General features: G+C 37.0%; 1 protein-coding gene across 1 annotated transcript; it reads right to left on the bottom strand.

Moving 5' to 3' along the window:
* Positions 1-33363: 33363 nt before the first annotated feature.
* On the bottom strand, positions 33364-36879 carry LOC113348072 (glutathione hydrolase 3-like). Its single transcript, XM_026591773.1, has 7 exons — positions 36582-36879; positions 35582-35925; positions 34968-35486; positions 34571-34806; positions 34212-34476; positions 33950-34087; positions 33364-33790 (listed from the first exon to the last, which is right to left on the bottom strand). The coding sequence occupies exons 1-7, from the start codon at positions 36745-36747 to the stop codon at positions 33521-33523; spliced, it is 1938 nt and encodes a 645-aa protein (XP_026447558.1). The 5' UTR covers positions 36748-36879; the 3' UTR covers positions 33364-33520.
* Positions 36880-72089: the final 35210 nt, after the last annotated feature.

Below are 72089 nucleotides of genomic sequence, written 5' to 3'. Positions count from 1 at the left end.
CAACATCTCTTGGAGTGATTTACCAATATAACCACAATACAAAACATTTTAGTAATTAGCTCTTGTACTTATACCAAAACACTAAAATTTAACATGAACTTTGATTTTTTTTAATTTAGAGTATGAAAAACTTTGAAATCAAATTGAACCACATTTATTTGATTAAACACTAGAAAGAAATCATAAATGTCCAATCTCTTAATTTTCTGATTTATACCAAACCCCCAAAAACTTAACATGATTTAGATCAAATATCCAAAATCAAATTGGGAGAAGAATATACTTGTACCGGTGATGTAATTTGCTAGACTCAAATGATAAAGAAGATAATCAAATTATTAGTGAATATGTAAATGGGAGAAACAAGAAAATCAAGTTAACAAGTTGCATTTTGTTCGAGATTTTAGGGTGTGCAAACATGGTGAAAAGATGAGGGTGCCAAAATACACCACAATCTTTAATTTATCCACCTATAAGTCCTCTTACCTAAAGTGATTGTCTATGGACAAAGTTGAGACAATACTACAAATCGGTATTTACACTTTGTGTGATTGTTTATGGATATGAGATCGAGACAATACAATAATCAAAGTGTGATTATTTGATAATAGGTTCGGACTTAACCAAACTCTATAGGATCACTATCAAGTAAAGAGGAGTTAACGTTTGTGTATTTTACTTCTAATTATAATAAACAATTATAATTGCGGAAATAAATAAGTAAAAGAAACAACAAGATTTTGTTAACGAGCAAACCGCAAATGCAGAAAAACCCCGGGATCTAGTCCAGAATTGAATACTTCAGAATTAAGCCGATATACAAAATCTAAACCAACTTCATATAGTTGAGACCAAGCAACTAATCCTAGTTCACTTAGTTTCTTCAGTATCCCTGCGCTTCCAAACAAGTTTAGAATTGGTTCATCTGTATTCCAATATAACTACATTTTCGTTGATAAAATTCGCGTTGCCCCCTGTCGCAACAGCTGGAGCCAGTTGCTAAAGTCCATTTTTAGTGTAGTGCTAGTACATAATCAAGCGACTCTTAGATGATTTTTGATTCACTAAAACATGACAACCAAAATTGACATACCAACGCCTGGTGGGTTCACTGAGCTGTGCTTAACAGGTACATCACTTTATAATTTCATGAATGCATGGTTTATAATCGCTCGAGAAGGCTCAACTCATCATAACATCTCACCTCTTCCTATTTTTGAACCATTGTGGTCTTTTGTTGGTACAATTTACTCTATTTGTCTCCCTTTCTCATCCATCGATAAGCTTTTCATAGAAACGTCTATTTCACCTCCATTTGAAGAGAGAATCTTTTATTTTACACCAAAAAACAATGCAAGACTTAAAGAGAAAATGGAAAATTTATCAAAAAGTAATGATATAACTTAAAATATTTCGTCCATACATGTTGTTTTGACTCATGTCGAGGTGGCGGTAAAACATGCCATGCGGTTAAACCCAAATAAAACTACAACATGTAAGTTTGTAATCGGGAGAAGAGCTAGGTTGTATCCAAAATTACCCGATGTTTACTTTAGGAGTGCATTTATTTCTGGGCTGCAACTACAAAAGTCGGGGAGTTACTGGGTATAGGAGTGGGGTGCTTTGTTATTGAGGAAAGTGACTATGTCCAATAATAACGACTCAATTCAAAGTTACCGGAAGTCATGGATCGAGAAACCTGTTTTGTACTCTATAGATGACTTAGATTTGTTATCGTTTAGTAATTTGAGGGTTGGATCATCACCTAGGTTCTATGCATTTGGCAATGACTTTTGATGGGGAAGACTGGTGGCACCCCGCTCTGGGGTCAACAACAAATACGAGGGAAATATTTACACAGAAACAGGCCCCGTGAATCAGACTATAATGTCATGAAACAGAATTGAAGATTCACTAACTGCAATACCTTGTCTTCCGAATTTAAGGAAAGAGCCTAATTTTCATTAACTTTTATTTCTGGTTCTCTTACAAAAAATATCTGGCCAATAAATAGCCACAGAAATACATAGTTCTCTCATTGCTTGTAGACAAAACTACTAAACTCACCCATAGGGTGGTAACAACCAATCAGGTGCCATAAAAAAAACATAAGCTAAATGGGTTTACAAAGACTTAAGGCCCAAAACAGAATTTGCTAACAAGAGACCCATTCAGTTTCATGACAATACTCCCTCCTTTGGAAGATCCTTGTCCTCAAGGATAAACTCGGGGAATTGAGAATGGATGTGACAGGCATCTTCCCATGTGGCATCCTATACAGGATATTCATCCCAATGAATAAGTAGTTGGTGAACGGTCGTGTCTCCTCTGAGGATGTATCTGGAGTCCAGAATTGCAATTGGAGTGACTGTGAAAGCACCAGCAGCATCAACCAGTGGCAGTGGTAATATGTTGGCCTATATTTTTCTTCAGCTGAGACACATGAAAAACTGGATGAATTATTGACTCTACTGGTAGTTTGAGCTTGTAAGATACCTTTCCAATTCTCAGCAACACTTCAAATGGTCCAAAGTATTTAGCAGACAACTTCATATTAGATCTCAGAGCAACAGAAGACTGTCTGTAAGGCTGCAATTTCAAGAATACCAAATCCTCCACAGCAAAAGACCTGTCAGTCCTACTGACATCTGCAAAATGCTTCATTCTATGTTGAGCTTTAGAAAGGTCTTATTTGAGTAATCGTAGCATATGATCTCTCTCAACAAGATAGTCCTGAACAGCAGCAACTGAAGTGGTGGCTTGTACTGCAAATGCCAAGTGAGGTGGAGTGTAGCCATACAAGGCTTGAAATGGGGTCATCTTGAGGATAGTGTGGTAGTTTGTGTTAAACCACCATTATGCTAAGGCTATCCAATTTAGCCACAATTTAGGAGTTGAACCAGTCATACATCTAAGGTATTGTTCAAGGAAAGAATTTGTTCTCTCAGTTTTCCCATCAGTTTGTGGGTGATAAGAAGTGTTGAGGGTCAACTGAGTACCTAAAGATGTTGCCAAAAGTGACTGAGAAATACCTTATCTCTTTCTGACACAATTGAGATGGGTAGACCATGAAGCTTGAAAATATGATGCATGAACTACCTTTCCACAGAGATTGCAGTGAAGGGATGGCTCAAAGCAATGAAGTGATTTTATTTAGTCATCCTGTCAACCACCACCAATATAACATTCTTTCTATAAGATATGGGTAATCCCTCAATAAAGTCCATTGAGATATACTGCCAAGCTATGTCTAGAATTGGCAAAGGTTGTAGAAGGCCAGTAGGGGCAGAGTTTTCGGTCTTATTGCATTGGCAGATGTCACACTGAGAAACAAACTGGAAAATGTCTCCTTTCATCTTGGGCCAATAGAAATAAGCAATGGATCTGTTATAAGTACCCAACATGCCAGAATGGCCACCCACAACAAATGAATGCACATAATGGATAATTTGATTTCTCACTTGCAAAGAATTTCCAACATAAATTTTTGATTTGTACCTTAGGATGCCATTGTGAAAGGAGTATTGAGAATGAGCTGGTGAAATAAGCAGCTGAGAGATGAGCTGTTGAACTACAGTGTATTCAGTATAACTGGAAATGATATCTTGAGCCCATTTTGGTTGAGCCACTGAGAGAGAATGACAAACATAAGCATCATGATGAATTCTGGATAAAGCATCAACTGCCTTATTCTCAAGCCCTTTTTTGTACTTGATAATGTAGTTCAAACCCAAAAGTTTCATGAGCCATTTCTGTTGTAATACAGTGGTGATTCTCTGTTCCATGAAATATTTCAAACTCTGGTGGTCAGTGTGAATTATGAACTGCTGGTGAGATAAATAGTGTTTCCACTTTTGAACTGATATGACAATATCCAATAATTCCTTCTCATTGGTGGACAAAGCTAGAGATTGTGGTCCTCATGGCTTGCTGTAGAAGGATATGGGCTGACAAGATTGCATCAATACTGCTCCAAGTCCTGTAGAACAAGCATCAGCCTCAAGAACAAAAGGTTGAGAAAAATCAGGCAGTGCCAAAACAGGTGCAGATGCCATGGCCTCTTTGAGAGCTATAAATGCTTGTAAAGCTGAAGGTGACCAAGAAAAACAATCCTTCTTCAGCATATCAGTTAGTGGTTTGCTGATGTTGCCATAACCTCCGACAAACCTTCTATAGTAACCAGTCAAACCAAGGAATCCTCTCAACTGCTTAAGAGTAGTGGGTTGTGGCCATTGCTGCATTGCAGCTATCTTGTCAGGATCAGCAGATACACCCTCAGAAGTAATTAAGTGCCCCAAATAAGCTATCTTGGTTTGAGCAAAACAACATTTGTTCTTGTTGGAAAACAATGAATGTTGTCTCAATAAAAAAGAATTTGAGATAAATGCACTGCATGTTCTTCTAATGATTTACTATAAATCAAAATGTCATCAAAAAACACTGAAACAAATTTCCTTAGAAATGGTTTAAAAATAGTGTTCATTAGGTATTGAAAGGTGGAAGGTACATTTGTTAAGCCAAATGGCATGACTCTAAATTCATAGTGCCCTTGATGGGTTCTAAATGCAGTCTTATGGATGTCAGCAATATTCATTAAGATTTGATAATACCCAGACTTAAGATCAATTTTGGTAAAAATGACAGCACCATGAAGTTCATCCAAAAAATCATCAATCAATGGGATGTGAAACTTATCTTTGATGGTGATGTCATTAAGTTTCCTGTAATCCACACATAATCTCCAAGAGCCATCTTTCTTCTTGACTAGAAGTATTGGTGAAGCAAATGGACTATGATTATCTTGTATAAATCCAGCATCCAGCATTTCTTGAATTAATTTTTCAATCATTGATTTTTGCAGATGAAGGCATTTGTATGGCCTTTGAGAGATAGGAGCATAATTAGGCTTTAAGGGTATTTGGTGATCTATAGCTCTTTGAGGTGGTAGGGAGGTAGGTGGTTCAAAAACATCAGCATATGATTCTAACAAGGTAGAGATGTCAGGGTGAATAGGTTCTAAAGGGGTAGTGAAAATAGAAAAGAATTGGACAATGATAGTAGGTGTATTATTTTTTAAGAATTTCAGAAAAGAGTTACCAGTGATCAGGTTGCAAGAAGGTACTGTTGAGCTGCCTTGTAGAGTAATTTTATGTCCTTGATGAAAGAATGTGAGTTTTAGTTCAGCCAAATTGAGTGTGATGTCACCCAATTGTTTGAGCCAATCAACACCAAGAACCATATCACAACCACCAAGTGGTAGAACCCTTAAATCACCGTGGAATTGGTAGTATTGCATATACCATTGTAGTTGATTGCAGATGCCTCTACTGATAGTTGAATCACCATTAGCCATTGTCACCAGCATTTGACCAGTGGGCTCTATTGTAAGTTGGAGTTGCTCAGCTAATTTAGCATCAACAAATCTGTGAGTGCTTCATGTGTCAATAAGTATAAGTATATCATGAGATTAAAGATGACTAGGTACTCTGATGGTATTTTGTGTCACCAATCCAGTTAGAGCATGTAAATATATTTCCATGGTAGACACTTCAAGAGCAAGAGGAGAAGAAACATCATCTTTTATGTCAGAAGAAGGAGATGCAACATCATCTGAGGCTACCAACATAAACAACTGCTGAGTCTTACACATATGTCCCTATTTATATAATTCATCACAATTATAGCACAAACCCTTGTCTCTTCTCACTTTCATCTGAGCTGGAGTAAGTCTCTTAATAGGGGGTGTGTTGGGTTCAAGTGTAGTAGGTGTAGGAGGAAGTGTAACAAATGGTTTTGTGTTTGAAAAAGATGGTTTAGGTGGAGTTGTGAGAGGTGACAAAATTTGTTTGGAAATAGAGGGTAAATAATTGGTGGTAGATGGTTGAAAGGGTCTAGAAAATGGTCTATGGTGTTTGTATTGAAAATCAACATAGGCTTGTTGCATTCTCGCAAGGTAGAAGGCATCAGTATCTGAAGTAGGCTTGAACATTTGAACAACATTACGAATCTCCTCCTTTAACCCACTAACAAAACTCATAGTATAATAATCTTCCGATAAACTGGGATTGCGATACTTCATTAAAGCTTTTAAAAGACTCATAACGTTCATAATATTCCTCAACAGTAGTAAGTTGAGCTAATTTGTTAAAACTGCCCACATAATTATCATAAGCTACGTCTTCAAATCGACAACACACATCAGATGAAAATTGAGGCCAATTTATGAAAGGTTTACCTTCTTGATAATCTAAAAACCAAGAATCTGCTTTACCATCAAAATGGATTGAAGCTAGATCTACTTTATGAAGTTCATCAATAGAATTTAACTGAAAATACCTATTGCACTTACGAATCCAACCTCTAGGATTAGAACCATCGAATATGGGGAAATCAATTTTTGGGTGTCGAGAGTATTTACCAGATAGATGAATCAACTCATGAGTATTTTTCTTTCGTTCGGAATATTAAGGCCATTGTGAATGATGTTGAGTTCATGGAGTTTGCAACTATTCGGAAGGAGGTAAGTGCTTGTGATGGGTATGATAAACGCCACAAATATAAGATATAAATACAGTAGGGAGTATGTAGGATCTTAAGATCATTGGTAATCATTTTTTTGGCCGATTTTTAATAAGTTGTTAAGTATATGGAGTCCCCATTTATTAATACCCAGAGTAACCAATACAGTCTAAATCTAAATGAATGTGCCAGAATTCGTATTATTATAAATATCTAAAATGAGTTGAGCACCAAAATACAAATCAAATGGCCGTTGGATTTCCATCATTTCTCGGATCACTGACAGCAGTAAGAATACCATGAAGAAACGTTGATGGTGATCATTTTCATTAAGACCATTCTACCTATCTTCCATGAGGTTTGAAAGGTTTGTACTATAAGTTGAGAAACAACTCCACCTGGTAGACTCAAAATTCAAGTCCTCTCTCCCTCAAGAAACTCGTATTTGCTCCCCATCGATGGCGGTAAATTAAAGTTCTCAAACAATACCACATTTGGGATTAAGTGCACCGTCGCACGCACAAAATATAATTAGAAACATTCTTAGTTACTCGAATTCATGAGCAAGAAGAAGGAACTACCCTGAATTCAAGTCTCTTTTTCTAAGAGGCTCACATCAAGGATATAAAACAAAAATTTAGATAGATAGATAGAGAAGAACCTCATGGGAGACCCTTGGATGCACAAAGTAGTAGAGATTATTTATCTTAATTTCTCATTAACACTCATATTACACTCTGTGTATGTTGGTTAAACACTCTATTACAGTTTGTATTTGTTTCTAGTGTCAGTCTGACGTATATTGTATTCGTTGGTCATGTCTGCTGCGTATTGAAAAACTTGTCATGTTTCGTAACTTTTTTTTTGTCTGTATAAAAACATGACTCGGTGTCTCTCTATGGTTAAAAATAAAAATACGGTTCTCCATTGTAATATGGTATCATACAAACCTAGGGTTTCTAATCCACTCAAATCCTTTTAGTTCCACCATTATTTCTCATTCTACAAACATCTTCTACAATGTCAAGAACTCAAGAATCAACGTCTAATACATCTATTACTTCAATTCCTATTTATACTTTATCAAACGTCATACCTTTCAAAATTCAAGAAGATAATTGGTTATCTTGGAAGACTCTAATCACTCTTGTATTAAAGTAATTTCATGTTATAGGTGGTATCCCGTGTCCTGAACAATTCGTGTCAATGACGACAAGAACATCTCAAACTTTCAATCATCTGTATACATCCTGGAAAGATACAGATACTACGATCCTTCTTCTTCTCAATAATTCCATTTCTCCATCTGTCATCTCTTATGTTGATGGATCTAGAACATCAAAAGAACTTTGGGGTACATTAAAAGAAAATATTGGATCTTCATCATCAACTCATGATATTTAATTACAAACCAAACTCCAAATCTTCAAATTAGGTACCTCTTATGTTACTACTTACATTTATGAAATAAACAAAATTCGAGATTCTCTTGTCGCTTGTAGATCTACAATCAGTGATAGTGAATTACTTGTTTCAGTTCTTAGAGATTTACCATCCAAGTACTTTTATTTCTGCACCTCTATTAGAATTCAAGATCCACCTGTTTCATTTAGAAAACTGCACAATCTATTGTTAAGTGGAGAGAGATTATCATTTATGAATGTAGGCATATTCTTTTATCTGATGTTACTTCTAATATATTTCTTTCAAATTCTTCTACTTCTCATCCTTATAACCAAAATACAAATTCCAATCATCAAATGATTTCTCGTGGTGGTAGAAGTAATAATTTTCTTGGTATAGGTAGAGGAAATTATGAAGGTAGAGGTGGTGTTGGTCATTTTTAGTCTTTTATATGGTAATTCGGCTTATTCTGGATCAACTTCATATCCTGGTTCTACTTTATTTTCCAAGGATGGGCTATGAATGACCAACATGTCAAATTTGTTTCAAGTATAGATATTTTGCTGCTGAGTGTTGTCACAAGGAAAATTTTTCTTATCAAGGACATGCTATTCCTCAGAAATTTTAGGCTATGATGGCTCATAATAATGTCTGTATTCTTGGTGAGAGTCTCTAGTACTTTGATACTGGTGCTACAAATCATTTGGCTGCTAATATGAATAATTTGCATACTTCTGCTCATTATCATGGTCCTAACAAGATAAATATTGCATCAGGTGAAGGTATGTCAGTTTCTCATTATGGAAATTCAGATATTGAGCAACATCTTTCATGTTCTTAAATCATCAAATAATTTTATCTTTGTGCACAAGTTTGCTAGTGACAATACTTGATCTCTAACTTTTGACTATAATGGATATTCTATTAAGGATCTCAAGTGGGGAAGAATATGATTCAAGGTCCAACTGAAATGGACTATCCTTTATACGGCAATACTTCCGTCCATTTCCAGTCACCTACAATATCAACTACTTCTGCCTTTTCAACCATCAAACATTCAGTTGAGACTTGGCATATAATACTTTTGCATTCTTCTTTTGAGTTTATGTGCAAAGTTTGTAAATCTTCAGGTTTGAATAATGTGGTCACCAAGCCTTTGTTCTGTAATGATTGTCAATTAATTAGAAGTTATATACAACCTTTTTCTATTTATTTTTCTTTGTCAAACTATCCTTTACAGTTGTTGCATATGAATGTTTGGGGTACTGCTCCTGTTAATTATGTGAATGGATACAAATACTATGTAAACATAGTAGATGACTTTTTTAGATTTTAGTGGGTTTATCCACTAAAGTGTAAGAGTGATTTCAAGACTATTTTTCAGTACTTCAAATATGTTATTTCTTTGGCAGTTAATTTCAATTGGGATATAAAACAAATAGAGGTAAATAATGTTTTTCTATATGGATACTTACAAAATGAAGTGTGCATGGTTCAACCACCTGGTTTTGTAGATAAAGAACATCCATAGTATATGTGTAAACTGCATACGTCTTTGTATGTACTCAAATAGGCCCCTATAGCCTGGTATAAGAAATTTCTTGAAGTTTTTCTTCAATTAGATTTCAAACCATCTTTATATGATACTTCTTTATTTGTTCAAAAAATGGGTTCAAGGATTACTGTCTTGGTGTATGTTGAGACAAACTTATTGCACAGATACTTAGTTCTTACTGGGATGAGGTTATCTCTTATTTCAACAAATTTTTGCATGTACATGGAAGTTAAGAGAAGCAAAGATGGAATCTTTCTGCATCAAACCCAAATAGAGCAAATTAGTGTTTGTGTCCTAAGTTTTGGTATGGTTTAGGGTTTGGGTCCCAAGTTTGTCCAATTTTGAGTTTGGGTCGTTGACCGTTAGTCAAGCAAGTCAACTGGTGATTTTGGTTAGAACTGTTTAGATTAGCTATTAACTTTTGTTAGCGATTTGGGGAATAATATTCTACCTTTTTTGAATCAGCAAATATTTGCTTGATCCGGCCAATTAAATCTCAGAATATGTGAGTATCCCTATGGAATTGGCCAGTTTTTTTATCTTCTAATAACTTACCAGTGGTGGGAGGTTGTGAGGATCAACTGCTTCTGCTATGAATAATCAAAAAATCTTCGGTATCTTTTTTAACATCGACGGTAGATTTTGGTAAAACATTTCCGGAATACATAATCACAACTGAAATTTCATTAAACAACGCTAGCCTAATCTTTTTCAGTAACTCATAAGCAATCATATGACATCTCAGTGCTCCAGATGACGAATGTGTACTATTTAAACAATTAATCCAAGTAATTAAAATGATCTTTCCCATATAGAATTATATTACTATCATCGCGCGTCTACATCCAGTTCATGTAATTCTCCTTCTTGATGATGTTTTGTCGGAAATTTTGGGTTAAACAAGAGGATGAAAACAGAAACAGAAAATGGTGTACCCCTGACTTCAAGGCTCTTTCGATTCTTTTAGACAATAATTCGACCTTTCCCAATAAATTTGGCGAGTACAAACAGTCTCTCGAATTATGCCTTCAGGATTCAATGAAGCCCTAACACCGCAATCGAATTCAAGGATTGTACTTCCTTGACCCGACCAAGAATCACAATATATAAGGTTCTGATGATGCTTTTTAGAGAAGAAGAAAACAGATTGTTTTTGATGTATTGGAATGGGAGAACATCTTCTCTACTTATAGTGATATTCATGCCTGTTGATAGTGTCGTTTCATCACCAACAGGTCGATCACCGTATAACTCTGCGTAGCGCCAAACCTTGAAAATATCCAACATTTTCCCCCTATTTTCAAAAATGAGAAAAACACAAAGTAAAAAAAATCAAATCAGAGTGGATGCATCACTAAAGTGACTGCCTACGTACCCGAGTGGGATCAATCCAACGTAGTTCACGCTTAGTTTGGGAAATAAGCATCATCGTTGAAACAATACATAAATGATAGGTATCTTTTGGATTTGAACCTTCACTTAGTGTAAGAAATTCAAAGCCTTATCGAGGTTCAGTGGTGAAACTAGCCTTGAACCAAGTACCCCTAATGATAAAATCGGAATTTCAACACATATTGATTTCTGAGAATAGTGTGTTCTGTAGCTCGCACATTAATGGCCATGTGCTTAAATCCTGGATTCATGAGTCTTCTTTAGAGAACGATCTTCTTCTCTTAGGAAACGGCATGATTTCCATACTCATATAGGTAAGTCTCGAAGGTATTTCTGCGAGACACCTTGTGATAAAAGTTAGACTTGTTAAGGATTTTCATTCATCCTGTTTTCTTGCAGAAAACCAGCACTAATTAGAAATGGGAAGTTTTGTATTAGTGCTCCATAATCACCTTCATAACTTTTTGGTACCACATTGAACCTTGTTTATCCTTTCCAAAACATAGGTTGGGTTTCTGCTATGGGCGATCAAACTTCATTCATAGACCTTAGTCCTATTTCATTACACTTTATTGAAACCACTACCTTTGGTAGACTTTTTGTAAATGGGTCTGCCAAGTTCTTACTTGTTTCAATATAGTTTACTGCAACTACTCCTCTTTTGAGTAATTGTCTTACCATTTGATGTCTAAGACTTGCATGTCTTGACTTTCCATTATAAGTCTTGTTAGAGATATTATAAATAGTTGCTTGATTATCACAATTAATCAAGACCGCTGGACATGGCTTCTTCCAAAATGGGATTTCAACAAGTAAGTTTCTAAGACATTCCGCCTCCTTACATGCATCGGTTAACGCTATCAATTCTGACAACATTGTTCAGCCAGAAATACAGGTCTTCTTCTTGGAACTCCAAGACACATCAACACCTCCTAATGTAAATATCCATCCACCAGTCGACTTGGATTTGGATTCTACATTGTTCCAGGTAGCATCACTGTATCCTTCTAATACAGCGGGATAGCCGTTATAATGCAAACCATAGTCAATGGTTCCTTTCAAGTAAGCCAAAACTCTTGAAACTGCTTTCCAGTGTTCAACTCCTGGGTTACTTGAGAAACGACATAACAATCCCATGGCATGATATATGTCCGGTCTTGTGCAATGCATAGCATACATAAGACTTCCAATAATACTAGAATACTCAAGTGGTGCATTGTTCCAGGTCGATCACCGTATAACTCTGCGTAGCGGCAAACCTTGAAAATATCCAACATGTTTGAATAGTTTGAAACCCTTTATCTTCTCTATATGCATCGAATACATATCAATACTTTGCCATTGTAAAGCTAAAACACTTGTCAATCCGAATTTTTCTGCTAATCACTGCATCATGATCATCAGTAATGATCAAATTTATTACTTCAATATGGAAATTGGCTCTTGTAATAAATAAGTGAAACCTGATAAATTGGTGAAGACATCATAATCTTGATTCACGAGTAGTCTTCAAAGTTACTGGTCAAAGAGTGCACCTCTAACAATCCTTCAAAGTTCAAATATGTTACCAAGGATATTAAATAAGGTTTGATTCCACAAATGAAAATGGAAAGCGAAAATACTAAACCATCCAGCATTGGTCACATTAAAGTCACAAGAATATGCGAAGAGGGTTGGTCGTAAGTTTGCAAAGGTACAAGAAGTTCAAATTGGATTAGTATTTGATTAGTAAACATATATATCAACGAGTGTTAAATTACTTCACGATTTGACCAGAATACTTGGTTGACTAACGGGTCAACGACCCAAACACTAAATTGGACAAACTTACGACCCAAACACAAAGAGGTACTAAAATCTATAACCCAAACACTAATTTGCTCAATCAAACACAGCTTAGATTTACTTCAGAAGTGCAATATGGTTGGTTCAAAATCTTGTAGTTCTCTACGTTTTCCTGGTGCAAAGCTAAGTTCTAAAGATAGTGAGCTTCAAAATCCAACATAGTGCAGATCTCTTGTTAGAGCTCTGCATTATCTTACTTGGTTAAGGCCTGATATTACATATGATGTAAACCAGGTTTGTCAATTTATGCACTCTCCTATCATAACTCAATTGACACGTAGCAAAAAGGATACTCAGATATATTAAAGTCACTCTTGGTCATGGTATTTTATTTACAAAGGGCCTTACTGTTGTATCTGGTTTTAGTAATGTTGATTGGGGGGTGATCCAGATAATAGAAGATCTACAAGTGGTGTCTTCTTATTTTAGGGTAATAATCCAATATCCTGGTCTGCTAAGAAGCAACCAACTATATCTAGAAGCTCTATAAAAGCATAGTACAAAATCTTAGCATCCACAGTTGCTGCATTTTTCTGGGTCTGTCAACTTCTCAGAGATTTATATATATTTATTCCTAATTCTTCGCAACCGTTATGTGATAATAAAGGCTTAGTATCTCTTGCCTCCAATCCAGTTCCGCACATTCGAATGAAGCACCTAGCAATTATTATTATTTTATCAGAACTAGTTCAATAAAATTCTCCAAAATTCCTTAGATCTCTACAATTCAGCAGTTGGCTAATATTTTATAAAGGGTCTTGCTAAGCCACGTTTTGCTTTTCTGAAAAGGAAACTGAAGGTGATTTCTCCTCTTCAATTTGAGGGAGACTAATAGAGAATATTTGTCTTAATTTTTTATTAACACCTTTGTTACACTCCGTGTACATTGGTTACACTCTATTAAGGTTTGTAGAAATGACTATATCAATCTGACTTATCTTGTATTCATTGATCAGCACAAGAGCTCCTATGTATGCCAGCATCATTGTAAGTAACCTTTGTCAGGAATTGGAATGATGTGTGTATAGGCCGGTTACCTCGGCCAACATAAGCACCAAAATTATCTGCTACCAATTGGTGTAACATCAAAATGCGTTGACGCAACATCTTCTATTATTTATTGTTAAGGTTGAATCCCCAAATTTATGTCCCTTTGTTCCATACAAGTCGGACACAACCGCACAACACTGGGCCTATAAGACTATCGTACAACTGCAAAGGGCCCACCCAACAAGGATTGGGCCTTAAATGCCCCTACAAACTTTAGGACTTTAGGGTACAGAAGTAAACGTTAAATATGGTCATATCCCACTGACTCGCCGTGTAAAAAAGAAAATCTCTAGAAAAGAGAAACAAAAAAATAGCTAGCAGAAGAATTTAAACATGGATAATCTTCACAGTGATATGTTAGAAAACGTACTTTCTTGAATACCTACTGAGGAAGCTTTACATGCCAAACGAGTATCCAAAACTTGGATAGCAATCCTTCGTTATAAGACTAGTAAAAAGGTAGGTTTCTTTTTTACTTTCTCTCATGGTGAATTTGGTATCGGTAAGGAGGTTAGAGAAGAAATTTTTTATGAAGATGAGTACGATCATTATGATCATACGAAGATGAACTATTACTACACTCACAAGACCCTTTCAAAGATAGCACACAACAGTTTTTAGTGGTTATCAATGCTTACATTCAATACTAATCAACAGATACACAAAACAATACAAGACTAAGGTACTTATACACAGACACAAAGGACGGTTGGACTTTACAGACAGGTTGTCATTAATACAGTTGTAGTGACCGACATGTACACGTACTCACTGAGCATATGACTGTATGGAACAATATGTTCTATTACCCACCCCCCCTCCCCCGCAAGCTGAAGGCTCCTGCAAGAAGTGACTTTCAGCTTGTGTCGAAGAAGATCAAAACGTGGTCCATCCAAACCCTTGGTGAAGATATCCTTAATTTGATCCTGAGTAGAAAGATAAGTGACCTACAAATGCTTGTTGTGGACTAATTCTCTGACAAAGTGATAGTCAATGGAAAGATGTTTCATCTTGCTATGAAACACAGGATTATATGAGAGAGACACAACACTCTGAATGTCACAAGAGATGATAGGAGGGATTGGTAAAAAAAAATAGAGATCTCTGAGAAGCTGGAAAACCCAAATAATCTTTGTTGTTGTATTAGCCAGAGATCGATACTCTGCTTCAGTAGAGCTCCTAGCAACTCCATTTTGTCTCTTGTTGGACCATGCAATAGGATTAGCTCCAAAAGAGATACAGTAACCACTAGTAGACCTTCTGGTATCTGTTGAACCAGCCCAATCAGCATAACTATATCCATGAATAGCAGAGATACCTTTGGAGAAGATAATACCATAATCCAGAGTATGATTTATGTATCTAAGGATTCTCTTTGCTGCTACAAGATGAATATCAGTTGGAGATTGCATATGCAAGCAAACCTGATTAACAGCAAAGCCAATATCAGGCCTAGTCCAAATTAAATATTGCAATGCACCAACAAGGGATTTGTAAGAACTTGGATCTGACAAAGGAGTGCCATTTGACTGAGACATCTGTGATGAAGGAGATACAGGAGTAGTACAAGGTTTAGCACCTGTCATGTCAAACTTCTCTAGTAGATTAAGTGCATACTTTATCTGAGATTGAAAAATATGATCTGCATCTCTTTTAACTTGAAGGCCTAGAAAGTAATGCAAAAGACCTAAATCCTTGATAGCAAAATAAGATTGAAGTGTGTGATGAAATAGTTCACATAGTCTTGTGATTTTCCAGTAATAAGAATGTCATCAACATAAAATAGGATTATGGTAATCCTAGACCCAATCTTCTGAACAAATAAGAATGAATCAGCTACTGATGGCTTGAACTTGTGAGAAACAAGAATGTTGAGAAGTTTATCATACCAGGCCCTTGGTGCCTGTTTTAGTCCATAAATAGATTTGTGCAATTTGCAAACATAATGAGGTTTGTTTGGATCCACAAAACCAGGTGGTTGTTGCATGTAGACATTTTCTTCCAAATCTCCATAGAGAAAAGCATTACTCACATTTAATTGCTTGATAGGCCAAGAATAGTTCACAGCTAAAGAAAGAATGAGTCTAATAGTTGTGGGTTTAGCTACAGAGCTAAAAGTTTCTGTACAATCCATTCTTGTTGGTGTAATCCCTTAGAAACAAGCCTAGATTTTAACCTTGCAGGTGTGCCATCTGCATTGTATTTTTGATTCTAAAAACCCACTTGCAGCCAACAACATTGTAAGAGGGATCAGGTTTAACCAAAGACCAACTACCTGCATCTTGTAATGTTGTGTGTTCTTCAAACATGGAATTATTCCATTTTGGGTTCTTTGAATTTAGAAAAGAATGTAGGTATAGGTGGTGGTATTTCAGAAACTAAATTAGCAGATAAGACATGCTTAGTATTGAATAGTTTGGGTTTAAAAATACCTCTTTTGCATCTAGTAACCATTTGATGAGCATTACTCACTGAAGTAGTAGAAGTAATGGCAATTGTAACAGGAAAACAAATCTCTGAAGAAGCATTGGTGTCCTCTGAGATGGATGGTGAAGATGTGACATTCTCTGAAGGAGTAGTAGAAGAACAAACATTCTGAACTGAGGAAGAAACTTCAGGTGGAGAAGAGCTTTGAAGTTGTCTTGGAACTGAACTAGTTACCAAAGAAAAATCATTCTCATTAAAAACTACATGTCTTGAGATGTAAATTCTTCCAGTTTTAGTATCTAAGCATCTATAACCCTTGTGAGCTGAGTTGTAACCAATAAAGATGCAATGAATACTTCTAGGTTGTAATTTGTGAGAGGTATAAGGCTTCAACCAAGGATAACAAGAACAACCAAAATATTTCAGAAAAAAGTAATCTGGTACTTGATGAAATAACTTCTCAAAAGAAGATATAAAACCAATACTTCTAGCAGGTAATCTGTTGATGACATAGTTTGTTGTTTGAAATGCACCAACCCAATAAGCATCAGTTAAACCAGATTGAATAAGAAATTTTCTCCCTGTATCAACTAAGTGTCTGTGTTTAGATTCAGCCACACCGTTTTTTTCTAGTGTATGAGGACCGGAAAACTCATGATTAATTCCATTATCACATAATAGTTCTGTTAGCTCATTGTGTAAGAACTCTCCTCCCCCATCTGTTCTTATGGTAATAATAGAAGTATGAAGCAAATTTTCAATCATAGACTTGAAAAAAGAGAATATATTTCTGAATTCTGATTTTTCATACAAGGGATATATCCAACAGAATTTGGAGTAATCATCTATGATGTTGACATAATATTTGAATCCACTTACTGAAGTTACAGGACTTGGACCCCATAAATCCATATGAAGTAGTTCTAGAGTTATGCATACTTTTTGTAACACCTGAAATGAGGGATGAGCTACTCTTCTGTGTCATGTAGTTGCTGATGTAGTGATACTGGAGAAAGCTTTGTGTGAACTGTCTTTGAGAAAATGCATAGGATAAAGTTCATCCTTATGTGGACCTTGAAAAATGATCCTCCCAGATGAGAGATCCTTAACATTGAAACCAAGAGAATTAAAAGTGATTGAACAATTATTTTCACTTGTAAACTTGTGAACTGATAAGAGATTCTGAGATGATCTTGGTACAAGTAAAACATCTTTAAGAAGAAATTTAGCAGAAGTAGCTGACTTAGAAGTATTTCCAATATGAGTTATTTTCATACCTTCAGCATTTGTAACTTGTATTTCTTCAGAACCACCAAAAGGAATTGAGGTGAGAAATTCAGTATCATCATTGGTAATGTGATTATTTGCTCCAGAATCAGCATACCAAGGATTCCCACCCATGGTGTTATCAGTAGCTAGCGTAGCACTCAAATTGTTTGGTGTATTAGAATTCTGATATGCAAAGTTCAACCTGTGTCTACATTCAAGAGCTTGATGACCATCTTTCTTGCATATTTGACAAGGTTGTTCAGATGAAGTAATTTGAGGATTAGGTGCAGGAGTGGATGAAGAAGCACCATGAGTAGGTCTGAGTTGAAAGTTTGGTGCAAATTGAGGTGTATGATACATTTAAAATTGAGAATAACCTCTAGGAAATGAAATGGAGATCTGACAGGATATGAGAATGGAAAAGGTGATGGTTTTGAAAATGTAGGAAATCCTCTACCTCTACCTCTGTGAAAATTAGAATGAGGTCTAGTGTTGGTGGCAAAGGCTTTGGCATTGGCCTCAGAAAGCAGATCCTTATGTTTACTTGTAATAACTATTTCTTCACTCATTAACAGATTGTGTAATTCTTTTGAAGATACAGGAGGATTTCTGATTCTAATAAAGGTAGAAAAGGAGTTATATTCAGAACCTAATCCATTTAATATGAGAACAACTAGTTCATCATCAGTAATCCTAGATCCAGAAGTAAAGAGCTCATCTGTGACTTTCTTTATTTCACCAAGAAAAGTGGAGATAGTACCTGAACCAAGTTTCAAGGATTGTAGCTTCAATCTAAGTTGAATATATTGTGTTGAAGAGCTTTCAGCAAATCTTGACTCATTATTATCCCACAAATCCTTTGCAGTTTCAGCACCAGTAACATAAGGAATCACTGATAGACACATTTTTGTGTCCAATTTGTTCTCAATACTATATATTGTTGGCACTCGATTTTGTACTAATTTTGTTATTTTATGTATTTGTAGGTATTTTTTGGAAATAAATATTTTAAGAAAATTCGGCTCGAAAAGTTGATTTTGGCACCCGGAGGACACGTGTTATTCGGACTCCGAAGTTTGGATAAGGGGTAACCTAATTACTAAGGGGCACCCCCAGGTCACCCCCAAGGCATCTGCTATTCGCACCCCAGTCCAGGATAAGGGGCACCTTCTTCAACAATTCAAATTCTCAAAATTGGCGGGAAAAATGTTCACACACAGGAGAATTTTCGATCGAAGAAATGAAGTAGTGGTAGGTCGATTCAATGGCTGAATTTTGGTAGAAAGATGTGATTTAGCCTAAGGAAGATAGTTTGGGTGTCGAATTTGATCGTAATTGGCTGGAAATATCGATTTGATTCTCGAGCTCAAAACAGAGCTACACGGAGTGAACACGGCCTGTACACGGTGTTGTGTGTGTTTTGGTTGTGCATGGAAGTGTTTTGGAGGAGTTGGATGACTTATGATGCATGTATAAGGCTTAATAGAGCGTGCAGGATCAAAGTTTACGTGTGACAAAGTTATAATTGGAAATTATCGTTAACTAAGGGAAGCGAGCAATGACGGATTAAATGGAGAATATACGCAAATAATGGTCGGATATTTTGGTCCTAAAACACTATAAATACAAGGCAAAATAGTTTGGAAGGGTTAGCAAGTCATTGGGAGAGAGTTAGAGCCGAGAGAATCGAAGGAAAGGGTCGACAGCAAGAAGAGTTCTGCTGCTGCTCAGCTAAGAACACGAAGAACCAAGACCAACCAGGAAAGTCGTAGAGGAGTGTCGCTGAACTGCGACAATTCCCTATTCCTTTCCCGTGATTTCATGACAGCGTCAACTGCACTTCTCATGTGCCGTTCTTTTCAGACGTTTCTTGTGTGTTGCAAAGGACGGTCATAAATTGATTTTCTTGTTATTTCATCATTTGTAATCAACTTGTGAGCATTAATAAAATCTTTTGAGATGTATTATACCATGATGAGCTAAACTTATTCTCTGGGGCGACGGAGGAAGCAATTCCACCAATAAAAAATTGGTAAATTCTATTTTTATTATTTATGCAATTAAATTTATTTAATTATTTGCCTTGAGTATATAGGATTTTTTCCAAAGATTTTTATTAAATAATTGTTATTTTGATTGATGGATTATGCTTGACTTAGAGTTTTTGATATTCCATGCTTTTAATTTACAGTTATTATTTTAAAAAATCAGTTTTAGCAATAACTAAAATTATTTTAAAGGAAAAATTTGCATAATAAATATTAGAAATATCAATTTAAATGGTAGAAAAGTGAAATCCTTAGCCCCAGTTTCCTCCAAAAATATTTCAATCACTTTGTTATTTTCTTTACAATTTAATTAAATCTAAAAAAAAGGTTACCTTCACAAGTTCGAAAGAACCTAGTTTTTACCACTATCTACAACAACATTTGAAAATACATCAATCACTGTTTCATAAATAGACATCTGAATCCAAAGAATGAGAGTATCATCATCATCCTTCCAAGATGTATAACCTGGATTTACAGCGTTATTGACCAGATACGAGGTACAGGGAAGAGTTCCATCAATAAAACCAAGAACCTTATATCTTTTTAGTAACGGAAAAAGAAGAGCTTTCCAGGTGAGAAAGTTGTCTTTTTTGAGTGTAAGAAAGAATCCTTGAAATTTGGTTGAGAGGTACATTGGTGATTCGAGATTCATAAGCATCCATTAGAGAATGAAATCAAAAAAGGAAAGATAGATTTGAAAATTAGCAGTAAGAAGCAAATGAGAAATCTGAAAGAAAAGAAACAGGATTGAAGAAGAAGAAATGAAAAATTTTCAGTTCTAGAATAGAGCCATTAATAGCGGTGTGGAAGCTTTGCATCTGATACCATAGTGGTTATCAATGATTACATTCAATATTAATCAACAGATACACAAAACAATACAGGACTCAGGTACTTATACAAAGACACAAAGGACGGTTTGACTTTACAGACAGGCTGTCATTAATAAGTCTGTAGTGACCGACATGTACACGTACTCACTGAGCATGTGACTGTACGGAACAATGCGTTCTATTAGTTTTACTAAGGAATCCCCCGCGAGGGATATCATGGTCGGTTCTTGCAACGGTTTGGTTTGTTTCCGCAAATTTAATAGAGATCCTCGAAGCGCTGTAGAAGCGGCAGATCCTTTTCTAGTATGCAACCCCGTATCTGGAGAATCTGTCTTTCTTCCGAAATATAACTATCATAAACTTTCCTACGGTCGTCGTTTAGCAAGTGGGTTTGGCTAATGTCCTTCAACTAAAAAATACAAGGTTGTTACAACATGTTATATCGATGCGCATAAGACTCATGTTCAAGTATATATTGTTGACGGCGGGTGGAGATACGTTGGATGTAACGATGGGTATATATATAACTATTCGTCAGGTACTACTCAAATAGAGCACTTTACTGGTTGCAAGAAGATCTTGATAACGTACAAGAAAGTGAGATTGTAGCCTTTGATATGGAAGATGAGAAGTTCTACTACATCAAATTGCCACGTTCTAGAGAATTTGAATATGAAACTTCCTTCATTACACTCAAGTTGCTTGGTGAAAAAGCGGGGGTCTAACAACACCACCCAATATTTCTCTTAGCAGCCTGTATGGACTAACCCCGAAATACTTTCTAGAGAATCAATTAGACAGTCAGACTCAATCTAGGTAAAAGTATCTCAAGGAGTTAATATCTCTCTCTTGTTTTGATTTACTCGAGCTAATAGAAATCAGCGAGTCTTTAGTCAAACACAAGGAATAACTTGGATGGTACCAAAGACCAATATCCAAGGATCAATCAATATCAATCAACAACCGAAGGTTGTATTTCCAATTTATTGATTCAAACGCACAACCTGTATTATTTCAATTATAAAAAAAATATAATACGGAAATAGAAATAACACAGACACCAGAAATTTTGTTAACGAGGAAACCGCAAATGCAGAAAAACCCCGGGACCTAGTCCAGATTGAACACACACTGTATTAAGACGCTACAGACACTAGCCTACTCCAAGCTAACTTCGGACTGGACTGTAGTTGAACCCCAATCAGTCTCCACTGATCCAAGGTACAGTTGTACTCCCTACGCCTCTGATCCCAGCAGGATACTGCGCACTTGATTCACTTAGCTGATCTCACCCATAACTAAGAGTTGCTACGACCCAAAATCGCAGGCTTTGACAATAAAAAAATCTGTCTCACACAGACAAGTCTATCAAAGGATCAATCTGTATCCCACAGATAAACCCTAAAGGTTTTGTTCCGTCTTTTGATAATAATCAAGGTGAACAGGAACCAATTGATAATCTGGTCTTATATTCCCGAAGAACGGCCTAGAGTTATCAATCACCTCACAACAATCTTAGCGAAACAAGATGTTGCGGAACCACAAACAATAAGACGAAGATGTTTGTGATTACTTTTTATATCTTGCATGTCGGAGATATCAATCTCAAGCCAATCAATCTGATTGTACTCATACGATAGAAGATGCAAGATCAGATCACACAATTACGATAAAAGTAGTATCGGTCTGGCTTCACAATCCCAATGAAGTCTTTAAGTCGTTAACCTGGTTTTAGAAGAAGAAAACCAAAGGTTAAAGGAGAATCGACTCTAGCACGCAAACTAGTTTCACACATAAGGTGTGGGGATTAGTTTTGCACAATACTAGATGTCTTCTTTATATAGTCTTTCAAATTAGGGTTTGCAATTAAGTTACCTTGGTAACAAAGCAATCAATATCCACCGTTAGATGAAAACCTAATTTAGATTCAAGCTAATATTTCTCAACCGTTGGATCGAAAACTTAGCTTGTTACACAGACTTGACAATGCACATTTCTAGGTTTGTTAACCGTACCCAAACGTATGCACTTGTTGGTTCAACAATAGTTAACCAAAAGGTTATCCATGTGAGCATTCATATCAACCATGTTCTTCTTCACCATAACTAGTTCAAATGACTTCAAATGAACTAGTTAGAGAGTTGTTCAATTGCAAGGAAATCTTACGTACTACACAACACATAATTGAAGCAAAGATGATTTGATTCACTTGAATCGGTTCATAAAATTTTTATAGCCACGGTTTGCATACTGCATTCCTTAGTCTTTTTAAGTTTAAGTTCAGAAATCATCTTCATATATATAACCTTCTCATGTTCGCAGACTAGGTTCGCGGACTTAAGTTACCGGGCAGAGTTTACAAACTCCAGCAGAAATTCTCGGGTATGAGAACTTCGTCGGTTGGCGGACTGGGTTCCCGGACTTAGCTTCACGCAAGTAGTTTGTCAACTCCAGCAGAAATTCTCGGGTTTGAGAACTTCGGCAGTTAGCGGACTGAGTTCGCGAACCTGGCTCACACTATTCTTCCGGTTCTCTTGATCAACAAAGTTCGAAAACTTTGGTTCAAGGAATAGGACTTATACATAAACGTGTTTCCACAAAAATGCTTATGTACACCATTGGTTATGTAACCTAAACTCTCATTTCAATCATTGAAACATTCTTAGAGGACGTTATATAGTTGTTACACCATTTCTCGTCAAAGAAATTTTCAAGATGATTGAAACATATCATGACTTTCGTCACATGGTAAAGATAAACTTGATCGAAAAGAAAAGCTTACCAACACATATTTCGAGATATAGATAGGCGAGGTATACTCGGCTCGAAATACCAAATGTGTATAATCCAAGTCTATATATATAGCATAGGACTTCTTGTCTCAAAGAGTAGGAGATAGAGTATATAGACTTTTGAGTGATAGATAAGTTCAAGTCTTCACATACCTTTTTGTCGAGAAGTTCCACCGGTTCCTTGAGTAGTTCTTCTACTTGTATGATGAATCGCCATGAAGTCCTTGAGCTCAAATGCACTTTCTATCCTAGTCTGAGACTTAGCTATAATAGACTAGAAATCAATACTTATAGTTTTGATCACTAACATTGACAAACATGCTTGAGATAGCTACGCATGCGAGTTCGACCGAGCAATGCTCTAACAGTTGGAGGGAATGATAGTTTGTATTTGAGTCACTATACAACTTCTCACACGGGCATATGGGTGTACAAGAAAAATTATGTGAAAAATTTGTCTCCCTAGACTAAGGAGTTTAGTATACAGGTAAAATTACCGCGATCTACGCCATTTGCAAACACAAGGAACAATGAAGTTCTACTGCGGTATAAGAACTACGTGCGTTTAGATATTGAGATGAGACTATATTGCTATGACCCTAAAACGTCAATCTTAAACTGCCTTTGGGATAATGAGGTTGCTAAGGGTATGAAATGTTTGCACATTGAAACAATTCCTCATTGTCAGAGCATTGTTTCTTTGAAAGATTTTGAAGAAAGTAATGTTACTTCTTTGAAAGATTTGGAGAAAATGATGCTACAAGTTTATTAGAATGGTTCTAAAATATCAAAATTTAATTAAGATCATAATTGATTTTATGTTTCACTTTTAAGTGCATGCTCTGGATTTTTATATTTCCCGTCATGCTAATGTTTTGCCATATTTTATTGCAGTAGTTTTGTGCTTTGAATGTTGTGGAACGATGAATTATTAGATTCCTGATATGAACATTATGACAGATTGTGTGTTTTGAATGATACTTCGAAAGAATGTCCACGCATTTGTATTTACGAGTATCTTAAATGAGAGCAATATAATGAACCAATACAATCTAGCGTTACGTAAATGCGCCAGATGCAACTATATTGTCCACAGATTCGTATTATAAATACCTAAAAACTCATATTTTCTTGCTCCTCATGGATGGCGGTAAAGTTCTCAAACAATGCCACATTTGGATTAACTGCACCATCTCACACACAAAATATAATTAATAACATTCTTAGTTACTGGCCATCATGAGCAAGAAAATGACACTACTCTAGATGGATGGATTCAAGTCTAAGATATTTGAGGCTCATATCGAGGATATAAAATAAAAGTTTTAGATGGATCGATGCAAAAACTCACCACTGTTTTTCTTTTCATTTTTTTCTTTGGTACCAAAAAGATTGTATTGATCAACTGTTATTGATGATTACATAATCTTTCTCCGTCCATTTAACAATGTCTGGACGGTAGTTGCCATAATAACAAAAGGACATTATTTTTTTTTATCTTTCTTTGCCAGATTATGAGCAACATTACTTCTAATCTGTGAAATGACTTACGGAACCAAAGGTTATTATTTTAAAAAAAAAATTTAGTTAAAAAAGGCTAATTTTATCAAAAGACCTATTCATCATTAGGGAAGTGATGGAATTGGTTAAAAATATACAAAAACAACTTAAACGGTTGCTATTGCCGTTGAGTTTTGAATTAACGTTGTAGTTGTAGAAAATATAATATCATACATCTAATATTCAATATGAGATTCATGAAGATAAACAAGTAAAGAGTCATGATCAAAAAAATATGTGGTTCTACATGATTACCTACGTGCACGAGGGTGAATGATAAATCTTATTACTTTCTCACAATGATGGTAATGCTTACCAAACACCCAAAAATAACTACACTTAGTGTATCTCTTTACATGCTCACTTTCGGAACCTGCCTCAACCTCACTATTTCGCTGGATATTTATAGCCAAAGGCATACATACAACAAGATTACAGTGTTGGACTATTCTATCAACTTTGATGTTCCTATCGGGTGATCACGACTGAATACTTCCGATGTTCATTATTCATTCTTATGTCCAGGCGAGATACAGGTGTCCTAATGGCTCTTCGCCTGTTGACAATGGATCTCTCCAGACTCCACACGATCCATGTGTCTCGTTAGTCTTCTGTAATCGGGCCCACCTTCATCTGGCCCTTCTGTTGTCCTGGGTGTCTAGTCAGTAGTATTTAATGATTTGTTATCTACTTCAAATAGAGTTGTTGATTTTTCTCACGGTTTCCACTTCTCCACTTACTGATCGGATGTGGTAGATATTTCATTTACTTCACCTAGATCCGTAGGTTTGATCTAATGTTTCGTCGCTGTTCGCCTTATGGTGCTTCATAGTTTAGGATATTGCTACGTGCATCTGTCACATATTTACTCCTACAAACGTCTTTGATTCTGGATGGATAATTTTTAAAATAAAATCACCAGGCATCCCAAATTCCAGTCACTACCATATTTTCCCCCCTTCCTCTTAACCATCATCGTGTGTAGTTATCTTTCGTGCATTAAACAGTGTTTTGGATTCACATTTTGTTTACGAACAAAACAAATAAAGATGAATACATTTTTACAACAAAAAGTTTACGGGAAAAGCTATCTGAAGTTAGTTTGTGCATGTAAGCAGTGCTCCTACTTATGCCAGCGCCATTATAACCTTTTTCAGGAATTGGATGATGTGTGTGTAGGCCGGTAACCTCGGCCACCATAAGCACCAAAACTATCTACCACCGATTGGTGTAACATCGAAATGTGTTGGCACAGCCCACAAGACTACCTGTAGAGGGCCCAACAGTGATTGGGCGTTAAAGCCTTTAGGGTACATAATTAAACGTTAAATTGTTTGCTTCTCTCGCTGACTCGCCGTATAGCAGAGAAAAACTCTAGAAAAGCGAGAAAAAACTAGCTGAAGAATTTAAACATGGAGAATCTTCACAATGATATGTTAGAAACCATACTTTCTCGATCACCTATCGAGGAAGCTTTACATGCCAAACGAGTATTCAAAACTTGGAGAGAAATCCTCCGTTATAGGACTAGTGAAAAGGCAGGTTTCTTTTTCGCTTTCTCTCGTGGGAAAATTGGCATCCATGAGGTAGTTAGAGAAGAACTTTTCTATGAAGATGAGTATAACCATACAGAGCTGAACTATTACTACACTCGCAAGACTCTTTGTTGGAAAACGATTAATAAAAAAAATAATTTTTTAAAGTTTTAATAAAAAATTATAATTTATTGTTTTCTTTTATGAATAAAACTTATTAGTCCCACATTGTGGAGTTTCCAATTTTTAGTAGTTTTAAGAAACTATATAAACCTTTTAGTCCATGTGGAGTTTTTCTTCTTAAGTTGTATTTGTCAATTATATAAACAAATTCACTACTTTTGTGAAATCTATGGGAAAGGGGTTGCTCTATATTTAGAGGGACCCCCAAGGGAAAAAATATTTTATATTGTTTTCTCAAGCGTTCGAGATTTTCCTTTATGGTTTTTTCGGAGTTTCCAAGCTCAAATTGAGCATCTACTACATATGCTAGTAGTAGGTGTATTAGGGTGTTTTATCCTGGAGATATCCGTCTTGTGAGGGATTTAGCATCACTCTTGAGTGTAGCCGGGCGCTAGCGTCTTAAGGGAAACGTGTTGAACACGTGACTCACTCTGTTTTTTTCAAAGTTTTCCTTGTTGCTGTTGCGGAGATATGGGGAGCTTGTTCATTTCATCAAATCGATCACTTCCATTATAAAGGAGATAAGTATCAATAACTTTTGCTTATTTGATTTTTCCTTGTTTTTGATTATTGCTCCCAACAAACTTAAGACATTATTATTTGTAATAATAAAAAATGGTTGGTTGGTTTGTGAATAATGGATGTTAATTGTGGAGTGAAAAACAAAAACGAATTTTTGGTCAGCTGTAGAGTTTCAAGTTTATCTCTTAACCTAGAAGGAATTTCGATAAAATATTTTGACAAAACGTAGTAGACATCTTGATAGTTTCCCACGTAAAATTTCAGAATTTTGGATTTGTAAAAGTATTTTTTTGATATTTTACAAAACAGAGAAACGTTCCTGAAAAATTCTGACGGGCAGAATTTTGTTGTTAACTAAAGTAGTTTTATGGGGTAACCATGAGTTTTTTGATATGGTGGTTCAAACGAAGTTTTTATAAATCTAGATATTATCTTCAAAACTCATATTTTATCTGAACTAAGGTTTGTGAGATGTGGTGTATTAGGTGATTGGGAAATTAACGTGTCCGTGGTCAGAGTATAAATGAAGTTTGTGACATGAAATTGAAAAGGAACATGGCTACCAGGAGCATGTGGATGAACACAAGTCTTCCAAAGCTGACAAAGGCGAGAACATCAAACACAACTCTAAGCATAGTCTTCATAAGAAAGGTATGTTTCGTAAAACTGAATCCGGCATTACTTTAATTAAGGGTGATTTTTATGTTTGTAAAATTACTGGCATAAAACCTTAATAATTAGAAAGTTAATGCTAATTTAGTTGAAACAAATTAGAACGAGTTCATTGACATGATGTCGGAAGTTATTTTAATAACCAATGTGAGAGACTGGTGGGTGGACTCTGGAGCCACTAAGTATGTTTGTTGAAACAGAGACTTGTTCACCTCTTATCATAGGATAAGGGATGTCGAGAAACTCTATATGAGTAACTCATCTGCGACAGAGGTTGCATAAAAAGGAAAGGTCGAGCATAAGCTCATATCTGTAATATTCTCACACTGAATGAAGTTTTCATGTTCCGAGCATATGAAAGAATCTTGTATTATGTTCTCTTGAAGATGGTAAAAGATTGAAGATCTTAATTAAATGTGGAAAACTTGTTATAACTAACGGTATTGAATTTTTAGGCAACAGTTATAGGACTTAGGGTCTATATAAGTTTGAAGGAAAATCTGATAAAGTGAACATAGTTGATTCTTGTGCTTTCTTTTGTATGTCTTTGAATGTTTTGCATGGTAGACTTGGAACCGTAAAATTATAATTCAATGCATAAACTTCCTAGCATAAGCTTCGTACCCAAATTTAGTTTGGATCTTGAACACAAAAGTGAAATGAATATGCTATAAAATCTTTTAGCACAAATATTCATAGTAATTCTAATCCCTTAAAATTAATTTAGTTAGGCTTAGTTGACATGAGTTCAACCCAAAACCACTATGGTAAAAGATGGTTTATAACTTCCGTAGATGATTGTACGAGGTACTATCTTGTATACTTTCTTAGGGATAAGGATGATGCCTTACAAGCCTTAAGATGTATAAACTTGAAGTTGAAAACCAATTAGAAGCCTTAAACATAATAATTGTATCCTTAAGGAGATAATAATTTCCATGTTGATTAGTTCAGGATTACCTGTGGTCTTGTGGGAGGAGGCAGTCCTCTTAACTAGTATATCCTGAATATAGTACCCTTAAGGATCAGATGAAACTCCATATGATTTATGGAAAGGTAGATGACCTTCTTATGAATATGTAAAATTGTGGGGGTGTTTGACTAAGATTGTCATTCCTCTTCCTAAAAGAACTAGATAGAAACCAAAAATGTTGATTGTGTTTTCATATAGGGTATGCTGAGTATACTTCTACATATAGATTTTTGGTTGTGTGTTCCGACTTTTAATACTTTGGTGTGATTTTTATGACTTTGTTGTGAATACTATTACATAATCTAGGGATGTTGAGTTCTTTGAACATGTTTATTCTTAAACCTGTACCTCATTAAAGATGTGTTGTTGATCCCCTAGATTTATTTTCAAATAGTCAGAACTTATCTTAAAGGAAGATGAAGTTAAGGTTGAGCCTAAGAGAAGTAAAACAATTAGACTTGAGACTTTTTATGAAGCCGGATTCATAACATGCCTAACTTAGTCTAAGCCCTGGACTTGTAAAGAAACTTTGATATCTACTAAATCCCCATTCTGGTAAGAAGCTTCATTTAGTGAAATGGACTCTGTCCGTCGGAACCTGACTTGGGAGGTTTATAGTTTACCTCCAGAGAGTAAGACCATGAGATGTAAATGAGTCTTTAAGAGGAAACATTAGGTATATGGAACTATGGAAAAATATTAGGCTAAGTTGGTAGCTAAAGGTTATAAACTAAAAGAATGTGTATATTTCCTTGATTCTTATTCACATGTGACGAGATTTACTTCCGTTGAGATGCTAATTGTTATTGCTGTCATAAACAAATTAGAGATAAATCAGATGGATGTTAAGACATCTTTTCTAAAATCGTGAATTAGATAAAGAAATTTACATAGACCAATCTGAGGACTTTGTAGTGAAAGGTTATGATGACAAAGTTTATAAGTTGAACAAAATTTGTATAGTTTATAAAATAAGCACGTAAACAGTGACATGGAAAATTTGATCATGTGATAATGTGTAGTGGATTTAAGTTAATGAATCTGAAAAGTATATTTACAAGTAACTTGTTAAGGATGCCTGTGTGATTGTATGCTTGTTATTGATGATATGCTTATACTTGATACAAACATAGATGTGATTAATTCCACTAAAAACATGCGTTGAATGAGAACGTTGACTTGAAAGACTTAGGCCATGTTGATGTAATCTTAGGGATGAGGATTAGAAAATAATCTAACATATGTAGTCTTAGTCATTCTCATTATGTTGAATTTGTGCTTAAGAGATACAATCAATGTGATTGTAAGCCTGCTTGTACTCCGTACGATTATTCTTGTAGACTCAAGAAAAAAGGGTAATGGAGTATCTTAACTTAAATACTCAAGATTTATAGGATGTCTGATGAATTTAATGAACTGTAAGAGTCCAGACATTTCCTATATTGTGAGTAAGTTAAGTAGATATAATTGTAGTCCATAGAAATAGCATTCAGATGCACTGAGTAGAGTATTATGGTACCTAAAATACTCTATTACCTTTTATATGATTTATCAAAGGTATCTTGCTGTCCTTGAGGGACTTTGTGATGTAAACTGGATAGTTGACTCAGAGGAGTCTAAGTCTACGAGTGGATATGTTTCACTCTAGCATGGGGGTTTGTTTTTGGAAGATTTACAAACAAACATATATTGCTCAATTCATTATGGAATCCGAGAGTATTGAGTTAGATAAAGCACGAGAGGGGGGCGAGTGCCTAAGATGATTTTTAGAAGACATTCCTCTCTGGCATAGGCCTGTGCCAGCTACATCTATACATTGTGTTAGCCAAGCTATAATAGCTAAAGATGAAAATAACTAATCTCAATCGGCATTATTTCCATTGATTGGATAAAGTCCAAGAGTAATATCGCACAATCTTTGACGAAAGGTTTATCCCAAGAGATAGTTAGAAATGCATCAAGGGGGAAGGGGCTTAAGCTCATAAATTAAACTTGCCATGAAGGATACTCAACCTTGCTGACTGGAGATCCCAAGATCAAGGTTTCGAATGAGACAACTAATTTGTGGTGGGTAAAGGTAAACACTATCAGAGAATTTTATTCTCTGTCCCTTCCCTATGGTGTAGACGTGATAGTGTGACTGCATGTGAAGGATGACTTTTAAGAAGTTTTAATGAGTTCTATAGTTTCAATTTAAGATTGAAGTGGGGTGTAGCAGTAACACTCTTTATGGAACTCACCTATCTGAATGAGGAAGTGGGCCGCTTCCTATGAGAATATGAGCTTTGATTCTCTAGAGCATTCTGAGAAACAGGATATGTCCAGGGCCAAATTGGACAAAACGGCACGAGCTTGGCAACAATCTTGGAGATATCACCCGTGGTTGTTATCGCGAATTACATCAAATGCTAGCAGTTCAAAACATAGTTCACTGTCTCTAACAAGTAATTCCGGTAATATCTCACTAAGCAAAGGTTCAAGACCTCATGGACACCTCTGCCTAAAATGGTATTTCCTGCGCTTTTTATGTGATTTTGGTTTTGATGGTTTTGGTATTACTGGAACTTAGGACCTAAAGGTCACTAAGGGTTCACTAGTTCATGCTTTTTCACTTTGGTGAAAGATACCTATAGTTTCACCATGTGAGAACTAAAGATGAAAGCTCTCAATACTATTATGATTTATGCAATCCATAGTATGACCCTGGGATCAACACACTTTTGTGTGAGGGAGAGGACGCAGAAATGACTAGTATGATTTCAACACTTGCACAATCAGTCTGTTTGGATCGTGAGGTTGGGATGTTGATTTACCAAGATCTATCTGTGTTTTCATGTTTTATTTAGTTTTCATTCATGTGGGGGATTGTTGGAAAACGATTAATAAAAAAAATAACTTTTCAAAGTTTTAATAAAAAATTATAATTTATTGTTTTCTTTTGTGAATGAAACTTATTAGTCCCACATTGTGGAGTTTCCAATTTTTAGTAGTTTTAGGAAACTATATAAATCTTTTAGTCCCCGCGGAGTTTTTCTTCTTAAGTTGTATTTGTCAATTATATAAACAAATTCACTACTTTTGTAATTATGGGAAAGGGGTTGCTCTATATTTGGAGGGACCCCCAAGGGAAAAAATATTTTATATTATTTTCTCAAGCGTTCGAGATTTTCCTTTATGGTTTTTTCGGAGTTGCCAAGCTCAAGTTGAGCATCTACTATATATGCTAGTAGTAGGTGTATTAGGGTGTTTTATCCTGAAGATATCCGTCCTGTGAGGGCTATAGCATCACTCTTGAGTGTAGCCGGGCGCTAATGTCTTAAGGGCAACGTGTTGAACACGTAACTCACTCTGTTTTTTTTTCAAAGTTTTGCCTTGTTGCTGTTGCGGAGATGTGGGAAGCTCGTTCGTTTCATCAAATCGATCACTTCCACTATAAAGGAGCTAAGCATCAATAACTTTTGCTTATTTGATTTTTTCCTTGTTTTTGATTATTGCACCCAACACTCTTTCAAAGATAGAACATGGCAGTTTTGCTACGAAAGCCCCCACGAGGGATATCATGGTCGGATCTTGCAATGGTTTCGTTTGTTTTCGCAAATTTAATAGAGACGCCAGAGTCGCAGAAGCCGCAGAACCTTTTCTAGTATGCAACCCCTTAACGGGAGAATGTGTCGTTCTTCCCAAATATAACTATGAATTGCATTGGGATACAGCAAACCAAAAGATTCCCAATGGTGGTCGTCGTTTAACAAGTGGGTTTGGCTACTGTCAGTCAACTAATAAATTCAAGGTTGTTGCAACATATTATTCCGATGCCAATAAGAGTCATGTGCATGTATATACTGTTGAGGGTGAGTGGAGATAAATTGGATATATCGATCGTCATATATATACTTTTTTGTCAGGTATCTACACAAATGGAGCACTTTACTGGTTGCAAGAAAATCTTGTTATAGCCTTTGATATGCAAGATGAGAAGTTTGATTACATCGCATCGCCACGTTCTGGAGATCTTGAACACGAAACTTTCTTCGTTCACTCAAGTTGCTTGGAGGGAATGATAATTTGTATTTGGTTCACCATACAGTTTCTCACATTGACATATGGATGTACAAGAAAAATAATGTGAACGCTGGTGCTAGTTACGCCGAGAAAGAGTGTAACCGGAAACAGCACAACCAAAACAAAAGTTTGTCGCACTCGATTAAGGAGTTTAGTATACAGATACCAGTGACACATATTTCGCCTTTCGCCATCACAAGGAACAATGAAGTTCTATTGTGGTGGTGCAAACACTACAATCCTTTTGTGCTGAGACTCTGTTGCGATGACCCTAAAACTTCAACCTTAAACGGTCTTTGGGATAATAAAGCTAAGGGTATGGAAGGTTTGAACATTGAAGTAATTCCTCATTGTCATAACATTGTTTCTTTGAAAGATTTGGGAGAAACTAATGTTACTTCTTTGAAAGATTTGGAGAAACTGATGCTATAAGTTTATTAGAATGGTTCTAAAAGATGGAAAATTGCTAAGATCATGATTGCTTTTACGTTTCGTTGCACGTCTTTGACAATCGATTAATTTTAAGTGCATGTTCTCAATTTTGTTGCGATAGTGTTTGTATTTTAATACGGTGATTTCTCAATGGGATTCATTATATCGGCTTCCGTAATTTTTTGTGATTTTTTCTTGGGTAGCAGAATCCCCTTTCGACTCCCTTTTTTTTGTTCCGTTGGTACCCTCTTAAGTGCCTTTTTTCAGTGAAATTTCTACTTGACCGATAAAAAAAAGTGTTTGTGTTTTAATGTGAACATTATGAACTAGATTCCCAATATGAACATTATGACAGATTGTGTGTTTTGAATGACACCTTCGAAAGAATATCCACGCATTTGTATTTACGAGTATCTCAAACGAGTTGAGCGATAGAATTTAAAATCAAACCGCTGCAGGTTTTCCGTCTTTCCTGGGATCACTCACAGCAGTTAGGATACCATTGCGAACCCCTTGATGATGATCATTTCCATCTAACTTTGTTCTTGTTGAGGTTTGAAAGGTCTGCACAACAAGTTGAGTAATCGCCCCACCTGCTTTACTCATCAATGCATGTCCTCTATCCCTCAAGAAACTCTTGTTCTCCTCTGAGAATTCTATGTGCTCCCCACAAATGGTTGTCCAGTTCTCATAAAACACCACATTTGGTATTAACTGCATACACCCATACAAGGAAAAAAATTAAACTCCATAGGAACTTGCATGCAAAATTCCTTGTTGGTACTAGTTAGCATTAGCAGGAACACTGCACTACTCCGGAAATTAGTCAGTCATTATGGATATAAAATAAAACGTGATTGAATAGAGAAATACCTTGACGTAGACTCTTGGGTGTTGGATTGCTTGCAGAGGTTCCATTCCAATGATAAAACGGTTAAGAAAAACTTGTAACACAGCCGGTATAATGTACATCCCGCCACTACCACCAATGACACCGGCTAATTGATTGCCCTACGTATGAATTACAAAAAAAAACTTACGGCAGAATACTTGAATTGGGGTGTTGGGTTGTAAAAAGTAGTTAATTCTTAATCTCAAAATAAAAAAAAAATAAAGCTGAACAGTGATGATGCACCTTGAGAATGATAATTGGGGTCATTGAAGATAAGGGTCTCTTGTTTGGTTGAATATAATTTGCGGGAGCTGGAGGAAGTCCATCTTCCGTTTCTTCTGTTGGCGTTGCAAAATCATCCATTTCATTATTGAGCACAATACCCGTGGAAGGTGAGAGAACACCGCCACCAAATCCACGGTTTACAGTAGTTGTCATCGACACAGCATTTCGGTCTGCATCAACAATGCAGAAATGGCTAGTTCCATGATCTTGCAACTGACTCCATCTATGAATGAATCGGATCAGAATAAACCAGGTTATTGAAATAGTAATTTCAAAGGACAAAGTAAAACTCTTTTTATAATGCAAGTAATTCTTACTTGTTCAAGTAGTACTCTGGGGGAAATGTAGTATTATCAAGTATTTTGTCCCGAAGCTTTGCAGCAAATGATGGAGACAACATTTCGGATTCATACTGTGTTGTGTTGACAAATTTTGGATCGCCGAGGTTCATTCTAATTGCAAACATATGCTTCAGAGCTTCGATTAACCGATGAAGACCCAACGGACTTTTTTCAATATCCGCCAATCCATAATTATTCAATATGTTTAGGACCTGAATATCATCATAGTTCTGTTAAAAAATTTACTCGTGGAGTAGACATTATAATTGATGCTCAAATGAAAAAAGAAAATTTTATTTTGGTGTGAAAATAACGCCAAGGACTTCAAATTGTTTGCACAAACCAGAAACAAAAATAAAAGGAAATGACATACCAGAGAGATCCCAAGAGTACCACTTGAAGGAAGAGGCATTCCAAGTATGGTAAATCCCATGACATCAACAGACACTGCATCACTTACATCAACTTTGTAATTCCTCAAATCCTCCATTGTTAAAATTCCTCCCGCTTTTTTCACATCTTGAACAAGTTTCTCGCCTACGGTCCCATTATAGAATGCTTGAGGCCCTTGTTTCGCGATCATTTCTAAACTATTTCCAAGTTCAATGTTATAACATGTGTCACCGTCTTGCAACAAGTTGCCGTTGGGTGAGTAAACTTTTATTAACCCAGGGTCGGCCATAATCTTGTTTTCGTCATCTTTAATGTACTTTGCAAGACAACGAGTGACTAAAAATCCATCTTTCGCGAGTTTTATGGCAGGTTGGATAAGCTTGCTCCAAGGTAATCTTCCATGTCTTAGCCATGCTGCATGAAGTCCAGCTATCTCACCTGGTACACCCATTGACAATGCACCAAGAATCTTGGCCGTTGGGTTCTTTGCATACATGTCCTGTTCATTAACCATACATTAGATCCTATTTGCATTATGCCATGTTTATTAACCATACCATGGTCAAGCAGTTAGCAGAAAGGAGAATTTCGAACCTGTGATGCAGCTAAAGGCGCAGTTTCTCTGCAATCATAAGCTTGGTTTTTTGAGGTCGATGAATCTCTTACAACTATAAACCCTCCACCACCAATTCCACTTGACATTGGGTGTACAACACCTAGACACAATGCCGTCGCCACTGCAGCATCGACAGCATGTCCACCGTCCCTAAGTGCCGCTGCACCAACTTCTGAGCAACGGCCATCGTCTGCAGCAACAACCCCATGCTCAGACTCAACCGCGCTTCCCTCGTTAGCTTCTTTTGTATTCCCATACTTGATGTCATTAAAGCTCTCATCTCCCAATCCCCATATAATTGAATTAGCACCTACTCCTACCACTACAAATACAAATACATCCTGTCAGTACAATTTGAAACAAATTAGCAGAACTGACTACTGAGACCCAGCCGCTTATTGCACTGTCGGAAAGAGAGAAACGACAAAATTTGTTTTCACAATTTCAACCCAACCAAAGAAGTTTTCCAAAAGAAAAGAAAAAGACGAGTGAAACACGAGGCGTAAACCACAACTCAAAAGTTGTTGGAGATTCCAATTTTCCACTTGATAATGTCAGACTGGCGTGTATTAAAAATTCTGGCCCCACATTTGTCTCATTTTTAATGTAACCATCGGTCATTTTTAATACAGATGGCCCCCGACGTAGACATATGTTCATCATATTCGATCAAAAATTGGATTACCCAAACAAACAAAAATAAATGCTATCAAGCTGATTAACATCACTTTGATCAAAAAATTGGATTACCCAAAACCATAAACACTACTAAAATGATTAATGAACCAGCACTAGTTCAACTGACAAGAGAATTCGTTCAGTAATAAACTAGTACTATTAAACTTGAACTGAAGAAAAAAATTAAGAAAAATTCTTCAAAAACAATTGAGAGAATCAAATTAAGCAAGATAAGGGTGTTGATATACTAATCATCAACAAAAGAAGATAATGATTAGTTTTCTAATTAGAGGAACTTACGTATAACTGTTGTTAAGATAGCAATCGAAACACAGACAATTCTGTACCAGTTACTTCTTCTTCTTTCTCTTTTCTGATGTTGTTGATGATGATCATGATTATTGTTTGGTGGATGAACATAGCAGCCCAACAGTGGACTTGTGAAGCTTTCTTCTTGTTGCCCCATTGAAGAAGAGGAAGAAGAGCTGGAGAACACAAAAGGAAGACTTTTGGATTGGTTAGATAAAAAAGAGGAGGAAGAATATATGAATACATTCAATTCGTTGGAAGTGGCATGATACTGGGGAGAGGGGCACAACAAGGCCAGATTAGAATAGTTGTTGTTAAAAGACCTGAACAACCTTGTGCAAGCTCAAGGTGCCCGTGAATATTGTAAGGTCATAAGGGTCCCATTAATATGATGCCCTTGGTGAAGCAAAAGTCACCAGGTTACTAGGATTCAGATAAGGTATTTAAACCGATGCACATGCTCTGAATGGTTTCTACTTTCGGTTGGTTCTAAAATTATGAATCTTATAATCACACTCTTTCAGCTTTAACTGTGTTTTTATCTCGAACGAGTCTCCCGGATTATTTTTCAATTTTTTTTTCCTGGGCAGGTTATGGATTAAGACCATCTCCAACGAGGGAAGGAGGAATTTTCTTAAAATCCGAGGTGGCAGCAAAGAAAATCGACGTGTAAAACAGTAAGGTATCACCATGTTTAATGGTGTTACAACTAAAGAGTTTGCCGATCGGTTGAATGTTACACTATGGGGTTAGTAATCCACGGTCGAGATCTGTTTACCAAGAAATTTATCTTTTTTAGTTTTTTTTCCTATAGCATTCAACAATCGGTGAAATGTTAACCGACCGGTTAATGCTTGGTGCATTCAATACAAAATTAATCGGTGATCATTATACCGATCGATAGATAGTTCACATATCGATTAACATTTTACCTATTCCCAAATTCCATATCAAATTCCCTATATATGGGATAGGGAATAGAGGTGTTTGTGGGTGAAAACCGTTTATGCTGATTTTGGTAATTTTGGGTGTGTGGATGAGAAACGAGTCTAAACCCTAAATAAATGTACTGCACGGGAGTACTTTTGATTCGACAGATCAATCTGTACAATCCTGGCCTAAATCAAGAAATGGTCGTTCCAGGCTTGCTTCGGTCACAAAGTGAAGGAGAAGGGTTGGTCTTAAAGAGGGAAGCGAAGAAAGTGTTGAGACCAGAATAGTTGATTCTAGGAGTGTGGGTGTTTCCTGACTTGTATCAGAAAGTTGAACTGGCTAGCTGGATGAAAAGCTATCAGATGATTTCTGGATGTCGTATTGTTCTCCTGACCAAAACTTGTTGTTTTTCGGAAATAGGTGAGACCTATTTATACAAGTCGCAATAAAACGTAACCTGGTCTCATAGGAAGTGGAACGATTGAGTGGTGGAAGAGTAACGTTTAACGTCGGGATTTATGTTTCCATAATGAGGGAGGTGGATCCTCTCACGCCATTACTCTTTGCCATTACTAACCGCCCCACTTTATGACACTTTCTTGTAACGGGCGTATTGCACGCCGCACGTTGTAAACCGCCAGACCAATACCCTAATGAGTATCCCCCAGTTTGGGACATGTTTGATGTTTCGAGTGTTTTCTGTGGAAAACATGTAGCATTTTGCTATGTGTGGCGAGCCAAAATCAAGAGACTTGCCGCAGGAAAATAGTATGTGATGCTTTTAGGCTCGTCTTGACTGATCTTCTGAAACTTCCCACCAGTCTGCCAGTTTGGTGGCGAACTTGGATGAATGATATTGCATCTCATGAGGAAGGGTAGCCGTTGATTATGGCTACCTTCTGTTGGCGCCTGATGATGGCATAGTGGCGCTTTGAGCGCGCGCCAGTGGCATTGCGGCATGGCCGGCATGTCTTAGGCGGCTGGTCGCCAGAAAGTTGCCACAAGTCTGTCAGCTCGGTGGCGAACTTGGATGGCTGAGATTGCATCTCATGAGGAAGGATAGCCGTTGATTATGGCTACCTTCTATCCGCGCCTGGAAACTTTGTCTAAATTAGGGTTTAGCATGGCGAAACCCTAATTAGCATATATGGCATGCTGTTTGGCATGTGTGTCTGGCATGCGCGTTTGGAAAGTTAGGCATGACGATTGGCATGTGCGCCTGGCATGCGCGTTTGGCGAGTTTGGCATGCTGCTTGGCATGTTTGGCATGCTGATTGGCATGTGCGTCTGACACGTGCGTTTGGCGAGTTTGGCATGCTGCTTGGCATGTTTGGCATGCCGATTGGCATGTGTGTATGGCATGCGCGTTTGGCGAGTTTGGCATGCTGCTTGGCATGTTTGGCATGCCGATTGGCATGTGCGTCTGGCATGCGCGTTTTGCATGCTGCTTGGCATGTACGTCTGGCATGCGCGTTTGGCGAGTTTGGCATGCTGCTTGGCATGTGCACCTGGCATGCGCGTTTTGCGAGTTTGGCATGCTGCTTGGCATGTGGGCGCGGGTTTTGGGAAGCCAATTATCTTTGCGACCATCTGGCGTGGTTTTCTCCTTTTCAAATCTGTGGCGAGTTTAGAGCAACCTGATTGGTCAATAGGAAGTGGGTCCATCCAAGCATGGGTGTGGCCATACTTTCTGTGCGTTGTGGCGGATTTAAAGCGACCTGATTGGTCGATGGGAAGTGAAGTCGTCCAAGCATGGGCGTGGCCACACTTTCTGTGTGTTGTGGCGGATTTAAAGCGACCTGATTGGTCGATGGGAAGTGGGTCCGGCAAGCTAGGGCGTGACCACACTTCCAGTGCGTTGTGGCGGATTTAAAGCGACCTGATTGGTCGATGGGAAGTGGGGCCGGAAAGCTAGAGCGTGTCCACACTTCCAGTGCGTTGTGGCGGATTTAAAATGACCTGATTGGTCGATGGGAAGTGGGTCCGGCAAGCTAAGGCGTGGCCACACTTCCAGTGCACTGTGGAGGATTTAAAGCGACCTGATTGGTCGATGGAAATAAGGTCGGATTAGGATGGGTGGTGGCCAATGGTAAGTGGCGCCAGCTGGCCTAAAGCATGGACACGCCTCCATTTGCTTCTACGGCTCCTTGTTTTTCTGATTCTGGGCGAGGTTTTGCACCTGCCAATCCATGGCGGATTAATTACCTAGTTTTTTTATGCTTAATTTTGACAAGCAAGGTCTGGTATACTGCGCGAGGCGCGAAACCCTAACTTCTGCAAGTTAGTCAGGACAATTAATTGAATTCTATGTGTTGACACAGAGTTCTTTTAAGTTCATTTCCAGAGAGCAGCATGCTTTTCTGATTGAATACCTTATGCAAAGATCTTATCCTTGATATTTGGAGATTCGTGCTACCCTGCTGCGAGTGAACACAAATCGTGATGCCATATCAACATTAAGGGTTCAGACGGAGAACATAGCATAGAAGGCATTCAAAGGAACCTAAATATAGGCAAGGCACCAAAATTTACATGACATCTAGGATGGCTGCTACACTCGCCAGTCTGGATAAATTTCATGTAGATATATTGAACGGTTCAATAAATATGTCGGTGGACAGGTTAGCACTCACGATACCGTTTCTTTGCAGAGTGACGTCACATCAGATGCAAGGTTTTATGATTTTAACCCTAAGCTAAAAACCACCATCAACAAGAGGTTTAGGGGAATTCCCAACCCCATAGGATATGGTATTTCCCCCAAATAAGGGCATAAATCCCTCATTTATGGGTTGTTATTTATTTATTAAGTAAAATTCGGCTCATATGGCAGAGGTTGAGCCATGATCCATATTGAAACTACGATTACCATATTTGCATCGGATAGATCTGCTCATTGTGCACATTTTAGGTAATAAGGCATGATATAGGGCTTACACGAGATAAAGCATATTTAGATCTTCCTTAGAAGTGTACATCCATGGCACAATGCAAATATTTGTGTTGATTTTTTTTTCAAAGATAAAAATTTAAGTTACACGGCTAAAGCGGGATCAAACACATTGCAAGACTGACCGGACAAATTATCATCAGAGATTAACGGACAAGCATTGAAGTTCAAACGAATTCTCTGAAACATAAGGACGGAAAAAGATATTACATCCAAATCAGTAACCTTCGATCAGAAAGCAAGTTTAGATGGTATCGTTTGGATTGTTCTAAACAAAACGAAACTGATTAATAAAATTGTGCAATTCAATAATGTTAACATGATAAAATGACCAACCATCTCTCACGGGTATTAGTAACAACGTAATAAAGGTAACCAAGGAAATTTAAATCAGAGTAAATCGCTGGAAGTCTGTCTGAATCTACCACATCCGGCATAGGAGTTTCGGATATAGTTGTTGATGTAAGAACTCAAATTTGCTCCTGATGTTGTTTAAGTTATTATAGTTATTACGCTTTGGTTGATGATGTTGCTTCTATTGAAGTTGTTACGGATGCTTTTGTTGTTGTTAGATAAGGAATTATTTTGAGAAGTATCATACCACAAGATACATTCATCATTTGAAAACATAAGATTCACAAGAGACAGAGATGATCACAATCGAAAAAAATCCCCAAACTGAAACCTAAAACTACAGGGCGAAGGAAATAAAGAACAATCGAAAATAAAATCTAAGTGACAACTAGATATGAAGGAGCGAATGAAACAAATCTGAGAGTGTTTTTCCTGATCACATCCACTCCAAAGGAGAAGAGCTGAGTAGTAAATACTCAAGCAGCGCTAAGGTTTTTCAGTGTGTTGAAGAGAAGAGGTGATGGGGATCATACAATAGATTTTGTGTCCTGGATAATTTTTAGGTTAAGGAATAGATTTTAGAGTAAAAGAATAATTTTGATCATAGGTTAATTCTTTCGCCTATTGATGGGTAAAAACGATTTACTGGCTAAAGACTAAAATGGTGGAGTAGGTAGATGATCGATGAAAAAAAATCATCTAAAACGTTTAACAGATGCATTGCATGGGAGTAATTCGAGTCGAGAGATCAATATGTAAGACTCTGGCCTAAAGCAAGAAATGGAAGTTCCATATTCAATACTGTCACAAAGGAAGGAGAATGGTCGATCTATAGGGAGAAAATCTGAGAGCATGTGAGATCAATGGTAATTGATTTTGGATGATGTGTAAGACTGCTTTGAAGATGATTTCTCTGTGTTAAACCGAGAGAAATATTCTATATGTGATAATGGTAAACTATCTTACGCTTGAATTCTTAATTATTTGTATCATAGCTACATTGATGAACCTATTTTTAGCAGAGGTAGTTAACACGTTGATATCTAGTAAGTAGTGACGGTTGAAAAGGAGTGAAAGAGTAGGGAAGTTGAGAATCATGGTTGAACCAAGTTCCGCTTTGTGAGGGATACTTGGTAATTGTCAGTCCACTAATCCATTTACTCCTTCAACTGCCTACATGACCTACTCACTTTCTCATCGTGGATGTATTACTACATCGCATGTGGTGTAGGTCGCCAGGTCAAAACCTTAGTGAATATCCCCCCATGTGACATGATTGATGTCTCATGTGAAGTCTGCTTTGCGGACGAGTATTTATTTGGTCAATCGTTGGCTTAGATAGATCGTGAGTCTTATCTTGATGAGTCGAGAATGAATATTGAATGTTAAAATGCTTTGTGACTCATTATTATGATGATGAAGCATAAGGTGTCTGCTGAGACAGCAATGATGCTTTGCACACCGTAGACGACGTTGTCTGATGGATTGTTGATGATTATGACATGTCATTGTGTCATCTGGGGAAGCAATGATATTCAAATGATTTGAATAGATGAGTACAAGACTTATGAAATTGTTAAATCGATAGACCAATATTTATCTTGATGTGTCAAGCATTTGACAGGAAATCAAATGAAGATGAATAATGTTGAGTAATTATAGAATATTCATCCTTGGTCCACCATGCCATGAGTAGTCTAAATGACAAATGAGTATGATATTAAAATATTGGTAGATAGACTAATGAAATATTAGTTGATGAACCAATGGAAAATTGATAGCCGGATCAATATGAGATATTGCTTCTCAGAGGAATTGAATATTGACAGTTGAATCAATATGATGCTTCGCATATCAACCAAATATTGGTAGTTTGACCAATTTATTTGTTAATTAAAATATTGGTAGCAAGATCGAATATTAAATTATTAATAGTTTGATCAGTATAAAATTTATTGGTGCTCAGACCTAATTAGTATTATGCTTTGCAGAGCATAAAGTATAAAACCCTAATTTGATAAGTGATGGACCAAGGAGAAATTTGGATAGAAGGGCCCTACCATTGGTGGTGACGGACCAGACGTGCGGTACCCGAATGCTTTGCAGCGATTGCAGAGAATTTGGTGTAAAAAGAATTAATCGTTGTTTAATCCTAATTAAAATTATGCTACGCGGAGCATTAAGTAGTAAAACCTAATAATAGTACAGAGAGCGACCAACCAATGGATAAAAGGACAGTCCATTGGTAGTGGTAGACCGACTATTTGGATAGAGGGGACCAACCATTGGTGGTGACGGACCAGACGTGCGGTATCCGAGTGCTTTGCAGCGGATTCACCAAAATCGATTGCGGAGGATTTGGTGTAAAAAGAATTAATCGTTGTTTAATCCTAACTAAAATTATGCTCCGCGGAGCATTAAGTAGTAAAACCTAATAATAGTACAGATAGCGACCGACCAATGGATAAAAGGACAGTCCATTGGTAGTGGTAGACCGACTAGACGTTGTATCGATGATAGTTTAATTGGTGAAAATAAGATACACCATAATGGATCGTTGAGGATGAATTGAATAAATAATTGATATATATATATATGAAGAGGGACCGGCCATGGTGGAAAGAGGAGACCGACCACGACCAGTCATGGTGGTGAGTCATCATAACGATTGCGGATCCTCCCTGAAATTTTTGGTATTTTGGTGGTTCAGAAAGAATTTTGGTATTTTTAGTAGGTATCATTAAAGCTCTCATCTCCCGATATTCGTACAATTCAATATATTCAATCGGTAAATTTTATGAGTTAACCTTAATTTGAAATAAATCAGCAAATTGAGACCCGGACACTTTATTGGCACTCGCGGAAATGAAGAAATGGAAAATTTTGTTTTTACAATTTCATTTTACCACAATTCAGTTCGGATAACAAAATAATCAAAAATACCCCAGAAAGCCTCAAACCCTTAACGATTAGCGCGTTGGGCAAAGGACTCAACCACTAGACTGCCAGTTTCTTGGTGATATTTAGCGAAAATTTATGACATATATTTCATTTCTTTTTTTCATTAACTATGAATCATGCTAAGAGTAAAAAATAACTTATTATATTTGAATTTATATATAGGAAACATATGTGCTTGTGCTAGCACGGCCCAATTTACACCTCAAACTAAACCTTCATCCAAAATGGGATAGAAGGAATATGTTAAAATTGGATATAAAATTTTAATTTAACGTCCGATTCAATTATTGAAAATTTTTAAAAGGACTTTTCCTCATCATATTTTTGTTTTTATTAGTTATTGATAACAAATTGATTTTTTAATGGTGTATTACATTATCGAGAAAAAATTTAACCATATACTATAATTAAGTTCGCACAAGGTCCTTATCAACTCTGGATCGGCTCTGGACGGCCCTGATAATTATCCATAACTAAAAAAATATCATATCAAAAAAAAACAACTAAACAAATAAGTTTGGATTTCAACAAACAAATTTGAAAATAGTACTCATGGTAGAAGCTTCGTATTCTTCGACTAATTGTGTGTCCTTATGGGCCTTGAGCAAGCTAACTCAATGAACCATGCAACATCTTCTTTTGCATCACCAATCAACAATGTTCATGAAGACTTCAATCGTATCACAAATTATAGCAGTAGACAGTAAATATAGTTTCTTTGGGCCGGTAGACCTTTTAACTTCAGTTTTTGCATTTAGTTTCTAGTAAATTGTCGCTGCTTTGTAGTGTAACCTAGTTTGGGTCTGTAATTCTCGTTGCTTCTATATTTCAGTCTATAGTATTAGGCTTTTAGTAACTTTAATAGCAGTTGTAACCTCTGTATTCTCTGGGAAATACCACCTGATGGATCAAGCCGGAAGAAAAAGAGATAGACAGTTAACGTTTGGGCATCACACCTCGACATATGGTCGTAAGTGCATGACTAGCACCTTCAATCAAGCACATCGAATTCCTATTTCATCAACTAGGACTCATCGTGTCCATCAAAAGTACATCTTTTCTTATGGAAATCATTGAACGAAGGTCTTCATGCCTTCGATACCAACACCTCCCCCGGTGCAATTCTGATTCGAAGACCGATACTCATGTTTTGCTTTGTTTTGCTACTTTAGATTCATGGCATACCATTTCAATTGTAACATGTGAATCTTTCGGTATTGTATATCCTTGTGTAGTAGCGCCCTTTAATTAGCATAATACAATTCATGCTTCAAAAAAAAAAAATATAAGGGCTTCGGATTGTCTGTGACCTACTTGGGTGTCTCCTTGTGTCCCACCAGTAATAAACCGTCGTGTGTCCAAATTAGTTTCTCATAAATGAAAGAAGATGTCACTGTTAGAGAGGATAGAAGATCAAGGAAGAAAATTCAAAAAAATAAGAGAAAATGGGCTATATAGCCAAAAATGGGTGTTTCCTGGCCAAATGGACATGTAGAGATTTCGTCTGGGTCAACTGACCAAAAGAATCTTTTGATTGAAATGGACACAACTACCCTGCCACGTCCACCAAAACCTTAACTCGTTCTTATTCTCTCTTCAACAAAACCACCAACGCCTTCATCTTCTTCCACCTCCGTTAATCCCATCTCCACTACCAGAAACACCAAATATCACCATCGACAGACATCAAATTTCTCCACCACCAACATCGACACCACCACCACCATCTCTACTACTAGAAAACACCAACGGCGTCGACAACATCGTGTTTATCCATCTCTATAACCAGATCTATCAGCACCACCATCGACAATACTACAACCACCACCATCAACATCTACAACAACTACAACCAACACCACCACCTTCCTCCACCACCGCAAACATCAACATTATCGTCAACATTGATACCACCACCACCACAAAAACACCGGCAACCCTAATTAAATGGAGAGTTCTCAAATTCATTCAAACCAAACTTAGGGTTTTTTCTTCCAACCAAAATTAGAGTTCTCCATTCACTGGTAAGTTTCTCGATCCTAATTTTTTTTTCATGATTTTATTAACCGAACTCATCAATTCCACAGGAATTGATGTAAACTACCTTAATTTTCAGAAATGAATCATTTTTATGAGTGAAATTTCATTCTGTTTTTTTCTTCTTGTGTAAACACTGATGAAACTGGTGTTTAGGCGTTACCTGCCTTAATTCTCCTGATTTTCCTTCCACAATGACAGTGATGATGAAATTAGCGAATTAGTTTGTTTTGAAATTGATTTCATCAATGTTTGATAGTAACATGAAAATTGGTTTCATCTGTTCTGGATTGACCTAAAATTGTTTTTATCCATGTTATACTAGGATGAAACCAGTATCATCCTGTTTTGGATTGACCTGAAATTGGTTTCATCCATGTTATACTAGGATGAAACTGGTTTCATCTAGTTATAGTCTGTGATATAATTGTGTTTTAAATTGTTTTTATCCATGTTATACTAGGATGAAACCAGTATCATCCTGTTTTGGATTGACCTGAAATTGGTTTCATCCATGTTATACTAGGATGAAACTGGTTTCATCTAGTTATAGTATGTGATATAATTGTGTTTTCGTCAAAATACTCACGATGAAATCAGTTTCATATAGATCACTCATTGATATAACTTTATTTCGTGAAAATACTCAGGATGAAACCAATTTCATCTAGTAGTAGAATGTAATATAACTTTTTTAAGGTATTACTTTCAATAAAAGAGAAGAAGATATTACTAAGGCTGTAAAAGACGGTTTCATAATCGTTATTATTTAATCATAAAGTGTGTTTCTGGTTTAGTTTCTAATACATTTATTTTTGTTTTAGTCCAACCTGACTACTCCACTAGCTCGATATGATGAGATATTGACTTGTGCAATATGATGCAAGGCAGGCAATATTGATGCAACACTTACTTTAAAGTAAAAAGGATAATCTGCCTTCAGGACTCGTGTTATGACTAAACCCAGGATTAGCTTATGTGAATAATGTCGTGGTTGCTTGGGAGGTAAATGATTTGTAGTTTTTATTGATGGTTTCCGTGATTTTGTTTGCCTTATCTTGTCTTTGTTCCCTTAATGTTCTAGTGGTTTTGATAATTGAATGATTTGTTTTGACATGGCGTGGTTAGCTCTAAGCCTCTATTTTTCACCGATGATAGTAGCCAGCTTGGTGTTTAAAGACGCAGAATTGCATCGGTCACTGAGAGTTTTAACTTACTTTTCTCATTATGCATTGTGGAGCACTTTTGGTTCTCTATCTATATGTGATACATGGCAGTTTGTATATTCTGGATTATCTTCGCTTATTATATTGGTTTCGTTAGCCTGAAGTTTTTTGTCGAGATTATGGAGCTTCTCCGGTAAAATTTGACTTTTTGTTTGCTGCATAGTTTTGAATGAGCATTGATCTGCTTGTATGTGGTAGATTGTTGTTTGAGATATGGCAGTATCTGCATCATGATTTCTCCTACTATAGATTTTGTTAGGTGTTCTGTCTTGCTTCCATCTTCATTAAGTTTATTCCATTTTGTTGTTAGCAAACAAAGTCATAGAAAGTAACTGATCATATGGTTGTTGTACATGCTGAGATCCATTGATCATGTGACTAATTTTGTCGTCCAACTGACATATGTGTCATTCGTTATGCAAGAAATGCAATATGGAGTGCTCATCTGAACTTATACGAAGGAGTACTTGTTATTCTCGACTTTCAGGACGGTGTAAAATATGGTAATATCTTTTACATATTGCTGACCTGCATCTTATCTTGTCGTCGAATTCCTTGATTGGAGTTTGTCTCTTCTGAGTTGTGAAGTTGTTTTACGACAAAACAGACTCATATTGATGCAACATCATAGCCTCGGTTTTTGTAGGGTGAGTCCGGAAAATACACGTGTGCTTCAGCAATGTTGATGCAATATCATAGCCTCTGTTTTTGTAGGGTGAGTCCGGAAAAATCTAATCCTCCAACTGCTTTGTCAATGTGCGAACCCGATAAAATCTAATCCTCCAACTGGTTTGTCTAATGGAGCAAGCACTATGTATAACTGTAGACAATATGCGTAGGTGTTGGACTTATTGGTTTGTATGTTTATCCGCACTTTAGAGATGCTGAGGGTCAGGATGTGATTTTTTTTTTTGATAACATTTTCGTTTCACTCAGGTAGGTGTTGTCGGCACTTGTTTAGACTGCTCTGATTTTTTTTTTCCAGATTATCCGAACTTCCTGTTCCAGGCTAATTTTGAGGTGTCTGCTTTGCTTGGTCGTAGCCTAAAAAGTGGTATTTTAGGTGTTGCAGTTAAGAAGCACGCACAACTGGTGGAGTTTTGGTTGCTGTTAGACTAAAAAGGGGTATTTTAGGTGATTGATATTTTTTTTTTTTATTTTCCTGGGTCAAATATCCATTTTGGCTAAATGAACAGTATTTTTCTGTTTAATGTCCATATAAACCGTATCTAAACCTAGCAGTCCGTTTCACCCAGGAAATATTTGTTTTGGTCTTTTTGACCAATTTTGCGAAAAAATAAAGACTCAAACCAAATTATGGATATTTTTTTCCCGAACCTACTTCCCAATAACCTGGTTCTAACTGTTTGGAGTTTCGTAGCAACGAAAGAAGTCTTCCCAAAACACGAGTGAAACACGAGGGGACGTAAACCACAAGGTTTCAAAAGAAAGCTTAATTGAGGGTCCCGAAAACTAATTAGGGGCCTCACACTAGAAGACAAAAAAGGTCACCCAAACCTAATTTTAATACCCCTTATCCAAATATTTTAGTTAATGGATAATCTATCCTTATTTAATTAGTATTAATCTCACTTAATTTGATTTTAACTTTTTTTTTCAAATTTCTTGTTTGCAATTTTTTTTTTCTGAGACTCGCATGAAAAGTCGTTAGGTAGTGACGTTTTCCAATAACGATTCTTAACAGTCGTTAATCTTTCAAAAACGACACCAAGAGTCGTTACTTTTTAAAAGTTTTTTCTTGACGACTCTAAACTGTCGCTAATGCTTATAAAAGAGTCGTTAACTTCTTTAATGTATCTCCGCCATTAATGGCTCTTAGTAGAAGTTAACGACTCTTTTATAAGCATTAACGACTGTTTAGAGTCGTCAATAAACAACTTTTAAAAAGTAACGACTCTTGGGGTCATTTTTGAAAGTTTAACGACTGTTAAGAGTCGTTATTGAAAAAAGTCACCACCTAACGACTTTTCATGCGAGTCTCGGAAAGAAAAAATAAATTGCAAACAAGAAATTTGAAAAAAAAGAAAGTTAAAATCAAATTAAGTGAGATTAACAAAATTTTGGGCTTAAAAATGAAAATGAGTGGGGGCTTAGAGTTAAGGGTTAATAGAATTTTGAGTTTTAGGTTTAGTGAAGGGTAAAACAGTATTTTCACTATATTTTGGGGTGGAAATAGATTTTTTGGGGTGGGAATAAAATGGCTGAGGCCCCTAATTATTTTCTAAGAGCAAAAGTTATGAGTAGCCTCCATTTAGAGACTAACTCGCCCATACGAAGGACCCCTAACTCATATGAGTGAGTGAACCCACTATGGACAAATAAGAAAAATACAATACACGGGAGACTATCTCCCATGCGTTAAATTTTTTGAAAACAAACGGGGACTGTCCCCCGTCTAAACCTAACCTTTTTTTAGACAGAGAATTGTGTGGGACTTTCATTCTTCAGATAAAAAAGAAAACAGAGATAAAAATGGAGAAGAGATTAGAAAACTAGTGATTACTACATTAATTAAATATATGTGATTCAATTTCAGATGAAGAATTCAAAAAAAAAGTTCGAACAGTTAAGTATGAACGGAGAGCATCATAGCAACTGCTTGTTTACGCGTGTCCTTAATCCCCTAGAAACGACTCTTCTCCAAATATCTCCTCCTCCTACTTTCTCTCTTCTCCACAAATCTCCTTCCAACATCTCCTGGTTTCTCTCGGTCTCATGTCCAAAACCTTCATTCTTTCTCTGATGTCTCTTCTTCTTCCGATTGATTGATAATTTTTATATATTTGACTAAGAAATCCATTGATGATTGACGTTGCCTGCTACTTCAAGATGCTTAAATTTAAAGATCGTTTAAAACTGAATTACTCCGTGATAGCATAACATCCCTGGTAACAGCTGGTATATCTGCAAAACAGGTGTGAGAAATTAGTCCATCAAACGGGGAATAGTCCCCCGTCTAACACAAAAAAAAAAACTCAAACTGGAGACAGTCCCTTTCCAAACCCAAAAAAATTTATACACGGGAGACAGTCTCCCGTTTTTCTTTTTTTTTCTACACGGGAGACGATTCCCCGTCTAGTGTTACATTCCCAACTACTCGTTCATGAACGAGTGTATGAACGGTTTTGGAAGGAAAATGGGGTAAATACTACCCATAGCATCCTCTAATCTGCTCAAATTGGTAGTGCACTAAAGAGTGACATTACCGGTAGGATTTGCTCTAAGGTCCCCAATTAAGCGTTCTTTCAAAAGTTGATGGAGTGGAGACTCTAAAAACTGTCCCACATCACAATATGTCAGGTTGATACGTCGCTTATTGAAACTTGGGTCCCATATTTGTCCCATTCCTAAAATAACCATCAGTCATCTTTAATACAAATGGCCCCCGACGTAGAGATGTTCATCATATTCGATCAAAAGGTCATTTTTCTAACTGAATACTACAATATATTCAATTCGTTGAATTCAGACGCACAACAAGGCCAGATTAGAATCTTGTGTTGTTAAAAGACCTAAACAACCTTGTACAAGTTTTAGGTGTCCGTAAGCTTCTGTAAATGATAAGGTCATAAGGGTCCAAGAAGTACGATTCCACTGGTGAAGCAAGTCACGGTTGGATTTAGATAGGCAAGTTTCTCGCCTGCGGTCCCAATATAGAATGCTTGAGGCCCTTACTGTAGAAAAGAATCTCAGATTAGCGCTGGAAAATGTCAAAATTCGACTGTTATGCGTCAGCCGCGTCACAGTAAAGAAAACCACGCAAATACGCATGATTCTGCTTCCTTTTCTTCTTTTTTCTTTTGGAGGCCGATGGTTAGAATTTTATTGCTGAAAGAAAATGATACGGTGATCTGAAAATTGATAAGAAAGGCCGACTATGCGACTGACTCTCTAAACGAATTATGTAGCGCACAAATACGAGTATGCTTTGTTTATCAGGTCACAGTTCATCACAGTAGAATACGAGTATTTCTTTTTACTTCCAGTAAAAAAAAATCATTTTCATGATTTACGTGTCGCCGTCGCATGATGCAAAACAGCTTAACAACTTTTATTCTATTCTTAGACTTTTGTAGTGGAAATTGGTTCTTTTATTTATTGCCTTTTAAACTGATCCCATTGTGTATTGGAAATGGGATCAACAAAAAAAATTGTACAGTATTTTCAGCAACACTCCGAGAGAAAGCTCTCCCAAAACTGATTTTGGAAACAAAAGTTCTACACGAAAAAAACTGCCTCTCACCAGTTTTTAGAATTTGAGGTTTCAGTGGGTTCTACCCTTCGAGAGTTTAGCAAGGGCCCACATAAATTGTGTCTGACGGAATTTTTTATACAATTCGTTAAAAAAAATTGTTTTGGAAACTAGCCATGAAATGGAGTACTTTTTTTTTTCTTTTTTTCGGATGACCAGTCTCAACGAAATGTCATGAAACCCACAAAAAATAAAAAAGTAAAGATCATACAATTCCCTGTTTTGGGAGAGTTTTTCTCTGCATTTTGAGGCGCTTTTGTTGTATTTTTATTGGAACCTCAACTCAAGTAAAAGCTGTTGGAGACTCTAAAAGGTTTCCCACTTCATATTACGTGAGGTTGATTTGTCACTTACTGAAAATTTTGGTCCCATATTTGTCCCATTTCTAAAATAGCCATCAGTCATCTTTAATACAAACGAAAATGATAAATACACTTCCAAGTGTGTACGGTATGAGGCCCAGTTTTATCCATTCCTATCCTAATACAAAGAGAATGATATTTCTGCCGTTGGATTCCCTCTCGATGTACATTTCGAAGTGTATGTATCAAAACCCTAATACAAACGGCCCCCGACGTAGACATGTTCATCGTATCCGATCAAAAGTTGGATTAACCAAACAAAATGATAGAAATATTCAAGCTAACATCCCAAAGTGAAAGTGAATCTTAATCAAACCATAAACCCTGCCACTATGATTACAATGAACCAGCACTAATTATACTCAAAAACTCGAAATGAACCATGTAAAAAAACTACGAATAACCGCTCAGACTCAGATTCATCCCATAAAATGAGACCCTTTGTTTTCTTTAATTACATTACAATTTGTCGTGGGTATGTGGTATTCACGGAGTCCTGAAATAAAAAGTGACTAATAAAAGATGGGATTGTCTGGTCCCATATTTTGGTTGATGAATTTTCTATTTGGCTTCCATCTGCTGCATGATTGGCCAATCCGTCGGCGGCTTGATTTCCTTTCCTGTAGTTGTGTTGAACAGCAACTTGCGTGCTCTGTCAAAATCTACTTTTTTATTTCTTCAATCATTCCTACTATGTGTGTCTGGACGGTTTTGGAGTAGTTCACACACACGACTTGTAGAAAACTACTGCATATACTGGCAAGAGATATCATTCATTAATAATTTGCTATTATTAAAATGATGAAAAAAAATAACTTAAGAAAAAATCATTAAAACAAAAGAAAACTATGGGTAGTCTCCGTAGAGCAGGAAGAAATTAAGAGTCAAAATAAGCAAAATAAGGTTGTTAATATAACCTTCAAAAAAGAAAAAAAAAAACGGGATCATTTTTCTAATCAGAAGAGATAAGTGTAGTAATTAGAGGAACTTACGTATAATCGTTGTTAAGATAGGGGGTCACTGTATTTTTTCTAATTAGTTGAGAAACTATACTCTTTTCACCTTTAAAGAGCCTGGCGTTTTTAGGGGCCACTCAAAAGGATTTAGGGGCCAACAATAAAACAAAAAAGGTCACCCAAAGGGAAAATGTAGCCAGCCCTTATCTCGCGTAATTCGTAATGGCGAAATTACCCTTATATATTCGGAGGATATGATAACATTGTTACCCTCCGAATACAATCGGAGACCAAAATATTTGCCAGACGTCCGATTATACGAGGTGCAGTATTTCTTGGTTCGTGTTTTGGATTCAACGTTAATCGGGAGTTAAATATATTACAAAACCTACCGATTATAAGTTGCCGCAAATTCAAATTTTGAAAGCTACCATAATCGGTAGATATGCTAAATCCAATACCTACCGATTATTGGTTTCTCCACATTCAACTTTCGTCAAATTAGCCGTTGGAGTTTTTGGGAAAAACAAAAAGAGCCGTTGGACCCTAAACCTATATAAAGAAACTCATATCTATCACCCCAATTGCACCAAACTCTTTCCTCTCTTCAGTTTTAATTTTCATAACAAAAAACATGGATATTGCTTTTGCCGAAGAAGAAGATTGTGCTATTTATAGAGTGTGGGTTGTGGTAACTACTCATGATCGTGTTCACAAGCTCCACAAATCGGAATCCGAAGAGCAGATATGGAACCGTATCTTAATGGTATTTGAGGCCTTAGATGGTAATCGAAGATCATCCAATGACATTAAGATGAGAAAGAATGCGTTAGATAAGGAGATTGACAAACTTGAAGATGAGGAACGGTTTGTTAGGAACGCTTTTCCTTGGTGGACGTATGAAAAACGAGTAAGTATCTCTGTAACTCCAATTCACATTAACAAAAGTTAGTACTAACTTGTTACTCATTCGTAATTTCAGAGAAATCTTGCGGATCGCCGGTATGTGGACCTCTACGGGAAACGATTTGAACATGAAGGATGCTACAAAATTAAGAGGGACAATTTCTATGGTCACTGGAAGTTATGATCTGTTTTAATACTTTTATGGTCAATTAGGAGTATGGATTTAGGTGCTTTTGACGAAATTGTAAGGTTAAGGCCGTTTGAAATTTATGTAATGGATGTAATCGGAGTATTATTAATATAAAAACTAGCCGATTATACGAAATCGGTAGATTATTTTGTTAAACAACCTACCGATTGTAATATTCGGTTATTTTATGAGTCAACTTTCTTTCCGATTATGGTGTTGTTTGGTTCCAGGAAACAGTTTTTTTTGAACTTGTAATATTCGGAGAATAATGTTTTTGTAAAGTTCTGAATGTACGATGGCCCAAAAATCAGAATTTGGAAAAACTTATACTTTTCAAATTTTGTCTTTGAAATAATCGGACGTTAAATTAGTTACCAAAACTTCCGAATATGGGATGTCTAACCTTCAATATGGGCCCTTGGAACCACCTGGAGCCATGTCGTGGTTTGTTTTGAACTTGTGATATTCGGAGGATAGGTTTTTTATAAAGTTCCGAATGTACGATGGCCCAAAAATCAGAATTTGGAAAAACTTATACTTTTCAAATTTTGTCTTTGAAATAATCGGACGTTAAATTAGTTACCAAAACTTCCGAATATGGGATGTCTAACCTTCAATATTGGCCCTTGGAACCACCTGGAGCCATGGCGTGGTTTGTTTTGAACTTGTGATATTCGGAGGATAGGTTTTTTATAAAGTTTCGAATATACGATGGCCCAAAAATCAGAATTTGGAAAAACTTATACTTTTCAAATTTTGTCTTTGAAATAATCGGACGTTAAATTAGTTACCAAAACTTCCGAATATGGGATGTCTAACCTTCAATATGGGCCCTTGGAACCACCTGGAGCCATGTCGTGGTTTGTTTTGAACTTGTGATTCGGAGGATAGGTTTTTTATAAAGTTCCGAATGTACGATGGCCCAAAAATCAGAATTTGGAAAAACTTATACTTTTCAAATTTTGTCTTTGAAATAATCGGACGTTAAATTAGTTACCAAAACTTCCGAATATGGGATGTCTAACCTTCAATATTGGCCCTTGGAACCACCTGGAGCCATGGCGTGGTTTGTTTTGAACTTGTGATATTCGGAGGATAGGTTTTTTATAAAGTTCCGAATGTACGATGGCCCAAAAATCAGAATTTGGAAAAACTTATACTTTTCAAATTTTGTCTTTGAAATAATCGGAAGTTAAATTAGTTACCAAAACTTCCGAATTGGGCTGTCTAACCTTCAATATGGGCCCTTGGAACCACCTGGAGCCATGGCGTGGTTTGTTTTGAACTTGTGATATTCGGAGGATAGGTTTTTTATAAAGTTCCGAATGTACGATGGCCCAAAAATCAGAATTTGGAAAAACTTATACTTTTCAAATTTTGTCTTTGAAATAATCGGACGTTAAATTAGTTACCAAAACTTCCGAATATGGGATGTCTAACCTTCAATATTGGCCCTTGGAACCACCTGGAGCCATGGCGTGGTTTGTTTTGAACTTGTGATATTCGGAGGATAGGTTTTTTATAAAGTTCGAATGTACGATGGCCCAAAAATCAGAATTTGGAAAAACTTATACTTTTCAAATTTTGTCTTTGAAATAATCGGAAGTTAAATTAGTTACCAAAACTTCCGAATTGGGCTGTCTAACCTTCAATATGGGCCCTTGGAACCACCTGGAGCCATGGCGTGGTTTGTTTTGAACTTGTGATATTCGGAGGATAGGTTTTTTATAAAGTTCCGAATGTACGATGGCCCAAAAATCAGAATTTGGAAAAACTTATACTTTTCAAATTTTGTCTTTGAAATAATCGGACGTTAAATTAGTTACCAAAACTTCCGAATATGGGATGTCTAACCTTCAATATTGGCCCTTGGAACCACCTGGAGCCATGGCGTGGTTTGTTTTGAACTTGTGATATTCGGAGGATAGGTTTTTTATAAAGTTCCGAATGTACGATGGCCCAAAAATCAGAATTTGGAAAAACTTATACTTTTCAAATTTTGTCTTTGAAATAATCGGAAGTTAAATTAGTTACCAAAACTTCCGAATATACCACACAAATCATTGTCATTTGAACTTGTCTAACTTAGTTACCCAAACAAATTTCCGAATGTACAACAAAAATCATTGTCATTTATCTGCTCTTCTTTACTTTACGACCGTGACTACCTCCCAGTCCTGCACGACCACGGGTTTGAGCACCTTCAGTTTGAGCACCTTCAGTTGGAGCAGCTTCAGTTGGAGCAGCTTCAGCGCTCGATGAAGCTCGAGTTCTTTTACCCGTCTTTGATACTGCCACCTTGGGCTGATGCCTCTTCGTGACTTTCTCCCCAAACTGGGCAGCATAATCTTCGTTATCCATATTATCAACTAGATCTCTAGCCTCTTTGATCTTCTCAGCTGGCATGGGATCTCCGCTCTTCAATCATGCAGTTAACATTTTGGAAACACGCTTGAACCTATTCACCTGTTTTTTATACGTAATGACATAACATCAAACGGTAATTACCTAAGATTTATAGGAATAATATAAAATGAACAAAAATATAAGAACACGCACCAGTCTATCATAACCAGCTGGTTTGTCTTTGATGATACAATTATAACTTGAACCCGCCGCAGTAGTGTTGGATTTGATTTCACGGATAACCAAAGGATGTGATACCTTGTTATACCAACTCATATAGTCTGGAGAATTTTCATCACCTCGGATGGTTCGTCTACCAGTGTCGATAATGAAGTCATTCCTCTTATCCCAGTTATCAAGAACAGTAGGTGGGCCTGTGTGAAAAATCGTGAGATTGTCACCACTAGAAGAACACAACTCCAACTCCAATTTGTAGTAATCCCCCATTTTCTCCAGAGGTTGATGTTGTATATACCCGTGTTGTCGCATCACCCTAGAGGGGTTATACATCACATATCCTGTGGGGTGCCACAATGGTCCAAAATAAAGGGACAAGTCCGACCGAACATTTATATGCCCACTGACTCGATCTTCCTTGTATGGATCAAAGCATACGTCTGAGGCCTTCAATTGGTCCAAAATCTCCATCATGCGAATCAACTGCTGCTCCTTTGTCCTAGAACGGTTGTCTTCAAATATATACTTTGTTCCTCTAGGAGTACCTTTGCACCACCCCGGGTTCTCTCCGGCCAACTTCAGCATAGGGAAGTGGTCATAGATCCATGCCTATATACATAAGAAACCAAGTTTTAGTAAATAGATTGTGTATATTCGGTAGTAATTTCCAAACATAATTTCCGATTATATATAATCGGAAACAAAGCTGAGTAGCTATCCACCGAATACACAACATTCGAAAATATATATGGATCATTTCCTACCGAATATGCGTCATTTGGAGTTCAGTAACCTATAGCTTTTCTGGCCTGTATATTCGGTTCTAATATCAAAAGAATATTTCCGATTGTATATAATCGGAAAAACAATTAAGTACCTATCCACCGAATAACCAACATTCGGGAAAAGAGATGGATAATTTCCTACTGAATATGCATCATTTGGAGTTATGGATATGCATCATATGTATTGTCTACTGAATAACTATAGAGTAAGTTATAGAGTTAAAGAAAAAACCTACAATAGAGCCACATTCCCGGCAACTTGGCAGGTTCCTAGCCTCGAAGCCTTTCTCAACTCTTCCATCAAGAATGCTAGGCATGCCGTGCCCCAAGAATAGTCACCGACTTCATGGAGAGGACCCAAAAGTTGTATAAGGTTGGCGTCGATCCGGTTTCCAGAAGTATTGGGGAATATGACACATCCAAATACACAAAGGAGATATGCGGTGGCAGCGTGGTTCACTTGCTCATCAGTTAACGTTCCATTCTTTTCCTTCTCCAAGGTGCCTCGAAACATATTCATCAAAGCTGTAATGTTGATCTGTCTTGTTCTGTAACTTGCATCCCTCCTAAACTCTGTTGTTGTTGTCTCTTCATCCCAACCTAAGCACTTGTTAGTTAGAGAATAAAGTTGTGCCCAACTTAACTGCTTTGTGTAGTTAAACTTCACAGTTGTGCCTTGGTCGGGAAGGTTAAGAATCTGCACAACATCATCCGGGGTGATCGTCATCTCCCCAAACGGCATATGGAAAGTATCGGTCTCAGGATACATTCTCTCCACGAACGCCGATATGGCCACACGATCATGTTCCAACAATGAATTCTCGGCGGCATTAGCTAACCCCGAGTTGGCAACAATTGTCTTGAACCTTTCACATTCACCGGATAAATGCTACGCAAGCATTTTTGTTGGTGCGGCGGTAGGTTTGAGTAGACGGACCGCATCTTGATGATCCTATTAATACAAATATTACGATATAACACATAGACAATACATTAATAAAAAATAGTAATTTTATTACCTCGGTTTCATATATTTCTCTGGCCCATGAGTCTTTGTATCCAAATAGCAATTTTCCTCCATCCGCTGGTAGTCCAAGGATTGTGCCTGCTGGAATACCCTTCTTCTTCAAGTGTTGAGGGACAAGATGTGATGCTTTCTTAGCAATATCCTTCCTTACAACATCTTTTTCTTTTTTGGCTTTTTGGGTACCACTTGGTTGTCCTTCTTCTTCTACTCTTGCCACTGGATCAACTGGTTCAACACTTGGTCCTGCACTTTGTTGAGCGGCTTGTTCAACACTTGGTCGCACCCCTTGTTCACTGCCTTGTTGTTCAACAGTTGGTTGCACTCCTTGTTGACTGCTTTGTTCTTGTTCGCTTTTTTGAGCACATGAATTATCTTTGGCACTCCTTTCCCTCCTAGCACTAGCTGTCACTTTCTTCCTCCCTTCTCGACTTTGTCTAAACAACAAAGAAAGGAACAATATTTACAAACTATACAATCGGAAGACAAAATATGGAAATATAACCCGAATGTACACATTCGGACGTAAGAAGACACATATTGTTCCCGAATACAAAACAATCGGAAGCTAACTAAACATATTTGCAACCGAATATACATCAATTGGAGTTCAGAAGCTGTAAATTTTTCATCCTACACAATCGGAAGAAAAAGTGCACCTCTATAACCCGAATGTACAAATTCGGAAGTAAGAAGACACATATTTTTCCGAATGAAAAACAATCGGAATATAACTAAACACGTTTACAACCGAATATTCATCAACTGGAGTTCAGAAACTCTAAAATTTTATCCTACACAATCGGAGGTATAAAACATTATATTGTCTTCCGAATAAATACTGGCCCCAAAATGGGATTTTTCCTATATCATAAATTTTGAGATTTTTTCAATATATACATCGGTAGTGAGTGTTCTTCCGAATACTTTGTGTCTACTTAAATATATTCGGTAGCCAAAAAATTCATTAAACTACCGATTATTAGCAGTTTGTATCCAGGAAGATATGGCCACCAATATTCGGCAGATAATCATCAAATCTTTCTCCCGAATACTGTCGATGTTCTTGAAAAATGAAGAACACGACTACATTCGGAAGTAAATGAGCATGCATATCGTCCGAATCTGGATAAATAACCGAAAACCCTAGAAATTTTTTTCTCGATTCGACGAATTAAAGCGAAATAAACCCCAAAAATGATAGATTCTTACCTAATTGGGTCCATTTGAAGTTGACGAAGTGTTTGAGTCTCGGAATCGCCACCACCGACTACATTGCCGGGTACTTGTTCTTCGCGTTCTTCTTCATTTGCAGCAAGAATTTCTTTATTTCTTGCTAAAATTCCAATGTTTGGATCGATACCCCGAGCAACATTTTTGGTTCTAGGTCTGTGGGTTTCATTTCTCTTATCCATTGTTTTATAATCGAATCGACGATGTTTTGATTTTACGATTCGCGGCGATGTTTCGGTTGAACGAGGAAAAAAAAATTTTCTTCCACAATCGGAAGATAATATGAAACTGGAAGAAGAAGAGTTGAAATGAGTATAATTGTTTTTGATTTGGTTTTTATACAGTTTTACCAGAAGGGCATTTATGTAACTTCAATATCATATAGGGTACCCCTTAACTAGAGTCTTTGGCTGGGTATAAATTGATGGCCCCTAAATCCTTTTGAGTGGCCCCTAAAAACGCCAGGTTAAAGAGGGGTGATATTTCACTGTTCTACTGCCATATGATTGTGTTTTTATCTCGAAAAAGTCTTCCTAATTAATTTACTATTTTTCCAGACTGCATTTGTTATTTGGTTACAATTTAAGAAGCACGATACTGATATAGATACCGTGCTTCACCCATTTTCAAAATATGTAGGGATATATGTAATTATCAAAAATATTTCATTTAATAATAATTTATTTTAGTAAAAACAATCCCATAATTAATATAATGAATAAGAATGTCAACCCACCCAACGATCCTTTTGGCTTTCCCACGACGAGCCGGTTTTTTCGAGTTTACCTTCTTTCTTCAACTTCTCCTTCTGGTTTTCCTAACGCCATGAGAGGCTAAGAAGTCGTTCATAGGCTCTGATGGGGGTTAAGCACATAGTTTTTTAGGGTTTCTTCTCACAGTGGTCTTATTGGTTGTTTAGTGGAGTTAATTTTTATTAGAATCAAGGTTAGTGGAGGTGACAGTCTAATAATCTGTCTGCAGCAGCTACCAGTGCACGCTTGAGTTTTAATCGATACATAACTTGTCAGGTAATGATTTCCCTTAATCCCATCGATTTTGATACTATTACTTCATCGATTCTGCTTTATATTTGCCTTTACTCTTCCCCAATCTTTAATCCTTTGCCATTTGTTGAATTTCTTCTCAATTCGTTACACTTGGAGATTTCCCTCAAAAACCCTAATTTTTAATTTAATTTTGAGCTGAGAAATTTGTGATTTCTTACAAATCTTTGGGATTCCATTTTTTAATACCTAATTCTCACCGCTTTCCCAAACCCTAATTTCTCCCTTTATAAGCACTGTAAGATGAAGTGGTTTCTTTACTTGTTATGCTCTCCCCTCTCTGCAAATCCTTATAAGTTTTCTCAGTTTATTTCACAATCCTCAATACCCTTCAGTGTAGCTTTTCAGCTGAGTTTCTGTATCACCATGTATGCTGTTTGGCATGGTGATGTATCTCAATTAACAAACCAACTTGAAATCTCTTTGAATCTGAGTCAAGGTAGACAGTTTGATGTTAGTGAAATAATACCATCAAGGTACCTGCGTAATGAAGACTTGTGGACAATCTGTTTGTTGGGAAGGTTTGCTGAACCTGTATCAAGGAATAGTAATGCCTTGCTTTTCCAGTGGAAGATTCAAGGAGGTCTCTCTGTGAAGATGGTGAGTGACTGGGTTCTTCTAGTGAGATTTGAAAGGGAAGATGAGATGCATAGAGTTTTGGCAGTTGCAACCAGAGTGGTTTATGGTGACTTATTCTGCATCAAAATCTGGGAGAGAACTGAGAATTTAACTACTTGGAGTCCTCCAACTGAGATGTTCTTCATAACCATTCACAACTTAACTCATGCTCAGTTAAACAGTGATAACTTGAGAAGATATTTAGCTTGTATGGGTGATATTTCATCCTTCTCATACCCTGTTAGGAAGGAAAATGGAAGTTACTCCATAACTGTAAGGGCTAGCATCAGATACAAGCAAAGACTGTGCTTTAGTGTGATGGCTGAAAATGAGATGGGGTTTACTAATGAGACCAGGTTTCAATTTCATCATTTTCCAAACAACTTTTGTGACTACTGCAAATTGATTGTCCATAAATTTCAGAACTGTCAGCAGCAATTATTTGATCAGCAGCAGGCTGAACAACAACAGGCAGCAGCTAATGCTATTATGGCTGAATACAACATTTTGATGCACATAAGCATGAAGCAATGGTGAACCAGCAACCAGAGATCCCAGTGATGCAGCAGCAGGGGTTGAATTATCATGAAGATAGTCTAGGCAGTGCAGAATCAGGCCAAGCTTTGTCTGAGGTTACTTGCACTGAGTACCTCAAGAATTTGGAGAAAGAATCTGCTAGCCAGAACAGTGACAAAGGCATCATATTGGGAAATACTAGTGCAGGTACTTCTAGTAACCAACCTCTGAGGGCTGATGTACCTCCATTTTACCACAATACATACTGGAACAAGGATTCTTATATGTGGAAGGTAGTCCAAAAAAGGGATAGACCTGGTCAAGGGCGGAATTTGAATTCTTGGAGTGAATCCAGTTCCTCTCAGCATTCTTCACTCAACAGCACAACCTATTATAGGAACTGGACTCTAATGCAGTCTTATTTTCACTGGGATACTCCACTACCTGCTATGAAGAAGCAAAGAACTGCTGAGATAACTGAAATCACTGATCCTCATTGTCAGCTGCAGATTGAACAATTTAAGGATATTCCAATGGTTGAGGGAAATAACAAAGTAATAGCTTTCCCCACCAATGGTTCAAAGGAGAAGCCTCCTCTGCAAATGCTGACAACAGTGATGGTGATTCTAAGGGAAAGGTAATTGCTCACATGGACTGAACCAATATGACCCCAAGGCAGAAACCTACTTATGTTTAATTGTGCAGGACCCCTTCAGAGTCTATGGCTCTTTTCTTGGTTTTTTTTGCTAGTTCTGCTTATCTGTTTAGTTTCTCATCTTATCTTAGTTCCTGCTTTGTTGTCTAATTTCCTTTCTTTTCTGCATTTTGTAAATCGTCCTTTCATGTTTAGTAAACTAGGTCCTGTAATATATCATTTGTATTTATTTTGTGCTCTGTACCTAGCATCTGTGTTTGTTTAATTTATATGTATCTTGAAACTTTTTTAGGTCTTAAACCAAACTTTTCATTTGCTGGCTCCTTTTTCCTCATCTGGTACTGGTCTTATTTTCTTTGCTCCCCAGATCAATCCTCCCTTTATCTGCTCAACAAGCCTTTTCTTCCTGTTCTTTGTTGCACAGTGCTTTATTTTATCTTTTCTTTTATATTGAGTTCAACTTTATCCAAGTTCATTTTAATCCTCCCCTCCCTTCCTAAGTGTTTTTTTTTTGTTTTGGTTCCCTCAGTTGTTAGAATTAATGAGGTTACTCTCCTGGAATGTCCAGGGTATTGGTAACCCTCTAACTAAGGATCATCTAGACTATCTTTGCCATTATTACAAACCTGATATTGTATTCTTAGCCGAGACAAAATCCCCCTTGTCTCGGATGGAGATGCATTTAAAAAAATCTCTTTTCCATGACTGGTTTATTGTGTCGTCGGTGGGAATAGCGAAGGGACTAGCAATAGCATGGTATAATAATGTTAAAATGAAGCTAATTTCATCAAAATTCAATGTGTGTCATTTCGAATTAAAAATAGGAGAACTCGAAACATTGGTTACATGTGTTTATGGTGCTATTGATGCTAATGATATAATAAATCAGTGGACTCATATTGCAGAAATAGCGAAACTCATTTCCAAACCGTGGATTCTAATTGGAGATCTAAATGTAATTTTGGACCCGAAGGAAAAACAAGGTGGCAATCAGACAAGCTCAAGCAGTAAATCCTTTATTATTCAAACCATAGACTCTATGAGATTACAAGAGCGGGATATGAGGGAGCGCCATTCACGTGGTCTAACAACCAAAAAGGGGAAGCAAACATTTGCGAAAGAATTGACAGAGCGTTAACTTCCGTCAGGTGGGCACAAAGTTTTCCGGAAACTAAGGTAACTCATTTACCGAGATTTAGTTCAGACCATATGCCTATCTTATTAGATTCGATCCCACAAAATTATAGGATTCAGAAACCATTTAGGTGCCTTCGGTCCTGGTTAACTCACTCTACACTCCCTACGCTAGTTGAAGCCTCATGGAAATTACACTCTGCCATCTCCGGTGAGACATCTCTCTCTGGGCTCTCAAAGTTACTCTCTTCTGATTTAGCTCATTGGAACAAAAATGTTTTTGGGAACATACATAAGAATATTAGGACCATAAACAATAGAATCGACAGCATCCATCGATCCAGGAACATCGCTAAAGAAATTGATAAAATAAAAAATCTGCAAGCGGATCTAGGAAATTGGTATAAAATCAAAAATGATTACTATCACCAGCTTTCAAGGGATAAATTTTTCAAAGAATACGATCAAAATACAGAATATTTTCATGCCTCTGCCTCGAATAGAAAAAGAATCAATGCGATTAATTCCCTTAGAGAACCTTCTGGGCTTTGGCTTTCGGATAGAGATCAAATCAACTCTTTGTTGCTTAAACATTTACAACAAATAGGCACATCCCAAAACAGTAACTTTGATTTTGAGCTTTCTACCATCATAAACCCTTGCATCAGTTCCGAAGAAAATGCCTCTTTGACAGTTATCCCCACAAAAGATGAAATCTGGCAAACCATCTCTAATATGAATCAATGGGGAGCACCTGGACCAGATGGTTTTCATCCAGGCTTCCTTAAAGTAAACTGGGATTTTTTGGGAAAAGATATAATTAACACAATCCAGGATTTCTTTCGATCGGCCATCCTCGAAAAACATCTCAATCATTCTTTCATTACTCTCATTCCCAAAATCTCCATTCCCCAAACCCCAGGGGACTTCAGACCTATTAGCCTAAGTAATTCCATTTAAAAAATCATCTCAAAAATCTTAGCTAATAGAATAAAACCTATCCTTGGGAAAATAATCTCTCCAAATCAATCGGCCTTTCTCCCTGGTCGACAAATCACTGATAACATTATCATTGCTCACGAACTTATTCATTCGATGAAAACATCCAAGAAAAAAAAAGGGCTTCCTTGCACTGAAGCTAGACCTATCAAAAGCTTTTGATAGGGTTGAATGGAATTTTATTGAGAAAGTTTTACTGTCTTTTGGTTTCTCTGATTTCTGCTCGAAACTTGTTATGCAATGCATCTCAACAACCTCGTTTTCAATCCTTCTAAACTGATCCCCGGGTCCATCTTTCAACACTTCTAGGGGTCTAAGACAAGGTGATCCTCTATCACCATATCTTTTCCTAACATGCATGGAAATTCTGTCTAGACTCCTTGGAAAGGCAATAGAAGACAAGAGCTTATCGGGTCTCCATATAAACAAAGATGCTCCAAACATCTATCATCTATTTTTTGCGGACGACTGCTTTTTATTCACAAAAGCGGACATGGGGGAAGCAAAAATCTTACTAGAGATTTTACAACTTTTCGTAAACATCACGGGACAAATGGTTAATCTTCAAAAATCTAGTGTCTATTTCAGCCCAAAAATTCACCCAAAACATGCAAAGATCCTAGCAAAAATACTTAAGGTCCCACTGATGACAAAAAATGATAGGTATTTGGGAACTCCGCTTTTCTTTGATAAAAACAGGAAAGCAAATTTTGATCCTTTGTTACAAAGGTACTATTCTACGCTACAAGGCTGGAAATCAAAACTGTTAACCCAAGCGGGGCGAACGGTTTTGATAAAATCTATTCTTCAATCCTACCCAACATACCAAATGCAATTTCTTGCTATGCCGAAGGAAACTCTTGATCAACTAGACCGTATACAGAGAAATATCTGGTGGAAGAAAGATGGGCATAAGAGGCAAGGAGGTTTTACAAGGGCATGGAAAAGTATATGCAAACCAATTTCTCAAGGGGGGTTAGGAATAAAAAAAAACAATCAATTCAACTTGGCTCTTCTCACTAAACTTGCAAGCAGGCTGGTAACAGAACACAACCAATTATGGGTCAAACTCTTGAAAGCTGAATATTTCCCAAACTCACACCCTCTTGAAAAGTCCAAAATTTCTAATATTTCGTGGATTTGGACAAGCATAAAACAAGGTTTCGAGATAATAAAAGGCAACTTTATTTGGCAAGTCAAAAATGGAGCCTCAGTGAAAATATGGGAAGACAGATGGATTCCAAATGTGGATAGAATCCAAATAATTCCAAACTCTCAAGATCAGGCGCCAACAAGGGTTCAAGAACTAATAACGGAACAAAATAAACGGGATCAGGAAAAGCTAAACAAATTTTTTGACCCAGAGGACAAGGAAAAAATTCAAGCTTTAAATCCAAGAAACCATGAACAAGACGTGATCAGATGGAGACATCATCATTCGGGAAAATTTTCAGCCAAAAACGTCTACACTTATTTAGCCAAACAAGATATAGATGATACTGTTCCAATTGATTTCCCATGGAACAAGATTTGGAGTATTCAAGTTATACCAAGGATCAGACTGTTAATATGGAAACTAGCTCAAAAAGTGCTACCAACTTCGGCGAGACTAGGTGCTCACAACAAGGAAGTCAATCCGTTTTGCCATTTATGTAACAACCAAATGCTGGAAACGGAAACCCATCTCTTCTGTGGGTGTCCATTTACAAGAGTCGCCTGGTTTGGTCTCTCCCTTCATAACATCTTACCCCAAAACAATCACAATTCCATTATTGATTGGATCAAATGGTGGATTACAGAAGACAACTTGAGACATAATCAGGCAAAAATATCCACCACAATTTGGTTCATTTGGAAATTTAGATGCTCGGTAGTTTTTGAGAGAATCCATCCTGACCCAGCCAGCTTGATAGGACAAATCAATAGCTTCTTAAACTCTAGCCCTATAGATACGATTCAAAGCTTTAAGAGGAAGCAAAATGAATTATCTATCAACACCACTTAGTCCAACCTAAGTTCGTATTGGATAATATTCATTGATGTCTCTTACAAGAAGGAAGACTGCTCAATGGGATATGCATTTATCCTATATTCTACTGATGAGGAAGCTTTCATGCATCTTTCGGCGGGTTCAGAGTGGGCAACGTCAGCAATCCATGCAGAAGTTAAGGTCTTGCTAAAGACTCTTATGTGGCTTAGGTAAAATATCCTTTCAAGCGTATTCATCGTTTCAGACTGTAAAGTTTTGGTAGATAATATAAACAGGGTCAATTCTGAATTTTCTTGGGCGGCAGAAAATACCTTATAGGAAATTAGGAGCTTATTGGGAGAACTACCTCAAGCAAAAGTGAGATATATAAAGAGGAAAAATAACAACGCCGCGGACTACGTAGATAAAGAAGCAAGGATTAAAAGACTGCAACACATGTCGGAGAACCTCAATCAAAAAGTTCATAGATCTAGCATTGATTCTAATACTTTTGATAAAGATGATTTTGTAAACCTCTTGCACTACATTTGCTAGTTTTTATATATGAACTTTTCCATCAAAAAAAAAAGAATACGAATGTCAGGGTTAGATATTTATATACTACTTCTATAGAATTATTTTGATAAGTACGAATATATCTATCAATATTTATTATATTTTATGTATAAAAATATATTGGATTTGTTTATAAATATATCAGTGTCCCTTTTTAGAGTATCCGAAATGTATCCCAGAGTATCCCCTACCTTTATTCACAATTAATAAGATACTTTATTCACAGTATCTGATACGTATCCCCAAGTATCTGATACTGATACGGCGTCCGATGGATACGTCACTGATTTGGAAGCATCCGAGGTTTATAGTTGAAGATCGATGAAGACATTTTGAGAACTTCTGTATGGGGTATGTGAAGACGGACCATTATATTTTACTCACTATCTTAATTGAAACCTTAACCAGTGTTTCATTTAAACCGAGAAAGTGTTTGATTGATTCTCAAGTTATCTTACCTTGAATTTTAAGCAACCCTTAGTCTTGGAAACTATAATTAGGTTTTCTCTTTTAACTGGGAAATTCAATCACCGACACTTTGTGTCCTAGTGGATTGCTAGAGTCGTCCTCTATTGACCTAGGTTTTCTCTGAGAAACATAATTAGGTCTATGACTAAAAGACTTCACTTTGGGGATTCGTGAAGCCATGTCTGACTATCTTTACCTTGATAGTTCGTGTATCCTGATCTTGTTTTTCTACTATTAAGGTTTTCGTAATCCCTTTAAGGATAGATAGATATAAATCGCAAAGTTCTCTTCGTCTCAGAATTTGTGATTCCTCACTATAGATATCTGAAACTGTTCCTAGTGAAGTGATAAGTTGAAGATTGTTCTTGAGAGGTAGTTAAGAATCTAGGTTGCTCTTTCGGAGTCATAAGTTCCGGATTTGTGGGGTTTGCTAGGTTGTCTATTGCAAACAGATTTCCTCACCTTGATCTCACGATCGAAATGGAAATCAAATAGGCATATATATTGTTAGAGGCAGACTGATATCAAAAGTCTTCACTTTGGCTGAGAATCTTAGGTTGTAAAGGACGTTAGCTAAGAGAATCAATTGTGTAGAGCCTTGTAAAGTTCAAGATACACAAGGTGCGCGACTATAACTGAATCGCTTGGAGGGTGGATTCGTTCTCAACGACATTTCAGCCCGAAGTTTGATAGTACGCTAGTATTGTAGCGGCTTAATACAGTTTGGTGTTCAAATATGGACGAGGTCACGGGGTTTTTCTGCAGTTGTGGTTTCCTCGTTAACAAAAAATTTGTTGTCTTATTTTTTTTTATTTTCTTCATTATATTATCTTTATAATTAGATTTACGCAAGTTTACATATTTAATCTTAGTAGATACGTCCATCTAATTGTGATCGATTACGAGACTCGTTTCTTGTAGAATTCGTATCTTGATAGATAGATAACAAGTTTTATTACTTCATAGAATTTCGAATGTATTATTTGGAACATTAATTTTTGAGATCGTCCAAGTACTCTTCTTAATAATCAGGTTCACGGATTCGTTTTCTATATACATACTGATTGGGAAGAGATATCAATATAAACTCTATATACATATTTTCAAGGGTCATTCAGTTGGTCTACTTGCAAGGTAAAAAGTTGGTGGTGTACTTGGTACCCTCTCATTTGCAGGGATCTCTAGCAGGATTGATCCCTATAGAAAAGTTATATTTTCGGTTTCACATATTCTCAAAGGTTTGTGTGATTTGTTTCCTATTTAGGAAAGTCCAAGATCTTGAGAATGTCAGTAATTTGAACATGAGTTAAAATCTTATATTTTATTGTTCACATATATTCCTTTATACTCAAGGTGAGATCACATACCGAAATGTTTGAGAATCTTTTTGTTAAGAATTTTGAATTTATATATGTTTTATTTTTCCAGCAAGTAAAACATATCTGTGGAAGATATATAGGTAAAGTATATTTAAATGCTAGTTAATATTGAGTTGTCATCTGTGAGGAATTTCGTTATATTAGTTGGATATTAGTTGGAATTAGACAAAATCGAAAATTGGTGTTTATTATATATTTTTGGAATATTTTCGGTTATGTAAATTCATTGGTTTCCAATATACCTTTGTTTATAAATAGTTAAGTTTGTTCTTCTTAAAAACTTATTGAAAAAGCGGGGTCTAACAACCACACCCAATATTTCGCTTAGCAATCTGTATGGACAAACTCCAATATACTTTTAAGAGAATCAACTAGACAGTCAGAGTCAATCTTAAGAAAAGTATATCAAGGAGTTATATCTCAATTTCACAATTCAATACTTACTCAAGAAAATAGCAATTTGCGAGTCTAATTGAATATAAGAGAAATTAACTTGAACGGTACCAAAGACCAATGTTCAAGTATCAATCAATTTCAATCAACAACCAAAGGTTGGATTTACCAATTGATCGATTCAACGCACAACCTGTGATATTTCAATTATATAACAAAATATAATGCGAAAAAGAAATAACACATACACCAGAAGTTTTGTTAACGAGGAAACCGCAAATTTAGAAAAACCTCGGGATCTAGTCCAGATTGAACACACATTGTATTAAGACGCTACATACACTAGCCTACTATAAACTAACTTCAATATGGGCTGTAGTTGAACCCCAATCAATATCACACTAATCCAAGGTACAGTTACGCTCCTTACGTCTCTGATCCCAGCAGGATATTACGCACTTGATTCCCTTAGCTGATCTCACCCACAAATAAGAGTTACTACGATCCAAGTTGAAGACTTTAATAAACAAATCTGTATCACACAGAAAATTCTACAAGAATAGATAAATCTGTCTCCCACAGAAATACCTACGAGTTTTATTCCGTCTTTTGATAAATCAAGGTGAACAGGAACCAATCGATAACCCAGACTTATATTCCCGAAGAACAGCCTAGAATTATCAATCACCTCACAATAATCTTAATCGACTAGCGAAACAACATATTGCGGAATCACAAACGATGAGACGAAGATATTTTTGACTACTTTTCTATCTTGCCTATCAAAGAAATTGATCTCAAGACAATGTTACGATTGTACTTAAATACGATAGTGTTTGATGGGTGAAAACAGTTCCTGCTGATTTTGGTAATTTCGAGTGTGTTGGTGAGAAATGAGTGTAAACCCTAAACAATGTACTGCAAGGGAGTACATTGATTCGAGAGATCAATCTGTACAAATCCTGCCTAAACCAAGAAATGGTCGTTCCAGACTTGCTTCGGTCACAAAGTGAAGGAGAAGGGTTGGTCTAGGGAGGGAAGCGAAGAGAGTGTTGAGACCAGAATAGTTGATTCGGGAAGAGTAGTTGTTTGACTACTTGTATCAGAAAGTGGAAAGCTAACAAGTGATTTCTGAGTGTTGTTTTCTCCTGACCAAAACTTGTCCTTTGATGGAAATAGGTGATACCTATTTATACAAGTCGCAGCGAAACGTACCCTGGTCTCGTAAGAAGTGGAAACAATTGAGTAAATGGAAGAAAGCGGTAACGGGTAACGCCTGGAATTGATGTTTCCATAATGAATGAAACGTTTCACCATTACTTCTTGTATTTACTAACCTCCCCACTCTTATGACACTTTCTTGTAGCGGGCGTAGTGTATGCCGCACACTGTAAACTGCCAGACCAACACCCTGATGAGCATCCCCCAGTTTGTGACATGTTTTGATGTCTCGAGTGTTTTGTGTAGCATGTTGTCATTGTTTTGTAAGTTGAGATTGGGAGGCTTGCCGGCTCGGTGGTGACCTTCGACGGTCGAGATTTTGCATCTTGAGAGGAAGGTTAGTCGTTGATTGTGGTTACCTTCCGTTGGTAGCCAGTGGCGTGGCCACGGTGCTGGCATGGCTTGCGCATGCTCTTGGCGTGGCTAATTAGGGTTTGGTGTCGTGACCATAGAATTGGCATAGCTAAGTGTACCTTGTGGCCAAATAGTTGGCAACTCAGCCAAAGGTTGCCACAAGTCGTTTAGTATAGTGGTGAGCTTGTATGGCTGAGATTTACATCTCAGAAGGAAGGATAGCTGTTGATTGTTGCAATCTTCCATTTAGCAGCCAGCGGCATGGAGGCATGGCCGGCATGGCTTTGGCGTGGCCAAATTAGGGCTTTGGCACCGTGGTCAAATTAGGGTCTTGGCACCGTGACCAAGAGTTGGCCCCGTAGCCAAGAGATTGCCATAAGTCGTTTGGTGGAAAGTTTGTATGGCCGATATTTGCATTTCAGAGGGAAGGGTAGTCGTTGATTGTTGCAAACCTCCGTTTGGCAGCCAGCGGCATGGAGGCATGGCCGGCGTGGATTTGGCATGGTTTAGGCGCGGCCAATCTAGGATTTTGGCATAGTTTTAGGCGCAGCCAAAATTAGGGTTTGGAATAGTTTAGGCGCAGAAAAAACTAGGGCTTGGCATTGGGCCAAAAGTTGCCACACGTTTGGTGGCGAACTTGGACGGCTGAGATTTTCATCTCAGAAGGAAGGGTGGCCGTTGATTGTTGCTACCCTTCGCTTGGCAGCCAGCGACATGGAGGCATGGACGGCATGGATTTGGCGTGGTTTAGGCGCGACCAAGCTAGGATTTTGGCATAGTTTTAGGCGCGGCCAAAATTAGGGTTTTGGCATAGTTTAGGCACGGCCAAAATTAGGGCTTGGTGAAAAAGCGGGGGTCTAACAACACCACCCAATATTTCACTTAGCAATCTGTATGGACTAACTCCGGAATACTTTTTAGAGAATCAACTAGACAGTCAGACTCAATCTAGGTAAAAATATCTCAAGGAGTTAATATCTCTCACTTGTTTTGATTTACTCGAGCTAATAGAAATCAGCGAGTCTTTAATCAAACACAAAGAATAACTTGGATGGTACCAAAGACCAATATCCAAGGATCAATCAATGACAATCAACAACCAAAGGTTGGATTATTCTAATTGATGATCTAAAACGCAAAACCTGTATTATTTCAATTATGAAGATAAACAATATAATGCGTAAATAAAAATAACACAGACACCAGAATTTTGTTAACGAGGAAACCACAAATGTAGAAAAAACCCGGGACCTAGTCTAGATTGAACACACACTACAAACTCTAGCCTACTCCAAGCTAACTTCGGACTGGACTGTAGTTGAACCCAAATCAACCTCCCACTGATCCAAGGTACAGTTATGCTCCTACGCCTATGATCCC

This window comes from Papaver somniferum, chromosome 2 (assembly GCF_003573695.1).
Source record: "Papaver somniferum cultivar HN1 chromosome 2, ASM357369v1, whole genome shotgun sequence".
Taxonomy (NCBI): domain Eukaryota; kingdom Viridiplantae; phylum Streptophyta; class Magnoliopsida; order Ranunculales; family Papaveraceae; genus Papaver; species Papaver somniferum.
This window is presented reverse-complemented; position numbering and strand designations above follow the sequence as displayed.

What these genes read in the sequence shown, in the direction of transcription:
- LOC113348072 (XM_026591773.1), bottom strand. Translation starts at nt 36,747, where the DNA reads ATGGGGCAACAAGAAGAAAGCTTCACAAGTCCACTGTTGGGCTGCTAT. An exon ending in GTACTCTTGGGATCTCTCTG is followed by an intron (nt 34,807 to 34,967) that starts GTATGTCATTTC and finishes GATGATATTCAG; the next exon opens with GTCCTAAACATATTGAATAA. An exon ending in ACCCAAGAGTCTACGTCAAG is followed by an intron (nt 33,791 to 33,949) that starts GTATTTCTCTAT and finishes GGGTGTATGCAG; the next exon opens with TTAATACCAAATGTGGTGTT.